This window comes from Protopterus annectens, chromosome 5.part0 (assembly GCF_019279795.1).
Source record: "Protopterus annectens isolate FY-2018-M chromosome 5.part0, PAN1.0, whole genome shotgun sequence".
Lineage (NCBI taxonomy): Eukaryota > Metazoa > Chordata > Ceratodontiformes > Protopteridae > Protopterus > Protopterus annectens.
The window spans coordinates 559,948,727-560,020,815 of record NC_056735.1 but is presented as its reverse complement, the minus strand read 5'-3'; positions in this window follow the sequence as shown (position 1 = coordinate 560,020,815).

Below are 72,089 nucleotides of genomic sequence, written 5' to 3'. Positions count from 1 at the left end.
GTGGTGTCCATACTACAATGGCACTTTAGTTATATGTATCCCCGGAGGCTATTGTTTCCTCAGTCCTTGATCTTTGTACTGATGTCCATGGCATGAAGGCACTTCATGGATGCATTATACCTGGTGTCTAATGCCCCCACCCTGATTTGGCCATCTTCAATACTGCAATGTGGTGGGGCTGGTCATGCTAATTTACAAAGTCAAGTGATTTTTTGAATTGCTCTGTGTGTAGATTCCTCCTGGAGGCTGTTGCTGGGGGTTGGTGAATACAGCACATGACTAATTAGCATATGCCTCTAATGAGGATTGCCTTATTACAATTCAGCATGGCTGTGAGGCCATCCCTATGAGGTACTGCATGTCTTCATGTGGGAACACCATGTAGCACCATGTTATAATAGTTGCTGAATAACAAAAATGTACTGTGATGTGTACACACATTTATACATGTTATACTGCCTTTGTGAATCCCACACACTATCTTTCTTTAAGAAGGAATTAGATAACTGGATGGTCATTCATAAATTCACCCCAAGTATGATTGACCTACTGCTCTCTGAAAAAGAATATGAGGTATAAGACTGGGTACTGGTAAGGCATAAATGGCCATATGGCCCTGTTGTCTGTGATTTAGTTATTCTATTACTATATAAAATAGCAAGTTCAGAGGCAATAAATCAAAGTCAATGGACATATGAATGCAATATAACTTCTAGCAAGTATATACAAAATAATAAATGCTATAAAGTTAGTTTTCCATATATAGAAAATATGTAATGAAATATACAAAAATGTATATATAAAATATATAAAGTAATTGTCATAATCCATGTATTCTACTGACATCTAGTGGCAAAAGGTAGAAATATTTTACAAAATTGCACTTCAGAAATACATACCAGAACAAAAACATTTCATTTATCTCCAGTGTGTAAAATGCATCCAAGTTAGTGATCCACATGTGATCTTTGCTATTAATTGCCTTTTGGTACCTAGATTTATATAAACAATTAATATTAACCTTACTGATTCCACTATAAAAGAATAATACAAAAGTATGCTGAAAAGTATTTTTCTAAATAATCTCTCTCTGCAGTAGCAAATATTGCATAGGTGCAGAGACAGTTGCTGTTTCCATGAAGTTCTAGTGTGACCTACCACAGTGCTGACACCATATAATGACCCATTCAGTAGTATATATAATAAGCATTTACTCTGGAATGTTTTTGCATGTTAGTAGGGGTAATGAATTTAAATTTGTATATAAGCTTACAGAAACTACAATTTCCACATGAAAAAATCATCTAGGCAGATGATCACTATCATCTTGCATAGGAACTTGCATAGTACTTGAATAGGAATATTTGAGTCCCCAAATGATGTGGACATCCTACAGAAGGGCCTCACTGAGACAGATGCCTGGTGTCAGAGCCACAGCCTCACGCTCAATGCCAAAAAGTGCATTGTTACCCCCTTTGGTAAAAACTCTGCACCCATGAACTACCACATAGGCGGCAGTCTTCTTAATGCCTAATGTGTGATAAGAGACCTTGGGACCCAGGTGGACAGTAGTCTCTCCTTTGATAATCACATTGCCACAGTAGTCAGGAAATCCTTCTACGTAGCACACCTCATCACAAAAGGGTTCTCATCCAGGAAAAAAGAGGTCATTGTTCCCCTCTACTCGACACTCATAAGGCCCATTATAGAGTACAACGCCCCTTTTGGAATGTACCTAACAAGACATCTGCAACAAAGGGATTACTGGCCTCAAACAGATGCCCTACACTGACTGTCTCAAAAAACTCCAGCTTTACTCTGTAGCGTATCGCCTACTCCAAGGTGATCTCTGCCTTACATATAAAACTATGTCAAACCCAGAGCTGTTGGACATGCTACACCTAAAGAAATCCCAATCCCTCAAAGCTACATGCTCTAGGGACCTAAACCTTGTCACCACAATAAACAGGACTTGCTGGGGGGATAGATTCCTGTCCCAGAGACTTCCCATACTCTGGAACAGGCTACACATCTATGTCAAGCAAAGTTCCTCATTAACACTCTTCAAGAAAAATCTTGATGAGTGGATGGGAAATAGGAAATACACCCTTGGGATCACTTCAGTGGCTCTGCTCGACAGGGGCACAGGAAATTAACTTTCTTGGGTTGGCATTAAGCCAGGGAACTTTGCTGGCTAGGCTTACTTTGGCCCTTGGACCGATAGCTTAGTACCTACCTATGAATACTTCTAACAATATTTTACCCTTCTATTAAGCTAAGATTCATCTCTCACTTAACCACAGAGTAAAAATAAAATGTTCTCATTAAACAGGTACCAGAATTTATGAATAGCCTTTTTAATGCTGAATATATTAGAGACATAAGTCATAAAACATCTGAGTTTAGCCCTTTGAGGAAGATTTGTTGACTGCATTCCAAGGTCCAGTTGTACTTTTTATATCGACAATTTCCCAAAATATTTACCGAATGTATAGCATATCTCTTCTTATGAAATCTGTTGACTAAAAATGTATTTTCTTTTAATATAAATTTGAATAATTACAAATACTTTTAATCCGGAGGAACTGGGAAAAATGAATATTGTGTACATTTTGTGGCAGATGGCAACTATAAGAAAACAAAAAAGGAGTCCTTTGTATAGGGCTTCCTGGAGACGGATATACAGACAGAAACATTAATGTAATCAGATTAGTAGCATCAACATTAAAAATTGAAAAGTGAATAAATTAGAAGAAGTAGTAAAATAAATATTTATTTATTTATTTATTGACCTGGTAACTCTGGTAATCAAACTTTTGCTGCCATAAATGTTAGAAGTAAAAGAAATAAAATCACTGAACTACATGCCGGGATTACCCAACATAAGCCTGATATTCTCACTGTGACTGAAACTTGGCTTAAACCCAGCATAAACTACTCTGAAATTATACCTTCCACCTATAATATCATCCGTAATGACCATATGGAGAGGAAAGGTGGTGTCAGTGCTTTAATATTTCCCAACAACTACCACATTTCACCCTACAAGAAAGCAATACCAAAATTAACTTCAGAAGAGTTTCTTAAAACTTTCCTGCAATTAATTTTAAACAAATATGTATTTCTATTCTTTACATCCCTCCTGTTGATAATACAAGCAAGATATCCTACATTGGATATCCATAACAATTCTACAAGAAAGAATACTAGTATTTGAGGTGAATGTCAATTGGTTGGACAGGAACTCTTAACTCCTCTACATCTAGTATGAACTTATTTGGTTTCACACAACTAAATGATAACACTACACATTATAACAAGACATCAAATTCCCTATTAGACTGGATCCTAGTATCGGACCTTAGCAAACATACCACCTCAGGTACAATGTATGATTGTGTCAATGATCGTCTCCTAATCTAAACAACCAGACATCTCACACATCCACTTAAGCAGCCTAATAGTAGCAATACATCATTGATTTCTTATCCTCGATAGTCCACTCTATTGTCTTTATGGTTCTTTTTTGTTTCAGTTTTTGTGCTACTACCTTCTGCAACAGGGTGCCATCCTCCCTCTGGGCCTGGCCTAGTCCCATTGTAGGAATGTTTCTTTAGCTTGAGGATTCTACACTGTCATTTTTTCCAGTCCTGGCACTAGTGCGCCTACTAGGATTGGGAATTTTTTTATCCTGTACCTAGCTATCTTTATTTTTATCACTTCTGTCCATGATATATGCTATGTAAAATACAGTCTGTATATCAATGCCATCTTGGTGAGATTTTGTGAAGAAAACAGGGTCCACCTCATGAAGGTACTCATCAAGTCTTTAGGATGAATTCCATTCCAGCAATACTACTCCTCTTTGCTTGCTGACTTATCATCTCTCCATTCAGACCCTCTGTACATCTCTCATATCCACTTAAGCAGCATGTTTATAAAACAACACTCAACATTTCCAAGTTTCACACAGAAATGTTCATTACTGACCTATAATCTATTAACTGGAACTTCCTAAAAAAATCTTCCCCTAAGATGATGCTGTAAATGAATTCAGTATAACTTTCTTTAATATACTAAATAGACTTGCGCCTCCTAGAAGAAAGAGACTAAAACAAATAATGTGATTTGGTTATACAAAAAAGCAGAATGCTAATGCAGGATAGAGAAAAAGCATGGAATGATTGGCAAAAATTTGAAACACCATGATATCTTGGAAATATCTTGAAAACTTCAGAATGCATTACAATCGTACTAAAAAGCAAATTAATGAAGAAAAAAAAACTACAGTTTAATAGTGGTAAGAATAACAGTAAACACAACTGGAGAGCCATTAAAGAAATATTGTATCCCAGTCATAAATTCAACCCTAACCCCTCTCCCAATAACTCATCAATTGAAACCACAGTAAAATTCAACTCTTATGTCATAGATATTGTAATATCTGTAACCAAGGATTCCCCAACATCTAATCCTAACCCTGTCCAACAGCCATGTATTACCACATCCACTTTCACCTTCACTCCCATGCCCACATCCTATATAAAACTGCTCTTAAATATGACCATACCATGCTCTGCTTTAGCTGATGACCTTCCAAGTGAATACCTTAAAATAGCAGCCAATAGCATTGCCTACTCTGTCTCTATCCTTATAAATAGGTCAATCCAGGGATCCCATGTTCCATCTCTCTAGAAAAAGTCACACATTAACTCACTGCAAAAAGGAGGAAATTCAGCAGCCCTTACTAGCTTTAGACCTATAGTAATGTTATTCTCCTCATAGAAATACTTAAAAAGTATATTCAAAAACAATTGCTAAACTATCTCCTGCAGGAAGAACTCATGTTCTCCACACAACATGGCTTTCTTTCTGCCCATAGTACTAAACTGCACTTCTAGCATATATAGATACTGAAAAGAAAACTAGAGATGCTTGCTAAACTGGTCTTCTCCTTTTTTCTAGACTTGTCTAAAGCCTTCAACACAGTTTGTCACAGCAAACGTCTACTTCAAATATCCTCATTGTGTCTCTCTCAGCCCACCTGGTTCAAAAGCTACCTATCCAATAGGTATCAGTCAGTAAAATTGCATCCCACCTCTCTTGACTCCAGTTACCAACAGTGTACCTCAAGGCACTGTCCTGGTCCTCTCCTTTTGAGCATTCTCACCAAAACCCTCCACACATCCACCCAAAATGCCTCCCTAATACAGTACACATATGACTCCACACTCATTTGCACATCTGACAATGTGGCATACCTCCAAACAATCAGTCATGAACCTTTAACAACTGAAACATGACTTTGTAACTCATAACTCATGCTCAACCACAAAAAAAAAAAAAAAAAAACTATTAGGTTTTTTCCCATCTCCCATCTCATGAAAAATCAAAATTTAATGTACTCTCTCTTAATAATACAACCATTGAAGTCACTTCTCGTAGTAAACTATTGGGATGATAGTAGATGATATTCTTAAATTCGGCCTGCATACACGAAATTGCTTACGAAAAACTCATCAGAAACTAGGGATGCTTTATATAGCCTACAACTTTCTCACTGACACAATTAAAACTACACTTGTCACTACTTATCTAGTCCCCACACTTATTTATGGTGCTCCCATCCATACTAACCTTCAGGCATCATAAAAATCAAAACCTGAGCAGTGCTATAACAAAGTTCCTAAATTTTCAGCAAATACCCCTTTCAGAACCCACCACTGTATAGCACTAAAAGCCTAAATTGCTTAGAACTATCCCATCAACTAACATATACATAGCTTCTTACAATCTATAAAATTATCCAGAATCCACTAGCTTATCTGACACTAAATAACATTCTACACAACTATGTTCCTAGTCTGTCAATATGATCCAGTGACCAAAAACCCCTGTCTGTCCACAAATCTATCAAATCTGCTGAGCATTGTCTGTACAAGTACCATGTTAATAAGGCCTGGAGCTCCTTATCTCTATCCATTAGGGTAGTACCCTCTCTCTCATCCTTTAAAACCATACTAAAAGACTTCCTAGCCAAAATCTGTCTCTGTTCTTGCTCAACATCAGGATAAACTCTATCTCTAAATGTGGACAAATATCTCTTCATACCCTATGCCGTCTTATTTTCTCTTCTTCACTCACTTACTTACTTCTATCAATTTCTCTTGCTTGGATTTCTCTCTAAATATACTATAAGTTTACTTTTCTTTCACTCGTATTTCAATTCTTGTTTGTATTATACTAAAATAAATGGGCCAAAATTTCTCTAACTCTTAAATCATTGTCATATAACTTGTATCTACTCTTAACCAATATTTTCATATTATTTGTTACAATTATTCAAAAAGTTTTTACTTTTTTTTTTCTTTTGTATTTTTTTAATGACTGAATAATTATTATCCTTAAAGTGTTTATAATAGTTTGGAGCTTTTATCTCCAGGCATCCACTGTAAACAAGTTCCTACCCAGTCAAGCTTTCTTGGTAAACAAATGTCAATAAATAAGTAAATAAATAAATTCAACTTTGAAAAAAAAAATATATAAACATTGGCATAAATGAGGCAAAGACTGCCCTCAATACAAATTAATTTACTTCGTGATAACTATCTCATTAAAAATGAAACATATCCAAAATGGTCAATAAAAAGGAAACAAATCCCTGATTATACAGTTTAGATAACTACATGATGTATTTTACAGCCCTGATACCTTTGTCATAAAAAATGCAGTTATACAATGAATATGCATCCAGAGGACACAAAACGTGTGTTGTTCATTGTATAGATTATACATACACTGTAAAAATGTTTAGTGCCCTTAACGTGAGTCTCAACTGTTGACGATGAAGCTCTTGAAAAGACCTCCATGAAGAAATAGATGTTGTCAGATAACCACTGCATGAAACAGTGCCCCTCAGGAATAGATTTACCCTGTAATGAATTTTATTTTATAGGTAAAAATAAGGTTAAAAAAAATAAGAAGAAGAATTGAAAACCTGGGTCAGGCACCATAAGCTGTTTTCTAAGGTAATTAGAAATCACAACCATTTATTCTGATCATAACAAAAATTTGTCTAGCTGTTGTTTACAGAATGAAATTTGATCTATAAATGGCCTATGATAATGGCCAGTTGACTGCTGAGAGACTGTAAGTCACTATTTCTATAGTGGTTAATACCCCATACACTCCCATCTTTTTAGCTCGCACCATAGAAACCTCAGATAGTGATTGTAACCTATAGCCTTGTTTATATTGTTTGACATCAATAGGCTGGTTTAAAATTAAACAATACATATATTTTCCGCACTTACTTCTAAGTATATAATAGCTGATATGTTTAATATTGTTAAAATATTTTAGATTTTTTTATTATTGAGGATCGATTGTCTGTGATGAATAAAGACTTGTTGCTTTGGAATACTACCTAGGTTTCATGATGTTTGGAAATTATTGTGGCTGAGGTCATCAATGAAGTTTTAAGACCACTAGTTTCACTATTTTTTATTTTTCCTCATCACTCGTGGTGGTGAGGTTGGAACTAGACCGATTCCTTTGCTTGTTCATGTTTTATTTTTTCATTTTTTTCCTAAATAAAGCAAGAGAGACAGACTGTGTGAGAACTTCCTAAGGATACTATCAACACCCCTTTATAGCAATTATATAACATTCTGCACAGCAAGGTATAGAATAGATTGTAATGCCATGGAAAGAGTGTATATAGCAAGTTGTTTAATGTATTCATGATTTTATGTGGGAAATACTGAGCATGATTAAAAGCAAGAAGTTATGAAAATTGCAATGTAAGTAAAAAGGAAGATGCTAATGATACTTTGTATTGGCACATGCAAAAATATGAGGATTTAAAAATATTTTTTATTTTATAGATTTGAGAAAGCTCCATGCTTTCTAAGAAGTGTTAATGGAGAGCATACTTAGGATTTAGAGAATTCTATTGACATATTTTTTTCACTTCGGACTTCCATGGCTGAACAAGGAGATTTCCATAAACAGTGCATTAGTTTTAAAGAGACAGCATGATAATAACAATACAACACTTATTAACACATTGATACATTCAAAAAACTCTCCCTTTTTAAAATTTTCTTTCTACCATTTTACAATACAAAAGTAACATGGATTATATAACCCAATTTATATATGCTCACAAAGTTTGTTGTGAAATAATGGTATAGTTCATTTGTTAATATGATGGATGGTATTATTATTTATTTTAAATGTTAATACTTTAATTGTTAGCATTTACTCTACATAAAGACTAGCTCATTAAATGAATATTTTTACTTTGATTTATAATTTAATTGTAATTTTAATTATGCATTGTGTTCTGATTGTATTTAATGAAATGGGTGTGATGTTTATCTTAGTTCTGAAGACATTATGGGAATGATGCCGGATTGAAAGAACTTAATCCTTTTTAATAAACTTGTGGTTTGTGGCACAGTTGATAATTTCTTTGTTAACATAGTACGTTCATTGTTATCTAACATTCTGCCAGACAAGTATATAAACATCTTATCATATCCACATTAGATATGTTTGCATTAACTGGCAGAAATATGCAAGAACCTAATAATTTTTTTGTCTTGTACCCTCACTGAATTTTTAAGGGCCAGTTGTATTACCCCAATCTAACATCTGATCATTTATATCTAAGTGAATAATCAACAGACTCAACTCCTCACCTGCATTTGAGGAAATACTGATGGAGGGCTCAGAAGTATGCAAAATAGATTTATATTTGCCTCCATGTCATTTCTGCTTATTTCTGTTATTCATTGTAGCATCAGCCTTGCCGGATGCTAAAGTTTTCTTAGGAAACATAATAGGGTCTATATTAGAAGACCAAAAGATTACTACAGCAAACGTTCACATGAGCGAAAACACTGGTAATCAAACTGCTGATTGTGGGGGGCGACCCCCCTAACTGTATATTCCAACTCTGAGATCGCACTACAGTGAGAAAACGGCAAAAATCCCACTCCTCACTGTACCATGACCCCACAAATACCATTTCATTTACCAGTGTTTTCGCTCATATGACCGTTCGCTGAAGTAAACTTTCAGGTTTATAATATAGACTCAACATAATATTCTTTTTGTGTTTACATCAAGTAAAGTCAATATTATTTTTATAATCATTTAAATCCTAGTTAAATTTATGTGACTTCCTAGCCTCAAGTTCAAGGTTTAAATTATCCATAGTCTTTCATATTTTTGCTGTAGATCGAGTACCATATATAAAATGATTGCAAATGCATGAGACATATTACTGACTTCAGAAACTGTTAACTTTCATTTTGAAAATATCTGATTCATAGAAGTCCACCAAACAAATATCCCTGATGCAGTCTTTTGAACTGCATGCTATTTACTTTTCAGAAAAGCATTGCCAGTACCTACACCAGGATCCTAAAAAAAAAAAAAAAAACTTCTGCACAAGGTAAGTATTCAGAGCGTTAGAATGTAAAACTGTATGTTTTTGAAGAAGAGATGAAATTCAAGAATGCCTGTCATACAGTTCTAGCAGAGTCTGATGTTATAAGACCTACACACACACACACACACACACACACACACACACACACACACACACACACACACACACACACACACACACACAGTTCTCAGGGCATACATATAAATAACTAAAAGTAGAAATCACCAGTTAAATAAGCAAATGAAGAAGCAACTTGGACATATAAAGCAATGGAACAAATTCAAAAAAGATGCCACTTCTAGACAGTATGTCACAGACAATTAAGTAATTAAGAAAGCAGTCTGTCAACTTTTATGGCAAGCAGTGGTTTGCAGGTAAATGGGCAGCGCAGTGGTACAGCAGTTAATGTTGTCACCTCACAGCAAGAGGTTCTCCAGTTCAGTTCTTGGCTGGGGTGCCTTCTGTGCAGAGTCTGCATGTCCTCCCTGCATTCGCATAGCTTTCTTCCAGGTGCTTCGGTTTCCTTCCAGATTTCAAAGACATGCATGTGAAATGCTTCTCCCCAGGTCTCCACTGAAAATGGGCTCTGACCCTGTCAGATTTTCCTGGTAAACAAATGTTAAATAAATAAATTAAAGAAAATGTACTGAAAGTAGAAATCCTTCAACCTGAAACAAAGAAACACACCACTGGGTGCTGTCAATGGCTCCTGCTATACTAAATCTCATTGGAAAGAGGCAGGTCATGGTTGTGTATAAGTTGACTGTATCATACCTGAGTGCACACAGCCACTTAGGTAACCCCCTGAACCTGGAAACCAAACTATGCATATTGCTGGGCATACTAACCTCTGGGATATACAAAAGTCATAATGGTAACAAAGTATTTTGCCAACTGCATCCTCGCACATCCTGAACAGTTTCCAGTCTGTTATACACTGCAAGGTAAGAAACTATATAAATTTCCCATAAACAGCATGGAAGAGTCAGACAGTCTTGGAAAAGATGTATGTTGTTGTGCAACACCCGATATACTAGATGCTATTGGCAGCATTTACATTACAATAAAAATGCCCATAAGGATTGTGATAGGTATATAAACCATAAGTGGTGCATTTAATCAGCTTCCATGCCAAGTGTGCAGCAGATGGCAGGATCATAATGGGTGATGCTTCATTCCGGGATGAAGAAGGTGCTGCGACAAAGACTTGCTGCACTGGACTTTCACAGAAGATAACTTATATGTAAGCATACTGTTAATACCCTCTTTCTCCAAACACAAAATTATTTAACTAGGATTTAAATGATTATATTATTAACATTTTTGCCACTGTTTTTCTTTAGTGTTTTAATGTATTATTTTTTTACCAAGTTGTTGTAATAGTAAAAAGCTCATTTGAATTGTTTGATGAAATATGTTGGGTTTTCTAGTTAATGTGTTAATTGCAGGTCTTGTGTTATTGCGTTTGATGTAAATGGTTTGAAGGAGGGACCTTTAAAAGTTGTTTTTAGTGTATCCTGGATTACATTCTGAAGAAGTCAATACTGTTTTGTAAGAAAGCACTTAATCTAGGTTATTAAACCTGTGTGGTTTTACGGTGCGTTCCTGTCATTTCGTATATTCTGGTGTTTTTTCTTAGTGTGGATCATGATTCCTATCCTGTTTTTTCTGTGATGTCTGTCCCAGAGCATGATGGAGGTAGAGGGGGGGGGGTCACACTGTGAATACCTCTGAAGATGTCCTTACTGACATTGGTTTAGTAACCCAGTTGGTTCAACTATTTTCTGACCAAATTGATGAAATGAGTTGAAGGTAGAACACCAACACCCAGTCTGAATGTATACCTTCATGCCTGAGATATTTGGGGGAGCAGAATGGTAATGATTTTTCAGTGCATGAAGGAGATCACCATGGTAATAGTGGAGATTCCACTGAAGTGAGTAGTCTCCATGAACATAACAGCTTAAATGTATGGTTACAAACACTTGTTAACCTGCATGCTATGACTTCTACAACTTGAGTAATGTTGGTACTTTACAGGAATCTATGGCTAAATTTCAGAAAACATTGTTAAAATGTTGTAATCTGCAAGTTGAGAATGTGTATCTGTTGGAATGTATTAAGGTCAAAAGAATCCCGAAGGGTCTCTGGTGTTGGAAGTTTCCAACAGGACTTGTTCTTGATTCCCCATTTGCACTGAGATTTACTGGAGTTATTTGATCAGCATGGAATTGAGCTCCTTGAATTGTTTGTGAAGCCCAACCAACAAACTATTGTTCAGTTCATATAGGACGCTTCACTGTTAGACTGCAATATTCAGAGTGATCTTTTTTTCCGTCCCCTTCATGAGCAATTCAACAATACCTACCGCAAGATTGATCGAATAGTGGAATTTATAATAAAATGGAAAGAAAAGAAGATGATTAGAGATAGAATGGAATACCAGCAAGGGAGAGCCTATCCTTGGCCAATCAGTATACAGGGAAGGCGGAACCACAAAAATGAGGAAGAAGGCCTGGTGATGGCAGTTAAGAGTGAAGTTGATAGGGAAGTTGATGAACTCCCTTCAGAGAACATGCCACTGAGACACTCACAGAGAATACAAAAAACTGAGGACATTTTCAGCAGGATGGTGGCTGGTGGAAGAATGAATTGAGCCGAAGGGGGAGGTGGAATAGCTACTGTTTGAGCAAGGACAGGAGACACACTTAACTGGTTCAGAGAGTACACTTCACTTTGAAGTGGATGACAGAGACTGTGGTCCAGTTGTTATTTACAACACAGCAGATAACTTTAACTTGTGTAACTTTTCTGTAAACAGTTATAACTCTTTACATGCCAACCTGCTGAGTATAGGACTGAACATTTGTACCCGATGTGGGGACGAGGGTTGAAACCGTTTTGCTTGAGCTAAAATTTTATTTAAGGAAGTTAAACGTCAAAATGTTGTTCAAAGAAGCCAGTGTGGACCATCAATTTGAATTATTAAGAAAAGCAATACTTTTAATCCAGCTTTAGCCTTTCTGCTTTTGCTGTTTGAAAGGCTTTGTGATTTTGATTTAAGGAAATGTTTGCAACAACAATGGTCTAGGACTGTGTATAATTTAAGTGCTTCTGAAGATAGATTATTGAGATAATTGGTTAAAGGCAAGGGTATACGGGTTATGAAACCTGATAAGGGAGGTGGTATCATTGTTATGAGTAAAACAAATTATTATAACAAAATGCTTGAATATCTTAGCAATGATGATTTCTATGAGGAAGCCTCCCTTAATTTTATTAACATAGCTTACAAAAATGTATTTTTATCTCAAGGATATCTTGGAACAGGGGCAGGTGGATCAGGATGTGTTTTTATTTTTGCAGATGAAGTTTCCTCAAACTCCTTCAATATTTGGAATTCCCAAAATCCACAAGTCTACCATTGATCCACCAATGAGATACATTGTTAATGCTGGTACTTCTAAATCCCAACCTCTGACTAAGTATATTGATTTAAACGTGAAAAATTTACTAAAACTTCGTAAACACCTATTCTTGGGATTTTCTCTTGAAATTGAGAGATGTGAAATATTCTGAAAGGTTAAGCTTTTTGACTATAAATGTGGTAAATCCTTTTAATGTGATACCATACAACCAATACATAACCAGGGCTTACAGCGGTTTCTTCATTATATATTTGAGTCAAGGATGGTTAGTAATAATGAGATTAACATCCTAAACACTTTGATAGAACTAGTTTTGGAATACAATTTTGTGTATATTGAAGGATAGTATTATCAACAGAAGTGGGGTGTAGCAATGGGGGCTTCATGCGCCCCATTATTTGCCAATGTGGTCTTGTTACAATAGGAAAAGAACTTCCTTTTTGATAAATTTTTTCCGGTCCCTTGGAAGCTATATTTACACTTTTTAGACAATATATTTATAGCATGGGACCGTAAGAAAGTTGAAGCTGAGGAATTTGTGTAGTATTTGAATTCTACTACATAACTTTTTAAATTTATGTATACCTATAGTAATAAGACCACTAACTATCTTGATGTTCAGTTGTGCAAGGACTGCTATAATCAAAGTATAGTTAGTAACATTTATAGAAAACCTACCCACTGTAATATTTTTTACATTATAATAGTAATCATCCGGATAAGCAGAAAAAGGGTATAGTCAAAGGGCAATACATCAGACTGGTCAGAATAGTGTCTGATGATAAGCTTTTGGAAGAAAACAGTGGTAAATTAGTAGATATGTTTACATCTAGAGGCTATCTAACTTCCTTAATAGTAGAGATGCAAAACGTAGTGATGGAAAAGAGAAAGAATGGTGCACTGACTCCTTTACTACAAGCACTGCAGGTGCACTTGAACTCAAGTAATAGTGGGAGCAGCAAATCAGAATATGGTTGTTCTTCTGTCACTAGCTATACTCGTGACCATGGGATTATTACTGAGATATTTAGAAAAAATTGGGAGATTTTCACTTGTTTTGAAGGACTGTGTCAAACCAGAGGGGAAACGACCAGTTACAGTATATAGAAAAGGGAGACCATTAAAAAATAAGTTAGAGGGTGGAGAAGGGTTCCAGCCTTTAACCATAAAAGGAATGGACCTTTTGGATGGGTTTTTGGCAGACAATGCAATCAAATATTAATGAAAGTAAAGGTTAAAGTCAATGGAGTAAATATTTACACTTCTTTTCATTGTACCTGTAATTCCATGGGTTCAGTATATTTATCGAAGTGTCAGGAATCTGAAAGTTTTATGTAGAAAATACACAGTGTAAGTTTAAATAGTGAATATATGAACACATAACTGATATTAAGAAAAAGAATAGAAAAAAAAATCCTTATATCAGGATATAGAAAAAAAAATCCAGAGCATAAATTCACTTAGGATTGACACTACTATTAAGAATGTGAAGGGTGGACCTTGGGATGACTTGATTGAGATGAAGGAAACTTTGTGGCAACTAAAGCTGAAGTCTAATGTTTTCCCAGGCCTTAATGAGTATATTTCTATTGCTAGCTCTTTAAGACTTAATGTCATACAAAGTATGATGTTTATCAATATTATTAACATCTTCGCCACTGTTTTTCTCTAATGTTTTAGTATATTGTTAATTACCAAGGTGTTGTAAAAGTAAAAGAACATTTCAACTGTTTGACAAAAGGTGTTGAGTTTTGTAATTAATCTGTTAATTGCAAGTCTTGTGTTATTGGGTGTGTTGTCATATGGTTTGAAGGAAGGATCTTTAAAAGTTTTTTTAGTGTATCCTAGATTAGATTCTGAAGAAGTCACTACTGTTTTTGATGAAAGGGCTTAATCTAGGTTATTAAACCTGTGTGGATTTATGGTACAGTCATATAATTTCCTACTTTCTGGTGTTTTTAACAGTGGAGTTACAACCTCCCTAGTTTTAGATGCAATGCCCTTATTTATGAGACATACAGTCTTGAAGATATTTCTTGCCACTATGGATATACGGTGATTGAAGTTTAGATTGATATCAACCTGTGTTCCCAAGTCTCACACCACTGAGTTTGAGGCTAGAGGGGTGCTATCTATATCATACAAAGCAGGTACTACTTCTTTGACAGAGGGGATAATGAGGTATTTTTTGTGTTATGTTTTAGTCCATGACCTTGGTGCCAGTCATTTGTCTGTGTCAGCCTCTCTGGTAGTATGTTAACATTGTTGGGGAGTCTATGGTTGCTTCCATTTTACAGTCATCTGCAAACTTGGTACACCATAGGCCTTCAACCTTCACCTGGACTTCAGAGAAATAGATTCCAAACAGTAGAGGGTACAGCATGGATCCTTGTGGTACCCCATTGGTAACTGGCCTACTGGTGAAGGTGGACTCCCCCACTTTGACAGTGTGCATTCTGTCAGTGAGCCATTTGGCTACCCATCTAGTTATTTATGAGTTAGTCCACAGCGGAGAGTTTTTCAATGATACCTGAGTTGGGGATTGTGTCAAAGTCCTTGGCTAAGTTGAGATAGGTGGTATGTACTGCTTATCCCTCATCCAGGGCTTTATTGACATTCTCACACAAGTCAACCAGGTCCAATAAGCAAGATCTGCCCTTGACAAAACCAGACTGGCTCAGGTCAAGCATTTGAAGGTCGCCTATGTCCTTGTGGATAAGATCCATGATAATGCTTTCCATGACACTGCACATAAGGCTGGTTAGGCTTACAGGCTGATAGTTCCCCAGCATCAGTTGATGGACCACCTTTGTGGAAGGGGATTACTGTTGCTGTTCTCCACTCTGCCAGAACAAAGCCAGTGCTCCTAATGTATAACATATACATTACAGTGCCATTGTCTATGCACTGATTTTATACTTGGTAGCCATGATTTATTTTGTTGGGTAACAATATAATCTGTGCATATCTATCTTTGAGTAATGCTAAGTTGTCTACCCCTTCCATTGCATGCCATATGTTTGTGTGCACATCTGCCAGGTAGTCCTGTCATGCACTGATTGACTGTATTATATTTGCCCAATGGAAGCATTAATCCTTAGCAGCCTCTGGCATGTCCACCATATGGACTGTTACACAGGAACTATCATGAGAGCTCAAGGAGCATGTGCTTATCTCAGTAACTTGTCATCACCCACTAACAAACAAGCCAACATTTCTGGCTTACAATTCAGGATGGCATCATTAAACAGTAAATAAAAGCCCCCTGCATAACCCAGCATTTGGTCCTGCCATACCGCCCCCAATATCTACATATACTAACTCCAATATCATACTAATATAAGGAAGGTCTACATATAGCAAAGCAAGTGTATCTAAGTTTGCACAAACTTAAATACACAAATGAGCATTAAGGTATGATGAGTTATTCTGCAAGCAGCTAAACATAAGCATTTTAGGAAGAACAATTACACACTACAGTAGCATTACAGCAGGCATGTGTGTGGGCCCTGTGCAACTGTTCAAAAGTGTCATTACTTTATACATGTACATTTATCTGATGTGACCTACTGTGCTGTATATTGGCGCATCTTGGTTTTATGGACCATGTTGTTGTATCTGTTAAGTGGACATTGTGTTTGGGCATGGCTGGCACTGTTTGTGGCTGTACTCTGAAATGTGTTTGGGCATTGTTGCTGTTGTTTGTGGATGTACCCTGAAATGTGTTTGAACATGGTTGCTGCTGTTTGTGGATGCACTCTGAAATGTGTTTGGGCATGGCTGGTGCTGTTTTTGGATGCACTCTGAAACGTGTTTGAGCATGGTTGCTGCTGTTTGTGGATGCATTCTGAAATGCATTTGGGCATGGATGGTGTTGTTTGTGGATATACTCTGAGTTGTGTTTGGGCATGTTTGTTGCTGTTTGTGGATGTACTTTGAAATGTGTTTGGGCATGTTTGGTGCTGTTTGTGGATGTACTTTGAAATGTGTTTGGACATAGTCGGTGCTGTTTGTGGATGCACTCTGAAATGTGTTTGGGCATGGATGGTGCTGTTTGTGGATGTACTTTAAAATGTGTTTGGACATGGCTGTGGTTGTTTGTGGATGCACCCTGAACACACCTGTGAATATAATTTCCAGAACAAATGATTGGGGATTTATTGTTGATTTGCATGGTCACTGCCTTAATGCCTTCCTCCTGTGTTGATTTGCATCTTTGTTGTTTGGCCCATTCTTCAGTAACATTGTCCATGCATTCCCAGAACATCATCATTTTTTGTTTCATTCCTTCAGTATCTTGTCCGTTATTTTATTTTATTTTTTTTCAGAAGGAAGGGGAAAAGGGGGAAGCGGTGTCCTGCACATTTTATTTGTGCTTTTCTTTCTTGGCATTTGCTGCTTATTTCCTGTTTGTGATTACTTTATCAATCAATTCTTCCTATACAAAACATGGATTACCCTTGCCACAAAAATATTATCTACAAAACATTTTTGCTGAGCTTTGTTACCCCCATCTGTCCTATATCCCAACATGTGCTGTAGGCTATGTAACCTGCCTACACCCAACTAGACCATTGGATAATTTTTAATTATATGTATTACTCTGCATTTGATAGCCTACTGTATGCAACATGGGTTGACTTTGTTTCTTTGACTGTCTCAATATGTGGAATGTAGCTGTGTCTGTTTGCAAACTTATTCACTCAGCAGAATATGTTTTGGGATGATTATTTGCTGTACACACACACATTAAGTAATGCTTGAGAATTACAGTGAGCATTGTTCATGTTCTTATTTAGAATGTCTACCATATGTCAACATAACTGTTAAGGCTATTCCAGTTTTATGACCTTTTAATTCAGCAGCCATTTTCACTACTGTGAGCATCAAGCATTATGTGTACTTCCATCGGTGGCATTTATAAGGGGTAATAGTACTTTCCAGCTCTCAGCCTTTCAGAATAGACTGGAGAGGTGGTGGTTAAGACAAGTGTCAGCCTCCCTCATAAGTAGAAATAATGGAAAATACAGTTTGGTGATACTGCTGATTTAGAAAGCCATGAAAAAGATAAATTGAAGGACAGACTACAAATGTAATTATGTGAGTCTTCAACACATAAGTATTCATCAAAGAGGAAGTGTCTTAATGGACATCTTCCTTTAGTCCAAATCCCACCACCACACTACTGCTCACTAATACTCGGAAACACAATCATACTGCTGGCTGCTCATTTTTCACAATGTCAGTGCCAACAGTATTGCATTCTACAAGAGCTGACATTTTATTTCATCCTACAACAGAAGCCTGATAATAGTCTGCTTGGAATTTTGAAGTTGAAAAATGCCCTTTCAGTAAATTGCACTCATAAATAATTGTCACCATTATTTTGCATCATGCATAATAATTAACTCAGTGTTAACTATTTTTCATGAACTAAATACTATTAATAAAAATTCAACAGAAATATGACAGTGCTACACAGATTTTTTTTTCCAGGAAGAGGTGTGCTGAATTGGTATCACCGATGACATCTTCCCTCAACCTTTTTAAGGTACACTAATATGACTCAGGGAGCTAGGTATAGTTACGTATTATTTTTTTCCTACATCAGAATCCTTTGATGAACATCTACTAATTTCAGCTGTATGATATGCATTCATCAGTATGAAGACCACAAAATCATTCCTTTTTGATGGTGCATCTTACACTAATCAGTTTGGAGCTCAATTGCAGAAACTCTGATTTAGCTTTCTTGTAATTTTATTGAAATTTCATGTTTTATTTCCCATTTCACAAATATTTATTTTATGTTGCATTGTTTAACCACTAATATATGACTGGACATGAGTAACCCTTTCAGGCAGCAGCCTGGGAAGAAAACTCTACACGACAAATGAGAATATACTGTACAAGCTTTACATGGCAAATAGCAATAGTAATATATAGTAAGAATATATATAGGCTACATACATAAACAAAACATGATGTAAGTTCTTACATATAAAATTCATGTCTTTATTCATATGCAATGAAAAAATTATTAATTTACATTGCAGCTTTTCATTTTGCGTTACAGAACGTCTGCAATATCATACAGAAAGTATATTCCAGTTTCCCAAATATAAATAGATGTTTATTGAAGCCATAGTGGTCAACAGCCATGTCACACACTTCATGAAAGGATCTCCACAAAAAAAAATGTAGCACAGCAATTATAACAAAGTACAGCAATCCTTGTAACAAGTCAAACAATTCTAGACTTTAAGAAGAAACTAAAGATTTGCGTACTCTGTTGATGCATGCATTTAATGGCAGTTTCTTAACATTGGACTGATTAATAAATTATGTTGTCATTTACTTTTTCAAGGTGCATTAACTTCAGAGTTAGTTATATAAAAAAGAGGTACGTGGATGTCACCCTGCATGTTGATGGATATGTTCCTAGAGAAAATGTAATTTTCTTGATTTTTGCTAGTTACCATTTCAGAAGGCTGGTGTTCATGAAATGCTACTCAGCAAGTTGCACAAATGTGATATTTAACATTTGCAAGAAATTTAGTGAACAGGAGCTTATACTTCCATACTTTTGTCTGTCTTTATGGCAGTTTCTAAATACATATGAAAGGCGAGGGCAGCTTGAACTAGTGGGCCACAGCCCCACTCTGTTAAATATTTAAGTTTTTGCATGCAAAGCAAATCCTGGCTCTCATGCAGTCTGCAGCTCCTACTCAGCATGCCTGCAGTCCTGAGAAGAGATGTCAAAATAAACTTGCAACTTTGTTTTTTTTAATAACCCAGTCTAAGCCACTTACCTCCCATTAAAAATAAGGCGATAAGAGAAAGGATATGTTTTCCTCCCACAAACTATATATATAAAATAAATGCTCCTATGGTAGATGGTTGAGCTGCCTAATAAAGCAGACATTTAAAAAATAGTCACTGCTGTTAAATGATTCTTCTGCCTAAGGTAGTTACTAGGTTGATATCAGACAGAATGTGACAGACACACAGATACAATGATGTGTTGTGGGCAAGCAGCAGTGTTGCCATTAACTTTACAGCATGAAAGTGTTTAAATCTCTCAGGAGAGAGAAATGTACCATTGTTCATATACTTACTTATTATCGCTATAGCCAAGACAGGTTACAGGCTCATTATTTCTTTCAGTTTTATATCAAACAAAAGCTCAGAAGTATGCCCAGAAGGTCACTGGATTTTGGGTAGTAATCAAGAAGCATTTTAGGTGTGAAAACACAGATCAGTTACATGATCTATGTTGAAAACTTGAATAATTACTGATTACTGAGATGGCTTGTCATAGGGGAATGCACATCTTATAGCAACAAAGTGAAATACATTACTATGGTCATTGTGTCTTTCACATTTTTTCATAAGAACACATCAGAATAAACCTGTTGAAGCAGGGGGCAATGCATATGTACATGTCAGAGACCCATTACTCTCAACCTCTCAGAGCAAAACATTTGGACAAAGCCAACAATAATGGGGGGACAAAGGGACAAAAATAGGGACACTTTTTAAATACTGCCCTTGCAAACTTAGAAAGTTGATAAAATAAGAGGTTATATATTGTTATATATTTTCTGAAAGATATGAAGTCTGAATCTCAATGACTTTCATTATTTATTATTATTTAGTAACATAAATCTTCACAGTGATTTCCCAAAAAAACACAAATTTTATGAGGAAGAGACCAAAAAATTGAGGCAAAAAATCTGGACAGTCTGCGAAAATGTGTACAGTTGAGAGGTATGCAGAGAGCAATACATTGAAATGCATCACTATAACCATTACATTGCTCTCTTTCTTCACAATAAAATGTCAGAAGCTTGTCTGAGGACAGTGTATGATATGAGATCATCACACTGAAATATATTATTGTGGTCATTATCTCTTTCACTTTATTCCCAACAAAATGTCAAAAATTGGTTGGGTGGATGTGTTAGCAAATTGAAATACATTACTGCCATCATTATGTCTTTCATTTTATTCCCAGTGAGATGTCAGCAGCAGCTTGTTAGAGGGCAGTGTGTATGTGCCAAACAACAAGATGAAATATATTATGAATGCAGTTATGTCTTTATTTCACAATAAAACATAAGGAGTGTGTCTGAGAGTAGTTTATGAGTATAAGAGCAACAGGTTGAATACATTAATGCTGTCATTATGTCACAAGATTATAGCATCATAGGAAATACATGCCAATTATGTCCAAAGAATATTTACCCCTTGCAAATACAAACCCTCTAACAGTATCCCTCTTCTCAAAAGGGCAACTCAGGTGAGTCTTGGAGTAAATTAATGGGTACACAGCCAGTCAACTAGGTTTAACCTAACGGATGCTAAGGTTTCACATTATTTAACTAGCAAGCTAGGTTTGTTCCAGAAGGAAAGTGAGTTTTGGGTAATAAAATTGTCCTCCAGCATGGTTTATTTATGTGATGGCAGAGATTTAAGTTTCTAGTTCTTCTATTGTGAATCTATCTGACTTGTGAAAATACTTGCGATCTAGGAGAATGGCATCCCTAATGGTATGAAATGCAAGGATTAATATGTCTAGAAAAGTACCTCACAAAGAGAGCAATGAACTCAATAACTGTTCTAATTAGGGCTACATGAAGAGGGATGAAACCATCTTTTGACCATGATGCTTCAACCAGCCCTCATTTGCCCACTGTTTAACCTTGAACAAGTCATTTAACCAGGCAGTACTAGGAGACAACTGAGAATTTGGGCTAGGTTCCTCAATGGTCCCATAAATTGCAAGCCTAGTAACTACTTGTGAATCTATGAACTTATGAACTTATGATATGCCTTTCAATTTTAGTTGTGCTAAATAAGATATTCTATCTAATGCTGCTGTGTGGTTGTTAAAGGAGAGGGTATTATTAGCCTAGGTTCCAAGGGTCTGACTAAGTTATCATTTTGAGGTAGAGTATTGGTTGTACTGTATGTTGAGGGACAGCATTGCTTAAGAATTGTAACAATACTACACTTTTCATTTTACATTTAATGTTGGTCCTTTTCTGCACACCACTTCTTTATAAGAGTTAGTTATTGCTGTAATAAATAAGTATTAGAGGGAGATTTGATAGTAATATATATCTCACAGCCAACTACAAACTTAGTTAACCAAAGATCCTGATTTCATGTTTGGAGATTGGAAAAGTACATGCAAAAAAAAAAGAGAGAGAGAGAGATCTATACTGAGCACTAGTCATGCCATTAGTTCCCTTTATGCTTTCTGGGAGGCCCTTGCCACTTTAACTATGTCAGTTCCATCTTTCAGCCATCTGGTTATCCACCTCACTAAATAAGGATCTACTTTTAGGGCACTTAGCTGTTTATGATACCAGCATGGGGTATAGTGTCAAATTATGTTGCTAGATCCAAATAAGCTGTGTAAGTAACCTGTCATGCTGTCATCTGGTCAACTGCCTGTGTGTCCTTCCCGCGGAAGTTGACTAAATTTAATAGGCAGGATCTTCCATTGTCAAAATGAAACTATTGTTTATCTAGCCTGATAAGATTTTAACTCATAGTTTATGAGGAGAGATTTGTGGTCCATGAGTTTTCAAATCAGACTAGTCAACTTAATGGAGCTATAGTTTCCTGGGTCAGTGGAAGGTAAACCCTTGTATAGGGGTATAACCCTTGTAATTTTTCATACACTGGGGACAAATCTTGTAGATAAACTCAAGTTAAACAATTTAAGGTGGGATAACATAAAGATATGTTTGATACTGTTTACTAGGCATCCAAGCAAGTTATCAAGCTCCTTGGAAGTAGTATATTTCATTTTAGAGAATACCTTCAGTAAATACTCTTTTGTGATGCTAGCAGATCTGGGATTTGGAAATTTGTGGAATTAAGATAATTGTTCAATGGTAAAGTCTGTACTAAATTTATTGACTAGTATATTTGCTATATTTAATGGGTAATGTAATTTTGAATATGTTCGGAACACTGCTGAGAGTTTGTTTCTTAGTTTTCTAATGCAGTTAAAAAGGATGCATAATTAACACTGGCTTCAGAAGCTAATGTAAGTTTACAATTCGCATTACTATTCCTGATAGTAGCTTTTAGTTCCTTACTGATTTCTCAATGCAGTCATTAATATGAAGATTTTTTTAGATCTCCTGTATGATTTAAGAAGTTTCTTTTTCTGATGTTGTATAGTCTAGTTAAGCTGTTGAGGCAGCATTCAAGGTTGTTCATAAAGTTCCCATTATATTTGACTTAAGAAGGGATGGCCAGACCTAGGCACTTAAATACTTGGGAACAAAATTCTTTTACATAAATAGCAGCTGTATTGGAGTTAGGTCTGGTGATGTTGCAAGTGAATTTTGGTAGTTCTTTAAATGGTTTGGGGAGGTTTGTCCCTTTCAAATCCTTGAATTGAGAATTATTGATGACAGGAGTTTTAGCAATTTTGAAAGAGAATGTTACAAGTTTATGATCAGACATAATAAGGAATGAAGAAAATAGTGTGGTAATATATATATACTGTCTATAATCATTAAAACCAGGTCAAGAATATTATGCCTTCTAGATGGTTTGTTAACCCTTTGTTCCAAATAAGTTTTGTTTAATAAGTCTAAGCATCTCTAGAGATATGCAATTTTATAAGTATATGTGCCTCACTTTTTGAAGGGCAATTTAAGGGTATTCTTGGTAATATATAGTTCCTCAAGTACACATAGGAATATTATGCATACATCACTGTACATAGAGTTTGTCCTCTAGCAGACTATTAGTTGGCGGTTTGCCTTGTTCATGGTAAGTTGAATGAGTTCAATTTGTTGGTCTGTGGGAATCTGTTCAGAGGTGATATGGCCATTGACAAATTTGGAAATGCCACTGCAGTTTCCCCTAGGCCTGGATGCATGATAGTCACCAAATCCAGGCAAAGGAGGGAATGCTATCTTGAAAACAATTATCAGTAACTGCACAAATATATATGCACTCAAGTGTCTGAAGTGCCTCAAGATCAGACGGAGCCTCAAGATCAGATGATTTGATATTAAGACTTTTGGCATTCACAAAAGCAACCTTGACATATATTACAATTTTGGTTTGGAAATGGCTAGAACAACAGGTGGTATGTTAGCATGTCCATTAGCTGGACTATGCCTCCAAAATTATTGGAGTAGTAATGGCCTTATCCTGAATGCTAACGTCATGAAAAAAGAAGTATAGGCCTTCCTTGGTGGAGTATTTGGACTGCCAGTCATCACATTCCATGCTGATATATACTGGATCAACTCCTACCAGAATGATACAAATGACTAAGCCAATTTTTGAAGTCAATCATCTTTTCATTGTATTTAAGTATATTTTGGATGTTCATTTTTATTTTGTTCACAATGAGACATCAGAAGCAACTTACTGGAAAGGATGACAGTGTAGGTGAAAAACATTATTATGGCTGTTATGTCTTTCACTTTCTTCACAATAAGACAACAGGAGCATGTCATAAAGCAGTGTATGTGTATAAATGCTACACAATAAAATACGTTAGTGCAGCCATTATATATTTCACTTTGTTCATAATGAGACATCAGAAGAAAATTGTTAGAGCAGAGGGCAATATATGTGTATTTCAATGTGTCAGACAACAACAAATTTCAATAAATTATTGTGACCATAATATCTCTTACTTCAATTAAAATGAGACATCAGAACTATCTTTTTTGAAGTGGATAGCAGTGCATTTATATATGGCCGACATCAACAAGTGTGAAATAAATTACAGTGTCCATTATGTATTTCACTTTTTTCACAGTAAAGCAGAAGTAGTTTTGAGGAATGTAGGGCATTGCATGTTAACGAAAACAACCAGCTAATAGACATTACAGTGGCTATTGTGTCTTTCACTTTCATGAGATATAAGACGTGCACACAGCAAGTAGCTATATATTCAAGAAGCAGCTAGGTGTAAAAGGAAAGGGCAATTATTGAATCATTGCTCCACGCTCACCATAGGATCATAGGTTCATAGGTTCATACTAAGCTATCTGCCCTGGGGCATTTATAAGCCTAGCCCGATTGTGTTTGGCTTACACCATCCCTTGATTTGAGTATACTGTGCCCTTTTTAAAGTTTAGTTTACTGAGCCTCTGTCTAGTAGTGACATGGAAGTAATCCCCGGGACAAACCTATGATCCCCCATCCACTCATCAAGATTCTTCTTGAAGAGAGTCAGTGAGGTGCTCCGCCTAACATGAATTGAAATTCTATTCCAGAGCAAAGGGAGCCTCTGGGTTATGAATCTGTCCCTCCAGCATGTTCTATTTATTTCTGTGCTGAGGTTCAAGTCCCTCGAGCGCGTGGCTCTAAGGGATTTAGATTTACTGAGGTGGAGCATGTCCATTAATTCTGGGTTGGACATAGCTTTATATATCAGGCATAGATCGCCTCTAAGTAGGCGTTATGCAACTAGGTAGAGCTGGAGTTTTTTTAACCGAGCAGCATATGGCATCCATTTGAGTACCTTGATCCTCTTGGTGAGGTACTTTTGGGGTCTTTCTAATTGCTGCAGATGTCGGGTAAGGTACATCCCAAAGGGGGCATTGTATTCTATGATGGGCCTGATGAGGGATGAATAAAGGGGCATGATTACCTCCCTTGATCTAGATGTGAATCCTTTCATGATGAGGTGGGCTATGTAGAAGGTCTTTCTTCCACTTTGGCAATGTGGTTGTCAAAGGAGAGATTGCTATCAACTTGGGCCCCAGATCCCTAATTACTTTCTCTGCACTTAATGGGTTACCACCTATGTGGTAATTTGTGGGCACATTGTTTTTGCCAAAGGATATGACTATACACTTTTTGGCATTTAGCTTTAGACCATGGCTCTGGCACCAGTTATCCATCTCTGCGAGACCTTTTTGAAGGAGGATGTTTGTGTCAGCTGGAGATTTGATTATGGCACCCAGTTTGCAGTCATCTGCAAACTTGGTGAGCCATAGTCCTCCCACGTTGGCCTGTACCTCAGAAAAGTAAATACCGAACAAGAGAGGTCCCAGGACAGAACCTTGTGGGATGCCACTTGTGACTAGTTTCGAGTCTGACATGGCTCCAGCAACTCTGACTCTGTGGGTTCTGTCTTTGAGCCAGTTTGCGACCCATCTTGTGACATAGGGGTTTATATTTAGGCTGGATAGCTTATCTATGATGCCCAAGTGGGGTATTGTGTCAAATGCCTTTGCGAGGTCCAGATAGGCTGTGTGGACTACCTTCCCTTCATCTATGGCCTTGGTGACTGTTTCGAAGAAGTCGACCAGGTTCAAAAGGCAGGATCTGCCCTTGATGAATCCAAATTGGGTAGGATCTAGTGTCTGTAGGTCCCCAATGTCTTTGTTTATGAGTTCCATGATGTTCCTCTCCATAGCCTTGCAGACTAGGCTAGTCAGGCTTATGGGGCAATAGTTTCCAGGGTCCGCAGAGGCACCACCTTTGTGGAGTGGGACCACTGTTGCTGTACGCCATTCTTTGGGCACATATCCTGTAGTGAGGCTGAGATTGTACAGCAGTTTTACTTGAGGGATTAGTTCTTCTTGGAGTTCATGTAGGATGCAACCCGGGACACCATCTGGTCCCATGGAAGCAGTGTTTTTTTGCTTTGGAGAGGGCTGCCTTCACCTGAGCATCAGAGATGTTTGGGAGGCTGCACTCTGCCAGGATAGATACTTGCTCTTTTGGGGGGGAGGGGGTGGAGAAGTTTGTACTGAACCTGTCTGCCAGGATATTGGCGATGTCTGTGGGTTCAGTGTATTTTTTGTCATTTAGAATCAACTCAGAACAAGTCTGGGAGTTGCATCCCAGGTTCCTAATATAACTGAAAAAAGCCTTATGATTGTCTTTAGTGTCCTGTGCAATTTTTTTCTCGAAGCTGGCAATGGAGGACTTTATGAGGGATCGTAATTTTTTGCTAGTAGTGATAAGAGATGCCTTCCCTTTTTGGGATTTTGCTCTATCATGTAGTAGCTTCCTCCTTCTGTTGTACAGTTTATTTATGGCTGGGGTCCACCAGACTGGATGCCTGCCTTTGGATGATTGGGTCTTGATTTTGTTAGGGATAGCATAATCCATGCATTCCTGGAGATGTCCGTAGAATGCATTTATATAGGATTCTGATTTGGGCCATAGTTTCCACTGGCCCTGGGGCCTTGAAGGATTCCACTTCGGTTTTGAGAAGTGTGAAGTTCACTTTTGAGAAGGTTTTCACTGTGGTTTTCTGGGCTGGGGTGGGGTCGGGATGTGGATATCCAGTGAAATTAATTTATGGTCTGATCTTACCAATGAGGGATATACTTCTGGTATGGAGCATAGAGTCCCTATGTTGGTAATGATCAGGTCTAGTATGTTTTCCCCTCTTGTGGGAGTGGTGACTAGTTGTTCCATAGCATTTGAGTTTATAAATTCCAGGAACCTTTTGTCTAAGGTGCTGGGGCTTGAGTAATGCTCCCAGTCTATGTTTGGGTAGTTGAAGTCGCCCAATATAATGGTGTTTGGAGAGGTCTTCATGTTCTCCAATGTTTTCAGGAAAGCCGAGTGGGATTCCTGACTTTGAGAGGGTGGTCCGTAGGATGCTATAAACTGAAAAGCAGTCTTGCCCACTCTCAGTTGCACATGGATGGTCTCTGATACTTCGTGCAATGCCACTAACCTGGAGGTGTGGATATCCTTGATAAATATGGAAACTCCCCCTCCTTTTGTGGTTCGGTCCTGGTTTTGGTGTCCGAAAATAATGATATGAGGTATAACCTGGTAGTGCTGGGGTGCTCTCTGGAGCCTTGAACCAGGTTTCTGTCACCGCACAGATATCAATGTTCTCCATATTGAGGAGAGCTTCGAGTGCATGCATCTTGAGGTTGAGACTTCTGACATTTAGCAGCATTACCCCTAGTTTCTTGTTCCTTGTGCTGTCTATGGAGGTGGGTTTGACTTTTGAGCCTTGCCTAAAAAAGGCACTATGGGGGTGGCAATTGCCTTTGCCAATGTCCAAAAGCCCAGGGGTGACAGGTGCAAGCCATCCCTAGCGAAGCAACGCGGCTTGTCGAGCATGTCATCCCAGGCTGACAGACACTGGATCCCCTTTGAATGACAGCAAAATTTTAGCCAATTGTTAAAATCGATCATTTTGTCTTTATAATGTGGCATCATTCTAGGTGAGGGTAAGATGCTGCTCAAGGTCAGGGTCATACTGGCCTGGGCTACATGATCAGAGAGCTCCTCTAGGTCTCTTTTCATGTAGTCGAGGGAGGTACGTCTCAGGTCATTCATGCCAGCATGTACAATGACTGAGTCATATTTGTATTTGCTTTGGAGTGAACTGAGTGCTTGCGTTATGTGGCGGATTCTAGCTCCTGACAGGCAGCTCACTGTGATTCACCAAGTCTTTCTATGTTCCCTTCATTGTGTACTGCTCTCTTATTTCCCTTTCCTGTCCCTTACGTTCTCTCCTTGAATGTAAGAATGATGTCCATCTTGCAACTTCAGTTTAAAGGGACTCTTCCTTTAAATCATCTTTTCCTGTCCTTTCATGAAAAATATTTTTTCCCAGCCAGAGTTCGATACCAATGGGCAATGTGTACAGTTTATAATTGTCCCATGTTGTCATCCATCAAATATTCAATGAATTCTGAAATTCTGTCTTTCCCTCCTTCCTCTACCAGCACTTGGCATTGCCAGTACATGAAGCAAGGCTCCAACAATTTTCTTGTGCTATACTATGCATTCTCAGTAACAGTAGAAGGTATATCATTTTCTCTCACATGAGCAAACATATGAGGGCTACCTCAATTTCTGACTGCTTTGAAGCACTATATTTTCATTCCAGTATGTCACCTGAGACAGTCTCCTGAAAGATATGTAATGGAATTTCCTACTTTAAATTCATCCTCCCTCCAGTTCCCCAGTTAATTTGATGTATAATGGAATCTGCTATGGCAGATTTCTCTCTGCTCCCAATCTAAGATGATGTGCAATAGAATGTACAAGGAAAAACTCTTCCTTTCCCCGTTCTCCATCTAATATTATGTGAATAGAATCCCTAAGGGTAAGGACCTCCACTCTCTCATTATCTTCCCATTCCCCATCTAACATGGTGTGCAATGAGGTCTCAGATTGTAAACCAAATAGTCAAATAACAACCACATGCTAAAAAGCAAGAAAACGAGCTCACAAGGTCATCAGAACATGTTTGCTTATTTATTTAAGCACTTCCGCTAAATAACATTCCTTTTCTTAAGCATTAATTTATAAAAAAATTAAAGATTTTAGTTTAAGAACACAGTTTAGTTTTTAATTAATATTTTCAATTAATTTTAATGCACATCAGTGTAAATAATGTCTCCTTAAGGTCTTTCTAATGTATTAAATGAGAGATTATAGTGATTGGTGGGTTGGAGCATGTGATGGGAAGATACACTTTTTAAAAGTTGGGTGAATTCCCTTTATTTATTTCTGATGAAGTATTGTTATATCACAGATAAAAGCATTTAAATAAATAAACTTAGAAATCTCAGGTTGTAAACACTTCTTACTTTCATTCCTCCTTACATCGTATGTAATGGAATCCTCCAGTGTGAACTCCTCTGGTCTCGAATTTTCCAAACCAGCATTACATTTGTGTACAACAGATACTACCTCTTCATTCTCTTCATTACCTTTATCACCTTTGCCTTTGTCCTTCTATGCCAGAAATGTCCTGCCATTGTATCTGGTGTAGTCCTTTCTGTCCTCGACCTGCCCAGATGTTCTTCATATTCATATTGATCAGTCTTGCAGTAGCCTTTGCTGTATAGGTTATATTCTGCCAAGGATGTAATGACCGGACAGCTTCCAAAGCTTTAGCGCACCTTCCATGCACCCAAACTGTGAAGCAGCTCAGATGAGCTGAACAAAAGACATCTTTGTCACAAAGCTTTCAGAGCTTTAATGGCACAGAAGAGTACACTCCTATGAGGCTTCTGAAGGTCGATGGCTGGCTTTTGCTTTTCATTTCTAGACAGATAATTTCCGTTTGGAAAAACTTCCATTTTTATACATTTTATTAATGTTTTATTACTTTTCTCTTCAGAAAAGTTATTTTAAATCCAGGAGTGTTGTTGTCGAACTACCTCAAGACTGTAACATTCTTTTAAATGTAGCACTTGTTTCTTTCCTTCAGTTTAAAAGTAGTGTAAACCTAACTGAAAACATATTTACTGTGGAGAAATTGTGCTTATTTTTCTGTTGTGGGGCTGACACAGTATTTTGAAGTGCATTTTACTGTTTGTCTTTTTTTTTCAAAAAAGTCATTTTTGTGGACTTGTAATTTTATTGGCATTTGCTCTTTTACTTTCCTAGGAGAAGACACCATGTTGGACTGACCATTAAGCAGACTATCGGTCTTATGGTCCATCCTTCTTCCAGCATTTTAAAGACAAAGTTAAGGAAACAGCCTTTGCCACCACAGAAGGCTAGCAATTTGCTTCAGCTGCAGGCTGGTGACTCTGATGTGGACATTTGCTCTAAGACCACTTACCTTTTACCCTGGATCCACCTGGTGGAGATCCTACAGGCAGTATGGACTGGAGGTTAGCTATGTCCTCTGTGGTTGTTGGAATCCCCTCAGTGTGGAAGGGAAAGCCACTCTTGTCTGTCTTGGGAGAGGGAACAGGGAAGGTTCCTCAATATCTTTCTTTCCTGCTTTTCTATCCCGCTTTCCTCAATATCACTTTTTTAAAAACAAACTGAAACTATACCTCAAAACACATTGGTTATGCCCTTGTGCTAACACTGACTAACCAAGTATGTGCCTCTCTGTTAACCTAACACTGACTAACCAAGTATGTGCCTCTCTGTTAACCTTTAAATAGAGTGTGTTTTCATATATTAACCTCATGTCATTCCTAACATCTTCATGTATTATTCCCTAAATCATCATCATATATTAACCTTATGTCATTTCTTACATGTTCCTGTATTATTCCCTAAATAATTACATGTATAAAGAATCTTAAACCAGCAATGTAAAGAAATGTAAAGTAATGTAAAGAATTATTAAAAGATGTACCTCAATTTTTAAAATCTGTCATGTAAAAAAAATATTATTTGTGTTTGTTGGAGCTTTTCTCCCTGGGCCTTTGCTGAAAATGGACATATATCCAGTCAGACCAGCCCGGTCAACAAATGCAAAATAAAATAAATAAAAATAAAAAGAATAAATAAATAAAGGTTACCCTGTTGTGTCAGAATCCTGTGCTCATATCTGGAGAAGCAGCTGCTGCCATTAATAACACGTTTTCTACATTTTTTCCTGTCAAAAAGTAAAAGAAAACCAAGCATGTATTTATCCTCCTCAAATTTCTTTGGATAGGAGTTTACTGTGACTGGCTCAGGGTTGAATTCAGGCTATTCATCCTTCTTGTTAAGTAGTTTCTGGTAAAAGAAAGAGGGATTTCTTTTTTCCTGAAGAGATTCAAGATTCTGATTCTGAACAGAAAGATGCAGGGACGGATTTATGGTTTTGTCCTCAGATTTCAGATTCAAACTCAGAGGAGAATATCCCAGTGGTTTTATTGTTTTTAATCAGAAAATACAATGAGTTGTTACAGAAAGGTTTTCCAAAACCTATACCCATTCCTCCTGTCCTGTGTACTTTGGAGAATGTATGGTCTTAACTGCCTGTCATTTTCCTGATAGTTAGCCAGCTGTCAATAAAAAGGCAGGTAGAAAGTATAAAGTTCGACAGTCTTTTAAAATTGTATATACTATTCCCAAACCTGACCCAGCAGCTATATCCTTAGTTGACTCCTCTGCTGCTCAGCACTTGGTTAATTCCAATTCTATTTTTTCTAATAAGGATCGGTAAATTATTGATAGGTATGGGGGGAAAAGTGTATTCTTCTGCATCTTTGATTTTCAGAATTTTGAATTGTAAGGCTCATGTGCTGAAGTTTGTTTTGACAAATTGTGAAACTGTGAGGAATGTTTTATTAACAGTTTCTTCTGGTGAAAAAATCAGTTTTCAGAAGCATAGTTTATTCAATTGCACAGGTAACTACTTGTTGTTTGCAGTGTGAATATGATTCTATTTATACTTCTTCCAGTGCTATGGTCACTGGTATTGTTTTAAGGAGGATTGCTTGGCTGCATTTTCAGAACCTCTCAGATGATCTAAAAATGAGATTTTAAATTCTCCATTGGAAAGAGATGATTGCTTGGCTGCATTTTCAGAACCTCTCAGATGATCTAAAAATGAGATTTTAAATTCTCCATTGGAAAGAGATTTAGTGTTTACCTCTCTGTTGCAGAGGTGATGAAAATGTGTGATGAAGCAAGCTGATCCAGAGAATCTCTTAAGATTTTCAAACCTCATGTCACAAATTATCCGAAAGATTTTCTTTTTCCTCATCCAATTTTGATAAAAAATAGAATAAACTGCCTCAAATGTATGCAGGTAAACAGGCATTTAAGAAGAAATGGTAAAGGGGTTCATAAAAAAAGTCATAAACCTTCCAAAACCAAGGACAGTTCAAAATGTCTGAATGATTATTCAAGAGACCTTGTGATCCCCTCCCAATCGGGCCCTTTTTCTCTTCTGGCAAGTCTGAATCTTCATTTTTCTCTTTGATAACAGCTTGTTTCAGAATGGGTTCTGCAAACCATTCATCAAGGTTACAGATGGCAGTGGGAAGAAATTCCATCATTCCAGGGGTCATTTCTCATCCTCCAGATCAGACTGTTTGTTTCCTCCAGTTCTTCATCACATGCTGTCCCAAGGAGTGATCGAACCAGTTTCTTCCTTTCAGGTGGGGAAGGAATTTTATTCAAGGATGTTTCTAGTGCCAAAGAAAGAAAATGCTTGATGACCAGTTCTGCTTTTTTTCCTTTTCCAAACCTGTTTGTGATAGTGCCCACATTTAAAATGTTATCACTTCACAACATGTTACCTGTTCTTCATTGTTCAAGTTTCCCTGCAATACCATACTTAAAAAATGTTAGCATCACATTCGTATTCATCCACACTTTACATGTCTCTTAGGGTTCTGTGTGTTTGGGTCACATTATCAGTCTCTGCCTCACCCTCCACTGCACCAACAGTGTTTCCAAAGTGTGTAGCTCTAATTATAACTCAATGCATTCTACAGGGTATCCACATTTTTTCCATAATTAGATGACTTACTTATCTTTGCAGATTATTTTTCAATGTGTCAGGAATCTCTCTCTTGAGTGAGGGATCTCTTGCACAAACTGGAATTCCAATAGAACATTTAAAAGTCTTTCCTGATTCTCTCACAGAGGACTGCGTTCCTGGGATGTCAACTAGATGCCTCAATTCAAAGAACTTTTCTTCCATACGAAAAAATATATCTTTATCTAGCTCTATTTCTAAACTTTGCACTCAGATTCAGATCACTGCAAGGGAATGCCTTAGGATTTTGTCTCATGGCATCTATGATTCTCATGATACCCCGGGCAAGACTCAACATGAGAAAGATATTGTTGTATCTGAAACCTCCTTGGTCCCAGCATCAACACCTTATCTTTTCAGATCCCCGTGCTGAGATTTTAAGAAGACACATCTTTTGGTGGAGATAACAGATACCCTTAAATCCAGGTCTCCTTTTTTTTCCCTCCTTGTTCCAAAGCAGTTTGTCATCACAGACACTTTGGACTTTACTTGAGGAGTAGTTTCTGAGGGAATAAAAGTGCAGGGGGTGCGAGACAACAAGAACAGATGCAAGAACATAACTATCGAGATGTTTACCATCTTTGGTCCCCAGGACCTCTTCAAGTGGTTACAGATGATACAGCAGCCATGTGGTACATCAACAAGCAAGGGGATTCCAAGATGTAACCCCTTTGCAGACTAGTCATGTTAGCTGGAAATACTTCTTTACTGTCTCACTCTGCAGGCATCCTACATACTGTCAGAGCAAAATATTGTGGCGGACAAGTTGAACAGGACCAGGACAGACCCTCACAAATTGAAACTAGATCAGGGGATTTTCCAAGATTTGATTAATCTGTTGGGAGTTCTTCAAGAAGACATGTTTGTCTCATATTTGAACAAAGAACTGGCAAAATTCTGTTCCAGGATTCCAGGCAAGATGGCCTGAAAGACATATGCCTTTTCTTTTCTTTGGACAGGGGTGTTCTTGTACGCCTTTCCACTCTTCCCACTGATATCCATGGTACTCCTAAAGATTTAGAAGGAATCCTGCAAAATTACTGTACTGGCTCCCTTCTGGCCCAGGCAACCATGGTTCTCTCTTCTTTTGGAAATGACCAGGAACAATTACACCATGCTTCCTCATATACTAGATCTACCCAGAGAAGAGCAGGGGTATTTGATGTGCCATGACACCCATCATTTTCAATTAACTGCCTGGATTTCAGGGTCTTAATTTTTTTTAAGGCATGTATTTTCTGAGGGTGGGCAGCAAATACTAATAGAGGCAAGAGAAACTGCTACTGGAGAATAATTTATTAGCAAAAGGAAAATGGTTTTCTAGTTGGTACCAACATAACCAGCATCCATTCAGGACTAATTGTTCTCTGGTGTTATAATATTTGGGTCTATATTATGTCAGCAAAATGGCATTACAGTGAATGCCATTTTGCCGACACATATATACCAAACTCTTAAAAGAGTGAAACTCCAGTTCACCAATTCCCACTTAAAACATTACAAAGTGAGGGCTTCACCCCCCACACCCCCCTAACTAAATATACCAACTCTGAGATCACACTGCAATCAGATAAAGAGCAATGTCATGGCTCAGACCAAGTGATTTCTTTTCCTAGGAAAGAAATCGCTGACCTGAGCTTTCGCTCTTTTCCGAGTTCAGTCTATATGTGTCGACGAAACGACATTCACTGTAATGCCATTTTGCTGACATGATATAGACCCATAATATTTGTATGAGTGACTATCCTATATCCTTTCTTATTTCTCTATCAAGGTTTATTTATCGGTCAGGCTCAGGCGTGAAGCGAGGCGGGCACGTACTGAGGCTGGATGAGGTGTCACCCCCCCCACCAGCACCTATTCAGGGCTACTTGTTTTCTGGTTTTATATTTGCAAGAGTGACTATCCAATATCCTTTCTTATTCCTCTGTCAAGGTTTATTTATTGGCCATTTAAACCAACCTGCCCATGGATCCTCTTCTTTCAGTGCAGTCTTGTATCAAAATGTTCTTGTAAGGAGTTTTGCATAAAAGGCCTCCTAAAAAAAAACAGGTGCCTCTCCTTTGGATCTTAATTTTGTGTTATAAAGCAAACAGATGCTCCATTTAAATCAGATAATCTGGCTGACTTGAGGTTCTTAACATGGAAAACAGTTTTACTGATTCCTCTGACCTCTACAAGAAAGGTATTTGAGTTGTAAACACTTATGGTGAGTCAACTCTATCTCATCTTCGACAGAGATAAGATTTGTTTGAGAACTAATACTATTTTTATGCCTAAAGTGATATCCAAGTTTACTTTAAGCCAAACTTTCCATCTACCCATTTTCTTTCCTGAATCTAAAAATGAGGAAGAAAGGGTACTCCATACCTTGGATATGCACAGACAACCCAGGAACTATCTTGACAGAGCTAAATATTTCAGATTTTCAGATCAATTGTTTATTTATTGAGAAGGTCAAAGAAGAGACAACTTCTGTCAAAACATACTATTTCAATATGGTTGTCTAAGGCTATTACATGTTGCTATACTCACCATAACAAATCTATTTCAGGTAGGGTCAATGTTCACACTATCAAAACCTTGGCTTCATCTATGGCTTTTTGGAAAGGTTTTGGATTCTAGAAGTATTCTATAAACTGCAACTTGGTCCTCTGTTCATAGTTTTTCAAAGCACTATAAGCTTGTTTCCTTCTCTAGAACATACCTGTCAACCTCTTAGCATAAAAAATATGGACATGGCCAAAAATAATGGGGAACAAATGTTCAAAAATAGGGACAGATATTAAATATTGCTGTTATAAACTTAAAAGTTTGCTAGAATAATGGGTTTTGAGTTAGCAATCATGTTATAAAAGACAGGAAATCTGAAGCCCAGATGCCAATAATTATTTAGTAATTTCAGTCCTCAGTGGTCTGCAACAAAAATGTGGACATTCTGCAAAACTCTGGACATTTGAGAGGTATAGTCTAGGTCTAGGTCAAGTTCTTGGATACTTCTCTTTCCACCTTCCAAATATAATTAGATATGGTAGTCGATCTATATAGATGAATCTTGACTGCAGAAGTGATAAATATGAAAAGCATAGTACAGCTGTAAAAGTTGAACTTATTATAGTAGTAGATGTTCAAATGATCACTGCTGCAATAGCTGCTCCCTCCATCCATCCCTCTTTTTTTTTTTTGGTGTATTTTTTATGCCAGTGCATGGACATTTATTTTTGATGTTCCCAGCATTGTCCATTCAGGGCTCAGCTTCCCTCTCACTGTTGTCAGGAAAGCTCTGAAGGGCTTCACGTCCAACCTTGTCTGAACAGAGATTTTGGTGCAAGTCTAGAGAGTGTATGGTCAGTGCCATATAACTTTCTTTCCTTTGCTAGCAGACTGGAAGTGTGAATGACTTTTGAAGTTGTAAGAAGGTATTTTCATAGTCAGTATATCTGCAAGATAAGAGAATATTTCAAGGAGTAGGAGTTTTGTAAAGTAATGAAGAAGCAAGAAGGTTAGCCGTGTGTTGGAATGGAAATCACATGGCTTTAGAGAGAGACCGGGAGTGATGTTACTGTAGCGCTGAGAGTAATGAATCAACACATTTTATTAGACAAGGTCTGTAGGGTGGATGCATTATGTCAGGAGACTGAGGCTAAAATGGGTAGGCCATACAGACTTTGATCTAGGAGGACTTCCTTACCTAGGGCAGCTCCAGATGAGATGAATAGGTAAGAAGAGATCTTTTGGGAGAAGAACAGAGGTGAATTGATTTTTGTCTGTGTTTTTCTCCCCAAGTTATTTGAAGGAAAATAATGTCTCTGTTGGGTAATCATTAAAACTTTTATATTCAGGGCCTTTGGAGCTTTGGCTAGTTTTTGATGAATTCCAAAAAGCTTAGTTTTAGTTCTAGATATTAGTTTATGCTGGAGTAATTATTGGATAAGGGAGTGCATAAATCCAATATAGCATAAAGGAAAATGTTTGGTTCAAAGGAGCATGCATCACCCCAAAACAAATCCAAATCCACACACAAGTTTAGCATATCTCTGCTACAAGAAAGAAGAGCTACCAACCAGTGAAACATATTGTAATAATCCAGTGGCAGAAAGGCAACAAAATAAACTAATTGCAGTACAGTAAAACACCTTATTCAGTATAACCTAATGAACCCTCCAAAAACAGCTTGTGCTATAAAAAGGAAGTGGATAATACTTTCAATTATGCTGAAGATGGTACTTTGGTACACTAAAAACAGAATATTTTGTTGTCTTTCTGCTACTGGATTATTAAAATATATTTCACCAATCGGTGATTCTTCTTCTTTGGAGCAGAGCTCTGCTGAACTTAGTGTGCAGATTAAAGAAGTACAGATGATTTTGGAGCAGAGTTTGTATTTGAGAGTGTAAGTGGCTGGATTTGAAAAAGGCCATATCAGTGATATACAGGATCTGTGGTATATAGGGGCAGTCATATGGTTGTTTGTTTACAAAAGAGGAGAACAATAATGGGGCTAAAATGGATGCTGGTAGAACTTTTTGCAATGGCAGTGTCTGAAATGAAAGAGCAGCCTGTTTGCTCCTGAATAGCTTGTTGGAGAGAATATTAAGGCTGCTATACTTAGGTAAACGACTGTCAGCTTGACGAGGAGAAGAATATGGTCAGTGAGGACAATGTGCCTTGTAAATTCTGGAAAGACTGCATCTGTCAAATATCCTGTGTCCATATTTATTAGAATTTCATCTCTTGTGGCTAATTGTGGGTCAGTTATGGTGTTGTGCCCTAGCACAAAGATGTGATGTTATATAGATAGGAGGTGTTATAGCTGCATGTATGTAGAAATTTGATTACAGATCATTTTTACCAGAATTTTGTCCAAGGTGAGCAAAATCATGATAGGCTGAAAGTGGCAGGGGTTTTCTGGTTTCTGTTATTTTCAAAGAGGTTTGTTTAAGGCAGTTTTCTAGACGTGAGATGAGTTTTCATGATGTGAGACATGATATTTTTAGTTACACAGAGGCGTTATGCATGTGAGTGAGGGTATGAGTAAGAAAACCTTTACACAGATGAATGATCCAGGGACTGAGGTTATCAGGGCCAAATGGATATCTGTTGGCATTTGGTTTAGCAATCTTTTAATATCTTTAGATCTTATTTTATTAAAATAGAAAGGAGGAAAGAAAACAGATGGCTAGGAAGGCTTAGGGAAGGGAAGTATATATATGTATTTTGACTTGAAGAAAATTGATGATTTTTTTTAGGAAGCCAGAGCTAGATAGCTGAGAGTTAAATCATTTGGTGTAATTATGTTAAGTACTGTCTTGAAGGAGTTTACATCTAGTTAAGTAGCTTAACGGTTAACCTCATTTCAGAAGTATTGAAGACTGCTTGGCTTTGCAATGGTTGATTGTATGGCTGAGTATGGGTTGCCTGACAGAGTTGTGCAGAATGGTAAAATTTGCCTGATTATGAAAGGTGGGTTATTGTTTTCCATTTATGCCAAGCATCATCTTTTAGTTGGATGAGAAGCTTGAATTCTTTTATCATCCAATCTTTTTTGCCAGACCCAAGTATTCTGCTTACTATAAAGAACTCACCCTGAAGTTCAACATGGATTTGCAAAGGTAATGGCTGCATTGTTGGGTTCTTGAATTCAGAGTAAGTGGTGCCAGTTAAAGCTTGATAGGTGATTTTTAAGTTTACAATACTATTATCCAATGTTGGCATAAGTGAAACTAATTTTGGGGAGTGGAAGTGAGAGATTGCTTGTTAATTCTGAAGGTGATGGAACAGTCATCACTGAATAATGGATAATACATGGTTAGGTTGAAGATTACAGATAGGTTGTTTGTGATAACTAGATAAAAGAGAGGGCATTACTGGAGTAATAGATGTTTGGTTTTGTAGCGTTGATAGCTAGAGAAGGCTTAGACTGTCCAGGAAATGAGACATATATTTGGACCTTGGTCGAAGTAAATTGAGGTTAAAGTCACCTAGAATGTGCAATTTGAATATGGTAAGAAAGGAGGGGGAATGTTAAGTAGGCATAGACTTACAGAAGTGATTTACATGCAAAGGAGGTGAACTTTAGTATTATCCAGTTTGGATCTAATTTGGAGGAAATGTTGGCTTTAACAATGACTGCTGTCTTGTCAGGTCTGTGATTGTAGAAGTTAATGTAGGCAGGTAGTAGGTGTTGAAAATTGGGTAAGGCCTTCTTGAATGAATTATTGACTGCAGTAATGACTGTCTCATGGCTGGTGTGAAAGCACTACTTTGATCTAGTTTATTTCTGATCCTGTTCCTTCATGTCATGTTTTATTACCTGTTGATGTGCAGTGATAATGGGGTTATAAAGGCTAATTTGTTGCTAGATAATTCTCCCAAACTAAAATGTAAACCAATGCACAGAACATTAATGGCAAAAGCAGTCACTATATAAAACTAATTGGAATGATAATTTCAGTGGAAAAACTATAGAAGGAATGTAATGTACAAAGTTTTAGAAGAGAAATTGTTTGAATGCAAAAAAAAAAATGCTTAACATCGGGATCTAGGCACACAATATCATGAGGATATATTTCCATAAGAACAAGATACTTGATTAAGGTGAGATACAAAAATTATAAGAAATGGAAAATAAGTCACACAACAATTTAAAAAAACTACACTTCAGAAAATTGAAATATATAAGCAAGGCCTTTTAGAGTGACTTACTGATTGCAATATTGACTGGCTACCGAGAAAGCACTGTTTAGATCTAGTTGTCTTGAGAGACAAGATCAAGAAAATATGAAGAAGGGCTGGCCCATGAAGCACAAATATCCAAGATATTAATACATTTCTGCTTAACCATGCTTAGTTATATTACAATTAATCTCCATCCTGCAGTTGGTATATAAAGAAGTTAAGCTAATTTCAAAATGTTAAAGCCCTAGAGGATTACTACTATTGGAATGCTGTCCTCATATACAATAGTGGGGGAAAAAGGATAGTAGATAGATGTCTAGCTAGATATGTGATTTTAGAACTCTTTGAACATGTATTGAAATAAGAGTTAAATTAAATTGAGTCTACCTTATTATGTACACACAATAATGTCTGCAATATAGACTCTAATATACTTATCAGTATATGAGATATGTTACTAGAGATTGTCTGATAACTACAATAACAAATAATTGGACAACACGTTAAGAAGGTGAATTTTCCTTTAATTTCATTCTTAAACTTTTCTTTCAAACACAAAGGCTCTCTTGGTTATTGAAAAAACTAATACAGAGAATGTAAATCAACATATATGTGCATAATGATATGTTGGCATAAATATGTGCTCATAGCTATAAGGATACATAAGAATATGAACATGTATATATATATATATATATATATATATATATATATATATATATATGTGTGTGTGTGTGTGTGTGTGTGTGTGTGTGTGTGTGTGTGTGTGTGTGTGTGTGTGTGTGTGTGTGTGTGTGTGTGTGTGTGTGTGTGTGTATGTATATAAAAGAAAGCAACTATTATGATGAAAACAATGTTCATACACAAACACAGTACTATTGCAATTAACTAGGTCACCAAGTCTGACCTGAGTAAAAAGTTGAAGATTAATTATGTAGTAATGAGGACTCTTGGTGCAGTGCTCAAATGTTCAACTCAATACATAAGGAATGTAATGATAATGATAAGGATTATATAGCAAATTTTTCTTTTCATAAAAAGAAGGTTGAAAGAGAAATAGAAAGAGGAATTAAATAAAGAGAAAATAAGTAAATATACATGTACAAAAAAAAGAAGAGTTTTTCTTGAATGAGTAATGACTCTGCATTTAAATATATTGAAATTGTTGACTCTACCAAGTTTTACCTTACAATAGAGAAGACTATTCAATTGTTGGTGAAATATTAAGACATGCTTCTTTATATAAAACCTTGCATAATTAGTTAGAAAGTAAATTTATATTTAATTATTATTATTGTTGAAGTCTTTCCATGGTTATATGAACTTACTGAGTTTGTGATAGATAGAATTGCTTGAGCAGTATCTCCTCTGTCAACCATCATCATTTGTAAATATACATCCCATTTCCATATGTTCTGCTTATGATTATACTTTTGTAATATTGCTACTAACTAGTATCAGTAGGGAAATATGTAAAATTACTATATAGAAGAATGACAATCACATAACACCTCATAGTGAGAGAAATGCTTTAGCAATTAGTTACATATAATATCTGTTACTATAAATACTTTAAATGCTGATCTACTACTGTACTGATTTATCCTGGTTAACACTGTTACATTTACTTGTCTTTAAATTATTGGAAATTTTACGTATCCAGATGCTCTTTGAGACCTTAATTGATAAATATCGCCTATACATGCTCATTATCAAATTGTAAATTCTTTGCTTCTATAATAATTTATACAGAAGTGAAGATATGCATTTTTTAATCAATCAAAGGCTTATAAGTGAAATTTAGTTGTTATATATAACCAAACTATATATTATATCGATATATTGTTGTTCGCTCATATCAATTAATCTATAGAATTTCATAAAATATATACTCTGGAGCCTCAAGTTGGGCAAACTTATTCCAAAAAATTGGAAGTGATGGTTAATCTGACTGGATTTTTTTTCCTGTCAGATTAGGAATGTTTTACATTCCATGTCAGTTAATGGATTTACTGATTGTTAAACGTTTAGCTTTAAATATTTTTTTTCTTTTTTTAGGCCTCAGTCTGATATTAAATTGTGTTTTATATTGGGAATCAGCACCGCTTCGCTAAAGTATAACCTTTCCAAGAAGGGTACACAAATCTAAATATTATGACTACTTGGATTAAATAATCCAGGGAAAAGACTCAACCTGATAAAATACTTGAAATTAAATAAAGCACAAGTAATAATTTTACAAGAAACCCACTTCAAAGTAAATGATAGTTTTAGCTGGAACACGAACAAATACCTAAAACTATCCAACTCCTCATACACCAAAATACCAGAGGTGATCTAACACTATGGAGGAAAAGCATTATTTCTCCTCAAATTTTGTATAATTATGAAGATAAGGAAGGACTTTTATCAATTATAATAATAAAATTTAGAAATAGAATTTGGACACTGGTCAATGTCTATCGGTTTGGGAATTGGGGTAACAACAATAAAAAAACACTTAGAACTCATCACTAACAATTCTAAGGGTAGTTTGATTTTAGGAGGTGACTTTAATTGTTTGCTGAATGACTCAGAAACTACTAACAAGAGACCTTTTCGTATTACTCCTGTAGGGAAAAATCTTAAAAAATGGGTAGATAACTTACAGTTATTTGATTTATTTTATCTTAGAAATGATAATTCATTAGAATTTTCCCACTGTGATTTTAGATACAGGACTCAAACCAGAAATGATAAAGTATTTATATCCCAGGATCTCAAAACAAAAATATCATGCTTTACAGTAGTCCCATGTCCTATGTCTGATCACAATGCACTTACTTTTAATCTTCAAACAGCTTTTAAAAAACTATCTTTCACTAAAAGAATACCAGCATATAATACTAAATTGAAACAGTTCAAACCTTGGCTTGATACAGAGCTAGAATTTTTCTTAGATACAAATTTAACCAGTGAAGTAAATGTAGTAATACTTTGGGATTCATTGAAAGCCTATTTATATGGCAAAAGTATTGCATGGTTTAATAATAAAATGAAGGAGTGGAAGTTGGAACAATCTAATATACAAAAACAAATTGTATCAATTAATAAAGATAATACTAGAACAATTCCACACAAGAAAAAAACAAATTGAATCCTTAAACAAAAAATATAATGACATTTTAACTCATAAAACCAACTTGGCCCTAGAAAAATTCAAATTAAATTCTTTCTCTGTATCTCCAAAATATATGCATAATTTAGCAATTAGAGTGAAAATAAATTCCATTGAAAATAATATTGTGAGCATACTCCATGAGGAGAGAAATAATAAAAAAGTTTCTGATATTGGTGATATATTGGATGCTTTAAGTATCACTTCTCAGAACAGTTCAAAAACAAAGACATTCAACATGAATTCTCAGAGTATAGCTCGAACTTCCCAGAATTTAAGAATCTATCAGAGGTTTTGATTAATGAGATTCAGAAACAAATCTCTCTAAAGGAAATTAAAGGGAAGATTCAAGAAAACAAAAATAATAAATCACCGGGTATAGACGGTATTATTAATGAAATATATAAGCTTCTGCCACTCTCTGCTATATCACTCTTACACAAAGCCCTAAATTAATCTTATTTACAAGGTACAATTCCAACCTCCTGGAGATACTCACTAATTACTCCCATATTAAAAGAAAATAAAGACTCCCATTTATGCAAATCATATAGACCAATTTATTTGATTAACAATGATTATAAACTATTAATGTCTATACTAGTTAACAGAGTTAAGAAATCATTAACCCATCTCATTTCAGAAGACCAAACAGGATTTATTTATAATAGACATACCCAAGATAATATCCAAAGAATTATAACTATTATAGATATCCTAAATAGAGACAAACAAGAGGCTCTTATAATCACTATTGATATTGAGAAGGCCTTTGTCTCGTTAAACTAGAATTATCTTTTTAAAATTCTAGAATTATATAAATTCCCCACCCAATTCATTACTTTTATAAAAAATAATTATTATAGCAATTTAGCATATGTAAAATTAGGTCCATTTACATCAGAATCAATTAAAATTACTAAAGGTACCAAAAAATGCCCAGTGTCTCTGATTTTATTCGCCTTAGCAATAGAACCCCTGTCTTTGGCAATTCAATCAGATCCTAAAATTATAGGCCTAAATATAAATAATCAATTTAAACCCAAGATAATGTTATTTGCAGAAGACATCTTGCTTACTTTAATAAATTCCGAAGAATCCTCACAAGAATTAGACCTAACTTTAAACACAAACTATAAAAACATTATAAACTCACTAAAAACTCTCATAGAGAAATGGAATAAATTACATCTAAAATTTTAAGATAGATTACAATTAATTAAAATAATCTTATTGCCAAAAATAAATTACATAGCTCTTTCTATTTCTGTATTACCCAGTAAAAAACTTTTAAAAGAAATAAACAAAATGCTATTAAAGTTTTTATGGTACCCCAAAAAGCATAGCATAGCTCTAACCAATCATATCAGACCATGGGAGCTTGCAGAAATAAATTTCCCAGATGTAGAATCCTATATCAAAGCATATAACCTAAAAACAATATTAAATTGGATAAATCCCAAATATTCTTTGACATGGAAAACACTACATACAAGTATTATCCTAAATGAAAATAAACTAATAAAAAATTACAATTAAGCAAATTAAGTAACAAACTTTGGTATGTACTTTGTATTAATATACAGTATAATACTATTAAATTTACTAACCTAGATTACTTAAATCATACCTATAAGTCCTTTAGAAGTTTTGTAAATAACAATATTGACATTAAAATATGGATCCAGCTTTTATTCCCCTTTAAAGCTACAAAAATCTTTTTTGATAATATTAGTCTAGATACATTCAGCTATTGGGAAAAGAAAAAAAATGTACATGCTGGTTTCACTGCACAAAGAATTTAGCTACCATAGATACACAGATTCTGATCAAAGAATATGATCTACCATCATCAGACTGGGTAGTTCTCAATAGTCTGTTTCCATTCACTCAAGATTTGTGCAGAACAATACAGAGTTTTTTCTTTAACTCTCCACCTAAATGTATAACTCTTATGAATGAAATACTACATGGTGAATTTAATTGGAAAAATTTAATTTCAAAAATTTATAAAATTATTATTACTTATAAGACTACTCCTAATCAGAGGTTTTGGGATTTTGTTACTAAAGACTGCACATTGTCCCTAACTTCTACGAATAAATCAAATATTTTACATTCTCTTAAATTAACCTCTAACTTATAAATGTGGAAAGTTTTTTCCTGGAAATTTTTGCATAGAGGTTTTTATATGCCTAGTAAGATTGCTAAATTTAACTCTTCGGAGCAGGTGACGTGTTGGAGATGCTCTTTAAAATGCAAGGTCGATTGGTCTCACATCTTTTATGATTGTTCACACATTAAGAAATTTTGGAAGGATATTGAAAATTTTCTCCAAGCCATCTTTACTGATTCCTTTATATTATCAAAACCGTTATTTTTTCTGAATGCAAATGAATCTATTGCACTGAATAACAAACATAAGTATCTTCTTTGGACAATCCTAGCAGCAGCCAAAAAATGTATTAAAAGAAGATGGAAGTCACCCTCCATTCCAAACTTACAAGATTTCAAGACCCTCTTGGTTGAAGTAGCATCGATGGAAATAAAAATGAAAGAAGCAAGAATATATCCCAGAAAATGGACTAACAACCCCTGGACAAAAGTTTTATCCCTTATTCAGTCATTGAATTTAGATCTATCTCTATCAAATTAGTCACTTTGAAAGTATGATTGAATGAATATTGTACCCTTCTTTATATCTATAACATTTCATACAGTGTCTGAGGCCTTTGTAAAATTTGTACACAGTTTTATCATAATTTGTTGTTTAAATGGTTGTTACTGAAAAATCAATAAAAAACTTTGGAGTAAAAAAAAGAAAATTTGAAGAAAATGTATTTAAAGATATTGAGCATAAAAGGAAACCATTTATACATATATAGGATGTGGAAGGAGTAAAGACATACAAATTGATAAACTCTGTATGGATTCTAAAATTTATTCTCAGATACAACGGATTATAAATATATTTACAAAATCTCATGCAAAACATCTTGGCTTCACAAAGGAGGAGATACATTGTCCCACTGACATCCAGGTGACCTCAGACACTGAAATCAAATTAGATTAAATTGAAAAAGAACTATGGAAGCTGGATCCCAACAAATACAGGGAGGAGACAAAATTAAAAATAGTTACCTAAGGACACTTCAAAAAAAAAAAAAACTTACAGTATCATTATATTTATTACTTACTAGGTCATTTAAATATGGGGAGATTTCATGTCTTTAAGAAAAGGGAAGAAGGACTAACCAAGAGCCATACAGACTCTTAAATTTACTTTCATATTACTGAAAAATAAGGGAGACGGTAAAACTTGATATGCTGTTGTCAGAACTGCAATGATTTGGGACTTAAAAAAATATAACAGCATGCATATGATGAAAATAGATCTATTGCCACCTGTAACATGATGTTCTGTAACAATTATAATAATAAATATGTTTGAAAAATTATGCTATGTTGTAATTTATATAAGTTTAACTTCAAGATCTGACAGTGTTATACACAAGACACTGATAAATAAATTATGTATTGATGTACTTTTCATAAGATGAATAGCTACGTGGCCTATAAATAGGATATGGCAAGTATTATACAGCAATTGGACAGGTGAAATTCAAGGTTGTAGTCAAGGTATCCCACAGGGTTCTAGGCCCACACTTGTTTAGATTATATGTTTCAGATCTTTTTTTCCTCTGAGATGTTCTACAGATTGTATGCAGATGATCTGAAATTGGGTAAACTGGTTACATTTGTTACAGATATGGCATGTCTACAAAAGAACTTTACTAAATTGATTATTTTGGCACAGGAGAATAATTTTTGGGTCTTTCGGCTTTTCCCGGTTAGGGATCACCACAGCAGAACTCCGGTTCGCTAATGATTGGCAGTCGATTTTTACGTGCTGGCTTACCGGGCCTAAGGTACAACCAGGAGAATAATATGCTGCTAATAAAACAAAAATTAAGCATAAGAGATTTGGGAGACATAAACTGAAACGTGAATATTTAATACAACACCCAGCAACTGAAACTGTAGATTCGTTTAAAAACCTGGATATATTAGGTAGATCCAGCTTTGAGTTTTCTCTAATCATATTAACCAATTGGTTAATGATAGTTATAGAGAGATAGGTTGTATAAAAAAAAATCATAACGTCTAGATAATCAGAAATGATGAAGTCACTGTTAGTTAGTTAGTTACATAAGACCCAAACTTGAATATGGAACAGCAACATGGAAACCTTATAAGAAAAAAAGCATGAGTAAATTGGAAAGAGTACAGTGGAAATATACCAAGGGCATCCATGGATGAGACAATTTTACATTATTATGAACTAAAATATCTGAATTTATACAGTGTCTCATATAGATTTTTAAGAGGACTTCTTATTCAGGTATACAAAGCATTAAGAGACAACTACCTCTGGGAATGTTTGGGCTTATCAAAAAGTAGTAGAGAATCATCCGGCAACTTATGAAGAAGATTCTAAAGGAATGAGAAGTGCACTAACTGGTTCTCTGAGAGAGAAGCTAATGCATGGAACAGACTACTAAACTGCATTAAGGCAGCACTAGTTTGTCTAAGAACAGCCTGAACAGTTATTATTTGAACAACTGTTTTGATATATTGGCAGGGTAGCAAGGCATTGATGCCCATGCTTGAAACAGTGGTATGTATGTATGTGTGTCCTACTGTGTGCTTATGCAGCCTATCTTTTCTCTGCTCACCTTTAATTTTCCATATTTTTCTACACAAAGCCCATTTCCCATGTACTGCAAGAGTAACTACAGACAGTTTCAGATGCATTGTTAGTAATCCATTGCTAGTATTATGCCTACCTCAAAAATTCCAGTATTTCCATTCACTAATAAACTCTCTCTATGTAGTCTTCATTACCTCCAGATTTTACCACAAAACATGTTCCTCCTCCAACATGCCAAATAGCTTAATTCATTTGTCAGTTCTGAGAACCATAAAGCTGCCTTCATATCTCATCCACTGCTTCCTTGCACTGCTAATTCTCATCTAATCCATATTGAGTATCTCAGTGATGTTAACTGTGTACAGTTATGATAAACACTGGCAACATCTGTTGATCTTTTCAGTTCATAAAGTACTTGTTACAAGCCATCTATCGTACACCACCAAATGCTAATTATCACTACTTTCTGTATTCACACTGCATGATAACTGTACATGAAATGTGTAACTGTATTTAACCTGGATCATGGCTAAAAATGGACAAAGGATCAGACCACTAGCCTAGTCAACAAAGTTAGTAAATGAATAAATAGTTGCCTTAACAGTTCATTTATCTCAGATGATGTAGAGTTCTATCTTGCCTTTACCTGATAGAGATTTGTTCTCGTTAAACTTCTTTTAGAAGCAAACAGTTTTATAATTGTAACTTTCAATGAAAATGTGGACTCAAGTTTAGTATAACTGTAATTCAAACTTAAATATTTAATTAAGCAGGGTTCCTGTAATCTGTGCATCAGTAGTGCATATTCTGTTTATCTGTGTTTGATTCTATCATATTTAAAAGCCTAAAACTAAGGTACAGTTTTGTTAGTGTTAGAGCAGAGATGATGGCAAATAATGGCAATACAATCTCCAGCTCTGTCAACCTCTTCTCCTACAAATGCCTAATCAGAGTATTTCTTTACCATACAATGTATCTGTTATAACTTTTAATCTTATTACCCCATACGTGTAAGAATGTTTATTGTAACAAACACAAAGGTAGGTCCATTTATAACAGCACAGGTAAGGTAATACTCAGAGCACTAGATTGGACAGATGCAAAAAATGCACTGAGCATGCATTGTTTGCCCTCTAGCTGGGCTAGTTGCAAACATATGAATATAACAAGTACAGGTAAACACTTATCTTGTGATTCAATATTCTCTGTAGGCTTTGTGCAGAGCCAACATGGACTTTACATGTTTGCTTAATGGTGCATGGCATGTGGCAGTGCACAATGCATAGTAATGAGGCATGGCACACCTATCCTATGTTCGCAGCTCAAAACAGTGTTGCTGGCCACAAAACCTCATAAGCAAATACAGGTAGCAATTCCATGTAAAGGAGAGCATCTACAGTGTACAAATTTGTGGGGAATGCCACAATGATCACCAGGGCTTTACACATAGTGAAACCTTATCAGTGAATTCAGATAGCAATTTCATGTAAGGAAGAGCATCTACAGTATGCAGATTTGCACGCAGTGCCACAGTAATCATCAAGGGTTTTACAAATAGCTGTCATTGTGTTAGTGCAACACATCTGCACAGAGGCCAACTTAATGGGAGGACAAATAACCAATAGTAGGAACATATTTGGCATAGATGTGTCATAGAAATTTTTTGGAATGTGACACTCACAATCTCTTAAAGTGACAAATGTGGAGAAAACCATAATAGGGGAAAGAAGGGCCAGAAATAGGGACAGATTTTTAATATTGCACTGAAAAACTTAGGAAGTTGATAGAATATATAGGTTGTACATTAGCATGAACTTTCTGAAGAGCATGAAGTTTGAAACTCAAATATCAGTCATCAGTTTCTGACTGTACTCTACAATGACATGCCAATGATTTTCCAGGAAAAAGGTTATGAAGAAAAGATCACAAATATGAAACAAAAACTGAACATTCTTCACAAATCAAGACAGCTGAGAGGTACATGCTCATACATATGTAATATTGAGTCACATCAATCCCAAGATCATCTCTGTGATATGGCAGAAAGCCACATATTTGTTAAGGAAAACATCTGGACATCCTGGGAATATCTAGACATTTGAGAGGTATGAATGTTAAGTATGTGGTCCAAACACAGTACAGGACAGTGCACCTAAAGTGCAGAGTATTGTGATATCCCATTCTTGGCAATCTGTACTGAAGCTGTATAAATGATCTGTAACAAGACATGGGATTGCCATGTAAAACGATCACCCAGGAAAAGTGTGTATATTGAACATGAACAAACAGATGAATTGCAGGAATGAACACAGGGAAAGAGTGCAGGTGAAACTCTCACATGTACAGCAGAGGATGTTGCAGCAGCAACACCAAGCACATATCTATATGGTGCAGTATGGACCGTACAGTGAAAATGTGTTGTCTGAGACTATCACACAAAATAACATAACCATGCATAGGATGTCTGTGTAAAATAAGCATACTTGAATAATGCAGAGGACATCTATCAGGGATTTTCCATACAACTGGGGGTGCATATTGGGAAGATGGGCAAAATTATTTACCTGAATATGAGTGCACTCTCAGCAGATTTCTCCAGCAAGGTGGCCACAGGGAAAGAATCATGGCAAACATAACAAGAATCAACCACAATCATGGACAATATCAGAATAATACCACCACTAATCCATTGTCTCTGACATAACATATGTAATGTGGAGTGATAGATGAGCCTATACACACACACACACACACACACACACACACACACACACACACACACACACACACACACACACACACACACACACATACTCACACACACACACACACACACACACACACACACACACACACACACACTTGAGAACTATTATGATACATACATACTCTATGACAGTAACCACACACACTGTCCTGGTACTGTAATGTCTGCAGGAGGTGTTAGGAGGGACACTGCTATACCTGTATGTGACAGTATGGTCAGTACAGGCTACTTGTCTTGTGTGCATGACATATATCTATGGCACAATCAACACTATCACAAATGATATACAAGCCATTAATGTTGTCAAACACCTATGTATACCATGTGTGCATAAGCTGAACAGGTAGCGCACATGCATGTAGTGTAAAAACTGACTAAGGCCAAGAATACTGCTTCAAAGGGCCCAGACAATATTCCAGAATGCAGTCTAAATAGCATGAATCATGTCCTATCATGCCCTCTGGAATTGTTATTTAACTGTAGCCTCCAAACAGGCTTCATGCCTCATGAATGGAGAACAGTAATAGTCATCCATCTGTACAAAGGTGGCCCATCTACAGACCCTGGAAACTACAGACCTATAAGTCATACTAGTCTTATATGTAAAGCCATGGAAAGAATTATCATGGAAATGCTCAATAGTGATATAGCAAACCTCTAGACACTGGACCCAACCCAGTTTGGTTTCGTCAAGGGCAGGACATGTCTACTCAACCTTGTGGACTTCTTTCAGAAGGTCACCAAAGCGATTGTTGAGGGCAGAATGGTTCACACTGCCAACCTTCACCTGGCCAAAGCATTTGACACAATACCCACCTGGGCATTGTTAACAAACTCAGTAGGTTAGGTGCAAACTTGTATATCACCCAGTGGATAGTCAACTGGATCACAGGCAGGACCCATTCACAAGTGGAATAGCTCAGGGATCTGTCTTTGGGTTACTCTTTTTTGGCACATACATCTCTGAAGTCAAGGCCAATGCCAGCCGTCTCTGGCTGACTACATTTGCAGATGATTGCAAATTAGGAGCTGTCATTGAATCTTACACTGACACAAATGTTCTCCAGGAAAGGCTGACACAGACAAACAACTGATGTCAAAGCCATGGACTAAAACTAAATAACAAGAAATGCATAATAGCATCCATCAGGAAATCATCCACCCCTGGTAACTATCATATGGACAACACATGCCTTAGATTTGACCCAGTAGTTAACGACACACATAGACAGTAATCTAGCCTTTGATCATCACGTGTGTACAGTAGACAGGAAATCATTCTGTGTCACACAAAATATAAACAAATGTAAGCCATCTAGATACAAGGAAGTCATTGTTCCATGTATTCCACATTCATCAGACCTATCATTGAGTACAATGCTCCCTTTGGTATATACCTAAACAGGCATATCCAACAATTGGAACATCAGCAGAAGTTCCTCATTAAAAGAATACAGGGAGTAAGTAAAATGCCCTCTGAAGACTCCCTCATGGCCTTATCTCTGTATTCTGTCTCCTATAGGTTTTTGAGGGGAAATCTATGCCTGGCATACAGTGCATTATCAGACCCCACTCTGACGGATGTCCTGCATATCCACACAACAAATAACATCAGAATTACCCATTCTAAAGACTTAAACCTTGCCTATGATATAAATTGGACCTGCTGTAGAGACAGGTATGCATCCCAGAGACTACTCCTTCTCTGAAACAGGCTCCCCATTCATGTAAAACAGAGTTTCTCCCTAATCAATTCAAGTGCAACTTGGACAACTGGATGGGGAAAAGGAAATTCATCCCTGGTTTGGCACCTATGTCACTAATGGACACAGGTAACATTTAAATGGTGCATCTACCAGGCTCCTCTTTGTAAATGTTTCATCTCCCAAGCCCCTGCTTACACTTATCAAGGGTATCAGAATCTTTCAGAAATTTGGGATGCATGGCTAGGCCTAAAAAGTGCCTTGTGGTCATTAGCCTAGTAAACATGAACCTACTGTTGTTCTGCACCATCAGACAGTCATGTATATTCCCCCTGAAAGAATACCTAGGTATGGTCAATAAGCTGTGTGACAGTGCTCTGTGACAAAGGTGGTACACTTCAGATACACATCACTGGATGATGTGTAGGGAGGTATTTGAAGAAGGGTGCATTGTACACAGTTATTGGTGTGATGAAGTTTGGGAACCATGAAGTTATTATTGCTTCTGATATGCATGTCCTCCACCTATTCAGTACTTGTATTTCATTCAAGGGAGTAGCCAGCACTGTGAACACCTGTTGCTGAATATACCACTTATGCTCTACTCCAGGACACATGCCACATACTTTTAGGTCTGATTGTAGGGTATGATGTCCACATTATACTTGGGTGTTGTGTCTATTTCCTGATGCAACAAATCCCTCCATGTGTCTTGTCAATGCAGGTGTTGTCATGGCTGTGGCAGCAGTCTCTGGTATGTGTTAATATTATCTGCATTATAGTAATATCACAGTTGGAGTCAATGATTACACAGAAGCTTTAGTCCTTCAGGCAGCTATTGGGACACAGCAGGTGTATGTCATCTGTTATGTCCATCACTGAAATAATGGGCAGGAAGGGGCCTAGCAGATACTCTTGATGTACCAACCTGATCACTGGACCTAAGATGTATGTCATGTCACAGTTTTTAGCATAGTGAGATGACATGTATTCATGCACTGGTCTACTCATTTCATGATATATCTGTTTATGGCGACATATGAAAGTGTTGATTGAATAATTTTAGTGTGGATTTTTGTCAAGTTCCACAAGATGATACTGTTGTCATCATACATGCCCTTACTGACCTCTTTAAGGACATCTATCAGATATAACTGACCTGATGTAGCATTAACAACTCACACAGGTCTGTTGCACACACCTGAAATATTACTACTGTACATTTAGAGTAGGTTAATTATGACATATTGGTCAACTGCACAGTTGAGGAGAGTCAGGATGTCTTTATACATGCATGTTTCATGTCCTTTTCCCCCAATGCAGGTGCATGCTTATTGATGTATGCCATTGTATGTAGAGGGTGTGTTGAACTGTGTGTTCAACTATATCAGGAAGATGTATATGCTGGGTCATGCCATAGGTGATCTGTGATATTGTCACAGTATATTGATTCCATGTGATTGGCCTGGATGAAGGTAAGATAGTGCATACTGCCTATTGTGATCCAGCCTAGGATTCTGACACAATCACACTAGCAAATGTCATTGAGAAAAAACTAAGGCTGGGGATTAAACCTTATGTCAGTAGATGGGTAAACAACTGGCTCACTGACAGAACACGTTATGTGAAAGTTGCTGAATCAACCTGCACCAGTAGAGCTGACACCACTGGCAAACCCTCAGGAATCTGTGCTTGGCCTTTCACTGTTTGAATTGTATTTCTTGACAGTTCAGGCTAAAGCATATGCCTTTGCCTTACCAAGTTTGCTGATTCTTGCATACTGTGTGCAATCATTGAGTCCACCAATGGTGATAACATAGTACAGGAGGAGCTAATACACACAACTGAATGGTAACAAAGGCACATAATCTACAAATAAATGCATAAATATGTGTTTGTAATGTTGTCCATCTGAAAAGTGGTGTTCCATGTTAATTGCAGCATTGGCAATGGTCCTGCTAAGCAGAAACCCAGTGATGCAAGCACTGGGAACACATTAGATAGCAATCTGAACTTTTACCATCAACTGTCCACACTGTTACTGCAAGCCTATGTTGTATTCATCCTAAGTCACACCACCATATTGATATCTTAGGATTGTATGTCAGCACTGTAGTCAAACATCATTACAGCACTAACAGAGTATAATGCTCTTTCTTGCATGTACCTCAGCAGACACATGTAACCTTGGAGAGACCACAGGGCTTTCTAGGCAAGATATCACAGGCCTTACACACCTTGACATGATGTATGTGGATAGATTGAAAGCCATGTTATTGTAATCTTTAATCTTTATTGTATAGGATGAGGTGACGTCTGCCTGACCCTGCCCTGGTATATCCATAAATGTGATATAGCTGATGACATAAGCGGTGGCTGTTGAGGAGAAGATGACATTGTCCCTCATGTTGGTGTAGAACACTCTCTGTAATGTCAGTCAACTGCTCGCACACACACACAGAAACACAGTAATCTGCAATAAGAATAGAACCCCTCCCTATCTAAGTACAAATACTACAAAACACAGTACTTTATGCAAGTGCCACAACTCAAGTCTGACTTAAAATGTGTCAGACAACACTTTATAGCTGATGACATAAGCAGTGTCTGTTGAGGAGAAGATAACAGTGTTCCACAAGCTGGTGTAAAATGTTGTCTATAATGTCAAGCAACAGCTCACACACACAAGGGCAGTGAGAAGAGAACCCTACGTATCAAAGTACACAGACTACAAAGCACAGTACTTTAGACAGGTGCCACAGCACAAGTTAGTTTTATACAAGAATGCAGTGAACTTACAGTGGATGACATCAGCAGGCCATGTGGTTGACAACAGAGTGTGTGGCCTGCATACGCTCATATGAAGCTACTAGCCTAATAGCACTAGTGTCGTTAGAAGCCTACCTGTGTAAAAACACAAGTACCATTATTGATCACAGTTGGATGGTTGTTTTTAGAAGAGTGTGTTTGTGAGCAGCACTGCTGGCTCTGTCCATGATGGACATAGGTGCCAGCCCAGAGGTGACTTTACAATCACCCAACCAGTAGACAAGTTTGTGTTTGAACAGGGTCATTGAGGAGCACTGCTTCACATGCAGTGAGACCCCATTAGAGAGGACTGTGAATCATTGTGGGATATATCGCTCTCCCCAGCATATTTTTTTATGTCACAGGCTAGGTTGAAAACCCTGGGGCAAATTATATTTGCCCCATTTGAATTGCAGATGTCCATCAGTTACAGAAGGCCAGAGTCCAAGACTGCTCTGCAGGGCAGCCATACTTCACCTCACAGCAGCCTGGATGATACATAGAACAGTGACATGTATTTCCATGTATGTCATGTTTGGAGGCCTGGGAGTCTCCTATGCACAACCGTGAGTTCTCTTTCCAATTGCACCAGGTGTCTGGTGAGCTACAGAGAGATGTGAACATTATACTCCATTATTGATGTGATAACGTACACAGTGCAGATTGTGTGTGTCACCACTATGGGCACATGGTGATGAAAGTGTAGATTACTATCAACATGTGTTCCCAAGTCTAACAACACTGTGTTTGAGCTTAGGGAATTGCTATGTATAGCAAAATTAGCAGGGCTACTTCACTGACAAAGGTGAAAAAGAGTCATTGTATGCTAAAGTTCAAGTCGGAGAGTTTGTCACCAATCATCAATCTGTGTTAGCCCTACTGTGTTATGTTATCATCACTGAGGGGGGGCTCTATATGAGTGTGTCCATTTAAGAATAATCTGCAAACTTGGTAAAAGACAGCCCATCATTTGTTGACTTTGCTTCAGGGAAGTATTTCCCAATCAAATGAATGCCCAGCACAGATCCTTATAGTATTCCAGTGGTGAGTAGGCTAGTCATAGGTGTGCAGTCCCCAACTCTGAGATTATGTGTTCTGTTGATATACAAGTTGGCTCTCCATCTAGTACTGTATGGATTAATTCCCAGATGGGAGATTTTCACTATGAGACATGAATGGGGGATAGCGTCAAATGCATTGGATAACTCAACATAGGCAGTATGTCCTGTTATCCCTCATCCAGGTTTTTGGGGTCAGTATACAAGAAGTCGACAAAGGTCAATAAGCAAGATCTACTCTTGCCAAACCTGAAATGTGTAGGATCAAGTATGTTGAAGGTCACCTCTGTCCCTGTGGATATGGTCCATCATGATTCCTGCATTAGCATTGCAGATAAGGCTTTTTAAGCATATGGGTCAGTAGTTGTAGTTCTGCATGTTACCAGATTGATGTGCATTGCATGGCAAACAACATTTGATATTACATTTTGTAATGTGGTTGATATACAAGTGGAAAAAAGTACTGATACTCCAGAGTTATAGTACTTCAGGGGTGCCAACACATGCATGTATTCTAAATATATGACATACAGCTAGATAGTTCCCTCAGTTTTTAATGTTTCTACATGTACTGTCATGTCATACAAAGGAAGTGGACAGTAAACAGCAGAAACACAGCATAATGTATGCATTTCCATAGCACGAGAAACAGCAGGTTTGAGCGACAGTTAGCAAAGTGTATACACATGCAAGATACACCTGTTTGTGCATTGCTAAGAATTGCACAAACAGGAGTCACATTTCTAAAGTCTGACAGTTAGTATTGAGTCTCTGGAATGCACCTGCTACTTAACTGACTCTTTGGCAGTAGGTGTTAATGTAGTGATATGTTCCTTTTTTGGGGCCAGATAATGCATTAAAGAAGAAAAATGGGGAAGATAGGAAAGTGGTGAAATGGGGATGCTATAGTCTGACCGTTAGTTCTTTGTCTCTGGAATACTACTGCTAATTAACTGACTCTGTGGTGGCATGTGTTAATACAGTTAATGCAGTAATACACCTACAACAAACCCACCAAAACAGACATCAAAAGTTATGGGCTGTACTCAACAAACTCCTATGCCCAGGCCAAACTAACACCCTACCCCCCATATCTGCCAACTATAAATCCCCTGAAATTATAGCTAACACTTTTAACACCTTTTTCACAGAGACTATCCAATCTCTGTCCAGCAAACTCATTTCTAATTACACTAATCCAAGTTTAGCCCCTACTAACAACCAAACTCAGTTTACCTTACAACCCGTACCTACCCGTCTAATAGCCACCCTACTTAAGAAATTGAGACCCACAACTCTAGCAGCTGATCTACTCCCTGCAGACTACTTACAAAAGGCTGCAGATGCTATAGCATACCGAGTTTCTATATTGATTAACCTGACTTTATCTGAAGTCACCGTACCCACCATCTGGAAAATCTCCCACGTTATACCTCTCCACAAGTGAGGCAATTCTACTGAACTGTCAAACTACAGGCCCATTGCTATATTATCTCCACTAGCTAAAATCATGGAGAAATGCATACACATGCAACTTATGCAATATCTCACCCAAAATAAACTTCTGTCCAGTATGCAACACGGTTTCAGGCCAAATCATAGTACCACCTCAGCCCTCCTGTCATTTTCAAACATCATAAACCATAACCGGAACAACAATAAACTATCCTCAGCACTATTTCTCAATCTATCCAAAGCCTTTGGCATGGTAGACCATAAAATACTTACGAGAAACTTAAAGTAATTTGCTTTAAACAATCAGGCACTCCAATGGTTTGAATCCTATCTAAATGGTAGGCAGCAGGCAGTGCTTTGGCAAACCAAACTATCATCCAGCCTCCCCATCACACTAAACATCCCCCAGGGCTCCATATTAGGACCTCTTCTTTTCTCTCTCTTTACCAATGATCTCCATTCAGCCATCCCAAAGGCCACCTGCATACAATATGCAGATGACTCCACTCTAATTTGCTCCACAAACTCACCTGATAACCTACTTACCTTAACCCAGAACACCTTCAACACAGTTAAAAACTGGTTTTCAAACCAACGCCTAATCCTAAACCCCAACAAAACCAAACTGCTTATATTCTCCCCCACAAGTAGGTCCTCAACAACACCATTGAACATAACAGCAAGCAATGGCACAATCATCTCCCAAGAAGCCCAAACCAAACTATTAGGCATTATAGTAGACAACAACCTCAGGTTTGACAAACACATAAATCAAACCATAAAAACAGTCCATAAAAAAACTTGGGTTAATATATAGGATCAAATCTTTCCTTACTCCATAAGCCAGAGCTGCTACTGCCAGATCTCAACTACTATCTACCCTTCTCTATGCCTCACCTCTCTTCTCCAACATGAACAAATCAGATCTGAATAAGCTAACAACCTCCTATAACCAGATTGCCAGATTTGTTGCTGGCAGTCCATACCAGACTCACCACTCCATCAATCTAAACCGCTTAGGATGGATGGAACTTCCCAACTTATTCCAGTTCAATCAACCCATAGTAACACATAAAGTCCTTAACTGCCCAGAAAAAAACCCAGCATTAAAAAACATAATCACCCCCTACAACAACAATCGCCCACTCCGATTCTCATCCAGACTACTGGTTCAAACTGTTAAAGCAAACCACTCTGCCGGTGACTCACTATTTGCCAACTCTGTTGGTAAAACATGGAACTGTCTACCAACAGACCTGACATCACAACCATTATTAGCCATATTCAAAAACAAACTAAAGCAACACCTCAAATCACACTGGTTATGCCCATGCTCCAGACCCGACTAGGTTTTTTCTTTTTTCATCCCTACTCCGAGTCCCATCCTATACATACTAGTTTCAAACAAAATAGGTCTAGCCTTTCCCCAATCACAGTGAGTATGGTCCTATAACAGGAAATTAACCTCAATTAGCTGCTTTAGCCAGATTGTCAACACACAAACATTCCTAGCTAGAATTTGTACCAGATCTAGTCTGAATATGTCATGTAATGTACCATCTGAAAACAATGCAACTACTGTATGTATATATCTACTGTATGTATATATCTGCTGTATGTATATACCTACTGTATGTATATATCTGCTGCATGTATATATCTACTGTATGTATATATCTGCTGTATGTATATATCTACTGTATGTATACATCTGCTGTATGTATATATCTGCTGCATGTATATATCTACTGTATGTATATATCTGCTGTATGTATATATCTACTGTATGTATATATCTGCTGTATGTATATATCTGCTGTATGTATATACCAACTGTATGTATATATCTACTGTATATATATATATATATATATATATATATATATATATATATATATAGATATATATATATATATATATATATATATACACCTACTGCATGTATATACCTACTGTATGTATATATCTGCTGTATGTATATACCTACTATATGTATATAACTTCTACTGTATGTATATACCTACTGTATGTATATATCTACTGTATGTATATATCTGCTGTATGTATATATCTACTTTATGTATATATCTACTGTATGTATATACCTACTGTATGTATATATCTACTGTATGTATATACCTGCTGTATGTATATACCTTCTGTATGTATATATCTGCTGTATGCATATATCTACTGTATGTATATACCTACTGTATGTATATACCTACTGTATGTATACACCTACTGTATGTATATATATCTGCTGTATGTATATATCTACTGTATGTATATACCTGCTATATGTATATATCTGCTGTATATATATACCTACTGTATGTATATACCTACTGTATGTATATATCTACTGTATGTATATACCTACTGTATGTATATATCTACTGTATGTATATACCTACTGTATGTATATATCTGCTGTATGTATGTATATATCTACTGTATATATATATATATATATATATATATATATATATATATATATATATATACCTACTGCATGTATATATCTGCTGTATGTATATACCTACTATATGCATATATCTACTGTATGTATATACCTACTGTATGTATATATCTACTGTATGTATATATCTGCTGTATGTATATATCTACTGTATGCATATATCTGCTGTATGTATATACCTACTGTATGTATATATCTGCTGTATGTATATACCTACTGTATGTATATACCTACTGTATGTATATATTTACTGTATGTATATACCTACTGTATGTATATATCTACTGTATGTATATACCTACTGCATGTATATATCTGCTGTATGTATATATCTACTGTATGTATATATCTGCTGTATGTATATATTTACTGTATGTATATATCTACTGTATGTATATACCTACTGTATGTATATATCTGCTGTAAGTATATATCTACTGTATGTATATACCTACTGTATGTATATATCTGCTGTATGTATATACCTACTGTATGCATATGTCTACTGTATGTATATACCTACTGTATGTATATATCTACTGTATGTATATACGTACTGTATGTATATATCTGCTGTATGTATATATCTACTGTATGTATATCTCTACTGTATATATGCTCTTCTGTAACTACCATTGATTTTGATGTGCTCATGAATGTATGCAACCTTTTCTAAAAGCATCTTTATGTTTGCTATTGTCAACCTTGGAGCTTTTCTCCCCGGGCCTCTGCTGAAAATGGACATATATCCAGTCGGACCATCCCGGTCAACAAATGTAAAATAAATAAATAAATACATGACTTTTTGGGGACAGAGGGTACTGGGTTTGAATACAACTGAATCTAACACTTTTAAGTACTTTTCTATTACCATTGCTGCTCATTGGTGTGCGATGTGCATCACTGCACAATAATACAGTAAAGGGAAGAAATGAGGAAGATAGGACAATGGTGAAATGGGAAGCAAGTAGGGGGAAGAACAAATGGAGGGCAATACAGGACTGTGCAGGAGGAAGGGGGGGGGACCATAGCTATCCATCTCTTCAACAGTAAAAACTGATAATATATGCAGAATATTAGCTAAATTTGGACTGTTACCTCCACAGACAGGGGTGACCACAACATTGTCATGTTGTATAGCCAATTGGACCAAATCAAGTGTGTCAAGCAGACACATATGTGAAATGGAAAGCTATGTATGGAATGATTTTTTTTTCTTCTGGGACAGATGCCCATTTTTTTTTTTTTTTTTTTTGTACAGACAGAGAGAAGAATGTTGGGGAAGAGCTGTAGGTATGTCTGGGTCTGATAAGTTGAGTAGGTGAAGAAGCAATTGCAGGAAAACAAGACAAACAAGACAAGACACAGGGACAGTGATGGACACAAGATGTTGGTGGACACCATATATGGGGGTAAGGGTAGGGACTTTCAGGACCCATTGATGTCAAGCTGGTTGACAGTGAGAACTGAGCCTTCACCCACAGGACAGTCATCACTGTCACCTCACTCTGCTACTGGCTGGAGCACTTGATATCTCCTTCTCCTCCTGGTCCCGCATAAAATGAGGGAGAGCTGCCCCTCCATCTGGCAATAGGCATGCACCAACAGTGTGGTATCAACACTATGCACCATCCCAGGCAGTTCAGTGTAGGTGATAAACTCACCACCCCTGCCACTGCTCCCAGTGGGAACCACTGGCCTATCCTCTGAGACAGAACTACCTGAGGGGGAAGTAGTGCAGAGGCAGCAGAGCTAGTGCTGCCATATTGGCTCATAGATGTGCTGGGCAATGGTGCAAGGACCAATGGAGTGGGGATAAGTGGATCCTGTGGGGCAAGCATACCAAGCTGTACTGTGGTGCATTTTGTGATGTGGTACACATAAATGACACGGACACATTTTGATGAAACATAAAAAGCGAGAGAGAGAGAGAGAGATAAGGGTTGGGATGAGAGAAAAAAGAGATAAGGTCAGTACCTTCATATGTAACATACAATGCATTAATACAATTATTTTAGGGCCTATGTTAAATGTTCGAACATCCATAATGTCGAACATTACATGGTTGAGACCAAATGTTTGACATTTGGATGTTCGAACATAAAAAAAAAAAAGAAAACACATAAAAACACTAACAGTGCTGCACCCCCCACACCCCCCTACTTAAATATACCAACTCCGAGACTGCACTTCAGTGCAGGAAAGGGATATTCTCCCTATCTGCACCATATGGTGCCATTGAAAGTCTATCTTCAAGCACTCAAAATTTCGAACGTTTGATCTCGACCATGTAACGTTCGAAATTTTGAGCGGTCGAAGATTTGACAGATACCTTTATTTGACTCTATTATCTTTACTCTTAAGACTACCACCCCCTAAGAGATAACATATTACTTTTAAGACTAGCGGCTCCTAACAGATGCACACTATATTGCAGATTGCAAGAAGTATTCATTTACATGTGCATATATTGCACATATGTGTCTTCCAATTATCCAGTCACGGTGGTGGTGCTGCGGTAGCGTTGTCGTCTCACAGTAAGACGCTGTCCGGTTCGATTCTCAGCTAGACCATCTTCTGCGTAGGGACATGCGTGAATGGGCATACCTTCATTGAAGGTTCTGCATCAGAGCTGGTAACTTGGCATGTAAAAATCAACTACCAATCATTAGTGGACAGGAGTTCTGCTGTGGCGACCCCTAACTGGGAAAAGCCGAAAGACACAAACAAACAAACAAACAGTTAACAGAAGGGCATGTATACCACTGGTATAGAGCTTTTACTTTAAACCTTTAAGTTACACATAATTGAAAAATGAACAGTTACTGTATAGTTGGGATGTGTGGTATTTGAACCCACGACCTCTGACTAAAGTCTACTATTGTAGTCTTAGTTTGTGCTATAGAGTAATACATGCATACTTTCTATTATAGTTGAAATATGCAAGCCCAATATGATACAATTGTATAAAATACCAAAGCACGCCCTTTAACATTTAGTGCTACAATAACACTGCTTTTCAGCTGCATACACACCACATGCTTCCTGCATTCTTGCCAGTCTAGCAGCATGGCTCCTAACATTGCACTACCTCTTCATGGCAGCTGTGGAAAATAGGAACAGAACAGAATACCATTATGAATATCAGTCTTACCTATATTCAGCTTTAAAGCCTTACTAATGCTCTCTGTAGTTGATACACATCTGTGGGATGTCCTCCTTCCTAATTTCATCAATCCAAGCAGAGAGGGTACCCCCTCTTCCTCTGGTGTAGGTCACTAAAGTGGTGTGTACATTGGTAACCAGTGTAGGGGATACTGGTGGCACTGGTTATATCCTGAGCCATACTATCCCAAACTTCTGACTCATACTGGGATCCAGAATAGACCCCCTGCAGGAACCTCAGCAGACACATGTAACCTTGGAGAGACCACAGGGCTTTCTAGGCAAGATATCACAGGCCTTACACACCTTGACATGATGTATGTGGATAGATTGAAAGCCATGTTATTGCAATCTTTAATCTTTATTGTATAGGATGAGGTGACGTCTGCCTGACCCTGCCCTGGTATATCCATAAATGTGATATAGCTGATGGCATAAGCGGTGGCTGTTGAGGAGAAGATGACAGTGTCCCTCATGTTGGTGTAGAACACTCTCTGTAATGTCAGTCAACTGCTCACACACACACACAGAAACACAGTAATCTGCAATAAGAATAGAACCCCTCCCTATCTAAGTACAAATACTACAAAACACAGTACTTTATGCAAGTGCCACAACTCAAGTCTGACTTAAAATATGTCAGACAACACTTTATAGCTGATGACATAAGCAGTGTCTGTTGAGGAGAAGATAACAGTGTTCCACAAGCTGGTGTAAAATGTTGTCTATAATGTCAAGCAACAGCTCACACACACAAGGGCAGTGAGAAGAGAACCCTACGTATCAAAGTACACAGACTACAAAGCACAGTACTTTAGACAGGTGCCACAGCACAAGTTAGTTTTATACAAGAATGCAGTGAACTTACAGTGGATGACATCAGCAGGCCATGTGGTTGACAACAGAGTGTGTGGCCTGCATACGCACATATGAAGCTACTAGCCTAATAGCAGTTGTGTCGTTAGAAGCCTACCTGTGTAAAAACACAAGTACCATTATTGATCACAGTTGGATGGTTGTTTTTAGAAGAGTGTGTTTGTGAGCAGCACTGCTGGCTCTGTCCATGATGGACATAGGTGCCAGCCCAGAGGTGACTTTACAATCACCCAACCAGTTGACAAGTTTGTGTTTGAACAGGGTCATTGAGGAGCACTGCTTCACATGCAGTGAGACCCCATTAGAGAGGACTGTGAATCATTGTGGGATATATCGTCTCCCCAGCATATTTTTTTATGTCACAGGCTAGGTTGAAAACCCTGGGGCAAATTATATTTGCCCCATTTGAATTGCAGATGTCCATCAGTTACAGAAGGCCAGAGTCCGAGACTGCTCTGCAGGGCAGCCATACTTCACCTCACAGCAGCCTGGATGATACATAAAACAGTGACATGTATTTCAGTATTTCCATGTATGTCATGTTTGGAGGCCTGGGAGTCTCCTATGCACAACCGTGAGTTCTCTTTCCAATTGCACCAGGTGTCTGGTGAGCTACAGAGAGATGTGAGCATTATACTCCATTATTGATGTGATAAGGGTAGAGTACAGCAGAGATATGACTACCCTGATCTTCTCTGTGATGTCCATATGTATGACGTACACAGTGCAGATTGTGTGTGTCACCACTATGGGCACATGGTGATGAAAGTGTAGATTACTATCAACATGTGTTCCCAAGTCTAACAACACTGTGTTTGAGCTTAGGGAATTGCTATGTATAGCATAATTAGCAGGGCCACTTCACTGACAAAGGTGACAAAAAGTCATTGTATGCTAAAGTTCAAGTCCGAGAGTTTGTCACCAATCATCAGTCTGTGTTAGCCCTACTGTGTTATGTTATCATCACTGAGGGGGGGGGGGCTCTATATGAGTGTGTCCATTTAAGAATAATCTGCAAACTTGGTAAAAGACAGCCCATCATTTGTTGACTTTGCTTCAGGGAAGTATTTCCCAATCAAATGAATGCCCAGCACAGATCCTTAGAGTATTCCAGTGGTGAGTAGGCTAGTCATAGGTGTGCAGTCCCCAACTCTGAGATTATGTGTTCTGTTGATATACAAGTTGGCTCTCCATCTAGTACTGTATGGATTAATACCCAGATGGGAGATTTTCACTATGAGACATGAATGGGGGATAGCGTCATATGCATTGGATAACTCAACATGGGCAGTATGTCCTGTTATCCCTCATCCAGGTTTTTGGGGTCAGTATACAAGAAGTCGACAAAGGTCAATAAGCAAGATCTACTCTTGCCAAACCCGAAATGTGTAGGATCAAGTATGTTGAAGGTCACCTCTGTCCCTGTGGATATGGTCCATCATGATTCCTGCATTAGCATTGCAGATAAGGCTTTTTAAGCATATGGGTCAGTAGTTGTAGTTCTGCATGTTACCAGATTGATGTGCATTGCATGGCAAACAACATTTGATATTACATTTTGTAATGTGGTTGATATACAAGTGGAAAAAAGTACTGATACTCCAGAGTTATAGTACTTCAGGGGTGCCAACACATGCATGTATTCTAAATATATGACATACAGCTAGATAGTTCCCTCAGTTTGTAATGTTTCTACATGTACTGTCATGTCATACTAAGGAAGTGGACAGTAAACAGCAGAAACACAGCATAATGTATGCATTTCCGTAGCACGAGAAACAGCAGGTTTGAGCGACAGTTAGCAAAGTGTATACACATGCAAGGTACACCTGTTTGTGCATTGCTAAGAATTGCACAAACAGGAGTCACATTTCTAAAGTCTGACAGTTAGTATTGAGTCTCTGGAATGCACCTGCTACTTAACTGACTCTTTGGCAGTAGGTGCTAATGTAGTGATATGTTCCTTTTTTGGGGCCAGATAATGCATTAAAGAAGAAAAATGGGGAAGATAGGAAAGTGGTGAAATGGGGATGCTATAGTCTGACCGTTAGTTCTTTGTCTCTGGAATACTACTGCTAATTAACTGACTCTGTGGTGGCATGTGTTAATGCAGTTAATGCAGTAATACACCTACAACAAACCCACCAAAACAGACATCAAAAGTTATGGGCTGTACTCAACAAACTCCTATGCCCAGGCCAAACTAACTCCCTACCCCCCATATCTGCCAACTATAAATCCCCTGAAATTATAGCTAACACTTTTAACACCTTTTTCACAGAGACTATCCAATCTCTGTCCAGCAAACTCATTTCTAATTACACTAATCCAAGTTTAGCCCCTACTAACAACCAAACTCAGTTTAGCTTACAACCCGTACCTACCCGTCTAATAGCCACCCTACTTAAGAAATTGAGACCCACAACTCTAGCAGCTGATCTACTCCCTGCAGACTACTTACAAAAGGCTGCAGATGCTATAGCATACCGAGTTTCTATATTGATTAACCTGACTTTATCTGAAGTCACCATACCCACCATCTGGAAAATCTCCCACGTTATACCTCTCCACAAGTGAGGCAATTCTACTGAACTGTCAAACTACAGGCCCATTGCTATATTATCTCCACTAGCTAAAATCATAGAGAAATGCATACACATGCAACTTATGCAATATCTCACCCAAAATAAACTTCTGTCCAGTATGCAACACGGTTTCAGGCCAAATCATAGTACCACCTCAGCCCTCCTGTCATTTTCAAACATCATAAACCATAACCGGAACAACAATAAACTATCCTCAGCACTATTTCTCAATCTATCCAAAGCCTTTGGCATGGTAGGCCATAAAATACTTACGAGAAACTTAAAGTCATTTGCTTTAAACAATCAGGCACTCCAGTGGTTTGAATCCTATCTAAATGGTAGGCAGCAGGCAGTGCTTTGGCAAACCAAACTATCATCCAGCCTCCCCATCACACTAAACATCCCACAGGGCTCCATATTAGGACCTCTTCTTTTCTCTCTCTTTACCAATGATCTCCATTCAGCCATCCCAAAGGCCACCTGCATACAATATGCAGATGACTCCACTCTAATTTGCTCCACAAACTCACCTGATAACCTACTTACCTTAACCCAGAACACCTTCAACACAGTTAAAAACTGGTTTTCAAACCAACGCCTAATCCTAAACCCCAACAAAACCAAACTGCTTATATTCTCCCCCACAAGTAGGTCCTCAACAACACCATTGAACATAACAGCAAGCAATGGCACAATCATCTCCCCAGAAGCCCAAACCAAACTATTAGGCATTATAGTAGACAACAACCTCAGGTTTGACAAACACATAAATCAAACCATAAAAACAGTCCATAAAAAAACTTGGGTTAATATATAGGATCAAATCTTTCCTTACTCCATAAGCCAGAGCTGCTATTGCCAGATCTCAACTACTATCTACCCTTCTCTATGCCTCACCTCTCTTCCCCAACATGAACAAATCAGATCTGAATAAGCTAACAACCTCCTATAACCAGATTGCCAGATTTGTTGCTGGCAGTCCATACCAGACTCACCACTCCATCAATCTAAACCGCTTAGGATGGATGGAACTTCCCAACTTACTCCAGTTCAATCAACCCATAGTAACACATAAAGTCCTTAACTGCCCAGAAAAAAACCCAGCATTAAAAAACATAATCACCCCCTACAACAACAATCGCCCACTCCGATCCTCATCCAGACTACTGGTGCAAACTGTTAAAGCAAACCACTCTGCCGGTGACTCACTATTTACCAACTCTGTTGGTAAAACATGGAACTGTCTACCAACAGACCTGACATCACAACCATTATTAGCCATATTCAAAAACAAACTAAAGCAACACCTCAAATCACACTGGTTATGCCCATGCTCCAGACCCGACTAGGTTTTTTCTTTTTTCATCCCTACTCCGAGTCCCATGCTATACATACTAGTTTCAAACAAAATAGGTCTAGCCTTTCCCCAATCACAGTGAGTATGGTCCTATAACAGGAAATTAACCTCAATTAGCTGCTTTAGCCAGATTGTCAACACACAAACATTCCTAGCTAGAATTTGTACCAGATCTAGTCTGAATATGTCATGTAATGTACCATCTGAAAACAATGCAACTACTGTATGTATATATCTACTGTATGTATATATCTGCTGTATGTATATACCTACTGTATGTATATATCTGCTGCATGTATATATCCACTGTATGTATATATCTGCTGTATGTATATATCTACTGTATGTATACATCTGCTGTATGTATATATCTGCTGCATGTATATATCTACTGTATGTATATATCTGCTGTATGTATATATCTACTGTATGTATATATCTGCTGTATGTATATATCTGCTGTATGTATATACCAACTGTATGTATATATCTACTGTATATATATATATATATATATATATATATATATATATATATATATATATATATATATATATATATATATATATATATATACACCTACTGCATGTATATACCTACTGTATGTATATATCTGCTGTATGTATATACCTACTATATGTATATATCTTCTACTGTATGTATATACCTACTGTATGTATATATCTACTGTATGTATATATCTGCTGTATGTATATATCTACTTTATGTATATATCTACTGTATGTATACACCTACTGTATGTATATATCTACTGTATGTATATGCCTGCTGTATGTATATACCTTCTGTATGTATATATATGCTGTATGTATATATCTACTGTATGTATATACCTACTGTATGTATGCACCTACTGTATGTATATATATCTGCTGTATGTATATATCTACTGTATGTATATACCTGCTGTATGTATATATCTGCTGTATATATATATACCTACTGTATGTATATACCTACTGTATGTATATATCTACTGTATGTATATACCTACTGTATGTATATATCTGCTGTATGTATATACCTACTGTATGTATATACCAACTGTATGTATATATATATATATATATATATATAGATATATATATATATATATATATATATATACCTACTGCATGTATATATCTGCTGTATGTATATACCTACTATATGTATATATCTACTGTATGTATATACCTACTGTATGTATATATCTACTGTATGTATATATCTGCTGTATGTATATATCTACTGTATGCATATATCTGCTGTATGTATATACCTACTGTATGTATATATCTGCTGTATGTATATACCTACTGTATGTATATACCTACTGTATGTATATATCTACTGTATGTATATATCTGCTGTATGTATATATCTACTGTATGTATATATCTGCTGTATGTATATATTTACTGTATGTATATATCTACTGTATGTATATACCTACTGTATGTATATATCTGCTGTAAGTATATATCTACTGTATGTATATACCTACTGTATGTATATATCTGCTGTATGTATATACCTACTGTATGTATATATCTACTGTATGTATATACCTACCGTATGTATATATCTACTGTATGTATGTACCTACTGTATGTATATATCTACTGTATGTATATACGTACTGTATGTATATCTCGACTGTATATATGCTCTTCTGTAACTACCATTGATATTGATGTGCTCATGAATGTATGCAACTTTTTCTAAAAGCATCTTTATGTTTGCTATTGTCAGCCTTGGAGCTTTTCTCCCCGGGCCTCTGCTGAAAATGGACATATATCCAGTCGGACCATCCCAGTCAACAAATGTAAAATAAATAAATAAATACACGACTTTTGGGGGACAGAGGGTACTGGGTTTGAATACAATTGAATCTAACACTTTTAAGTACTTTTCTATTACCATTGCTGCTCATTGGTGTGCAATGTGCATCACTGCACAATAATACAGTAAAGAGAAGAAATGAGGAAGATAGGACAATGGTGAAATGGGAAGCAAGCAGGGGGAAGAACAAATGGAGGGCAATACAGGACTGTGCAGGAGGAAGGGGAGGGGGACCTTAGCTATCCATCTCTTCAACAGTAAAAACTGATAATATATGCAGAATATTATCTAAATTTGGACTGTTACCTCCAGAGACAGGGGTGACCACAATATTGTCATGTTGTATAGCCAATTGGACCAAATCAAGTGTGTCAAGCAGACACATATGTGAAATGGAAAGCTATGTATGGAATGATTTTTTTTTCTTCTGGGAAAGATGCCCATTTTTTTTTTTTTTTTGTACAGACAGAGAGAAGAATGTTGGGGAAGAGCTGTAGGTATGTCTGGGTCTGATAAGTTGAGTAGGTGAAGAAGCAATTGCAGGAAAACAAGACAAACAAGACAAGACACAGGGACAGTGATGGACACAAGATGTTGGTGGACACCATATATGGGGGTAAGGGTAGGGACTTTCAGGACCCATTGATGTCAAGCTGGTTGACAGTGAGAACTGAGCCTTCACCCACAGGACAGTCATCACTGTCACCTCACTCTGCTACTGGTTGGAGCACTTGATATCTCCTTCTCCTCCTGGTCCTGCATAAAATGAGGGAGAGCTGCCCCTCCATCTGGCAATAGGCATGCACCAACAGTGTGGTATCAACACTATGCACCATCCCAGGCAGTTCAGTGTAGGTGATAAACTCACCACCCCTGCCACTGCTCCCAGTGGGAACCACTGGCCTATCCTCTGAGACAGAACTACCTGAGGGGGAAGTAGTGCAGGGGCAGCAGAGCTAGTGCTGCCATATTGGCTCATAGATGTGCTGGGCAATGGTGCAAGGACCAATGGAGTGGGGATAAGTGGATCCTGTGGGGCAAGCATACCAAGCTGTACTGTGGTGCATTTTGTGATGTGGTACACATAAATGACACGGACACATTTTGATGAAACATAAAAAGAGAGAGAGAGAGAGAGAGAGATAAGGGTTGGGATGAGAGAAAAAAGAGATAAGGTCAGTACCTTCATATGTAACATACAATGCATTAATACAATTATTTTAGGGCCTATGTTAAATGTTCGAACATCCATAATGTCGAACATTACATGGTTGAGACCAAATGTTTGACATTTGGATGTTCGAACATAAAAAAAAAAGAAAACACATAAAAACACTAACAGTGCTGCACCCCCCACACCCCCCTACTTAAATATACCAACTCCAGGACTGCACTTCAGTGCAGAAAAGGGATATTCTCCCTATCTGCACCATATGGTGCCATTGAAAGTCTATCTTCAAGCACTCAAAATTTCGAACGTTTGATCTCGACCATGTAACGTTCGAAATTTTGAGCGGTCGAAGATTTGACAGATACCTTTATTTGACTCTATTATCTTTACTCTTAAGACTACCACCCCCTAAGAGATAACATATCACTTTTAAGACTAGCGGCTCCTAACAGATGCACACTATATTGCAGATTGCAAGAAGTATTCATTTGCATGTGCATATATTGCACATATGTGTCTTCCAATTATCCAGTCACGGTGGTGGTGCTGCGGTAGCGTTGTCGTCTCACAGTAAGACGCTGTCCAGTCTGATTCTCAGCTAGACCATCTTCTGCGTAGAGACATGCGTGAATGGGCATACTTTCATTGAAGGTTGTGCGTCAGAGCTGGTAACTTGGCATGTAAAAATCAACTACCAATCATTAGTGGACAGGAGTTCTGCTGTGGCGACCCTTAACTGGGAAAAGCCGAAAGACACAAACAAACAAACAAACAGTTAACAGAAGGGCATGTATACCACTGGTATAGAGCTTTTACTTTAAATCTTTAAGTTACACATAATTGAAAAATGAACAGTTACTGTATAGTTGGGATGTGTGGTATTTGAACCCACGACCTCTGACTAAAGTCTACTATTGTAGTCTTAGTTTGTGCTATAGAGTAATACATGCATACTTCCTATTATAGTTGAAATATGCAAGCCCAATATGATACAATTGTATAAAATACCAAAGTACGCCCTTTAACATTTAGTGCTACAATAACACTGCTTTTCAGCTGCATACACACCACATGCTTCCTGCATCCTTGCCAGTCTAGCAGCATGGCTCCTAACATTGCACTACCTCTTCATGGCAGCTGTGGAAAATGGGAACAGAACAGAATACCATTATGAATA